We start from the raw sequence: 72,089 nt of genomic DNA, 5'->3' as shown, positions 1-72,089 counted from the left end.
ACAGCACACTTCTGCACATCTAAGAAAAAAGAAGGGGATAATATAATAAGAACAGGAGTCAATTGCCTGGTTTCACCTACGGGGCTGAACGGGCTGGGCCAGGACTTGCTCATTATTCACATCATTCATCCTCCGCAGCAGAAACGAATTGTCTGATGGGCTTTAGTTTAAAATAAGCGAGCGGCTCTTTCAATTCTAAGTCGGAATGGTAAGCCCGGGCAATGGCCACTTAAGCCTGTGGTTGATAAGTGTTTATTGTGGGCTGAGATTGTGAATCAGAGGAGAAAACATCCCATCTTACCCAACCCCATCATAAACGCTACAATTCATCATCTTAACATCCCTCCTGTTGGGTACGACTAAATTAACCACAGAGTGCTGTATGCTTTAACTTTGTTAACCTTTTTCCCTCTTCATTATGTTTCCTGCACAGATTAAATCTCACACACTTTGCATTTTAACTCTTGAGATGCATCAATTGCCGCCGCAGGCGCTGTTGCAGACAGAAACACATTCTCAGCATGGTTGTCAGAAAATTGAAGTGTCAAAGTCTGGAAGCAAAATATAGTTCTGTGATTCTAAACTCTTTGATCTACGCTTTCTTTGGGCTGCTCTAATTAAAAGATCAACATCTAACAGGTATGCCTGGTGCAGACAGCAGCACAGACACTGTAGTAGTTAATTTCCCATACCACTCCTGTGTGGCTTCAAATTGCAGCAATTGGATTTTAATCTGTGTACCACTGATTAGTCATTTGGCTCCCCAGCCGCTGTGTAATTTGTTCCACAACAGAGAGCGGAACAGGGACGTGCACACAGACGCACGCACACTGTACACGCAATCACCGGAGACCCAGACGCACGCAGGCAGGCAAGCATGCAAAGTAACACACGTGCAAAGAGAATGGCGGACACATGACAGAAGCAAAAAAGAAGTGAGAGAAACACAAAGAGAAAAAAAGAAGGCTGGGGGGGGGCCAGAAAGAGCGCCACGGTAGTTTGTTCTGAGGGATTCGAGAGGATCTCAGCTCCCTCTCATGGCCGTGCAGCGCACCACACGAGGTTCAAAAAATCTGACTGATTCGTCTACAGTGAGCGAGCGTACAGACGTCCAGAGGGGATAGACAAGGTCGCTCACTTGAGTCAATCCGTTTGGACTGTCACAGTGAAGTGCTGGGCCTCCTCCAGCCGTAGGTCAAGAGCATAGCAGGGAGCTACAGAGGAGGGAAGAGAGTCATTTTCACCTGACAGGTAATGAGCGTGGACCGTGTGTGTGACTGAGAGCACAGCTGTTGTCCTTTTCCTTCTCTCTGGGAAGGTTATCAAACCATGCGGTGACTTTTCACTTCTGCTTTAGCAGAAGAGCACAAAGTTACAGCATGCTATATATGATATCATTTTTTTTCTTTTATTTTTGCAAACAGAACTTTATCACAACCTGAAAGGTTTCAATTTTCTCCATCCAAAATAGCAGTTAAACAAACAAACAAAAAACCTTTTTTCTGGAAAGTGAAACTTTCTTTTAATGCTTTTTTTGCACTAAATTGTTTTGAAATTCTTCTAGAAGCTCTGAGAATAACTCATAACATGATCCCACAACCTGTTGAAGTGTGGTGCCATTATTGCACAGAGACTCGACTTTCAGCGACGCAAGAGATGCATCATATATTTAAAATATATTCTTCTTTTCAGTGACGGACGAGTGTTGGATTTCACTTCATTTCTTCTTCTGATTTTTTTTCTTTTGGCTTCTCCCTGTAGTGGTCACCACAGCAGATCGTCTGCCACCATGCCACCTTTATGCCCAGCATGCTCTTCTGTCATGCCTTCGTGAGCTCAGTGACCTCTCTAGCTTTGTCTCCAAACTGCTTAGCCTGAGCTGTCCCTCTGCTGTCCTCATGTCTAATCTTGTCCATGCTGGTCGCTTCCAACTTATATCTTTGCATCTTTAAGTGCCATCTTCAGCTCAGCCTCCTGCCTTTTTGTCAGAGTGACTGTCTCCAAACAGAGCATTCTCATTCCCAACACGTAACATACCGATGATTTGTCACGTCCCGAGGCGTCTCATAGTGACGCGAAAGCTACCCTTCGGCATCCTTATGATACGCTCCGGATTCCCAATTGAGTCCAATAGAATGCCGCTTGCGCCAGCCCTAACCCTAACCTTAACTTTATCCGATAGTGTTTTCCGAAGCGATTCATGATCAGAGCGTAAACCACATTTACATGTATAGATTCATTCCAAACGGCTCTCATACGTCCGAACGCGTAACATACTGACGATTTGTCACATAGCGTCAGTATGTGACAAGTTGGGGTGAGAACGTGTTACTCCAAACCACACATCAGGTCTCGCTACCACCTTGTAAACCTTTCCTTTCACTCACATTCATTCAATCCTTTCCTTTGGATGGTTGACCCCGGGTATTTAACCTCATCTATGCCTTGTTTCTAGAGGATTTTGTTCCTCTTCTCTCCTGGGCACATCTCCACCTCTCTATGCTCTCTTCCACCTGCTCCCTACTCTCACTAAAGATCACAAAAAGCAAACAACATCGTCCAAAGAACCTGCTGCACATCCTTTCCAGCTCTCTTTCTAGCCAATCGAGACAAGTTTTTATTTCTCCTTCCTTAACATCCAGCCTCATACATATCTCACCTTCGCCTTGTCTACTTTCTTTGTCTCTCCGCTGTTCCCCATTTTATCTTTGCCAACCTCAAGTATTAAATCCTGTATTTGTCTGCTTCCTCGTTCTGCTACCAAGTCTTCTCTGTCCATAGGATACACCAAATTTAATGGATGTATTATTAATACTATTAGACAAAATTATAGCTAAAAGCAGAGGATTTCTATTCAATGTATCATAACTGAAGGGGAATTTAGGCAGTTATTATGAGTGTACTATACACCATATTCCACTAGATGGCAAGAGTAAACTGATAACTCTTGTCCTGTGCTGACTCACAGAAGGAAAGTGTTTGAGCTTTTCTGCTCACAGCTGCTGACAAGCGTTATAATACAGACTGTGATTCTGTTCCAAGGCTGAAACAAACCTAACCTCTGTCAGGGTTACACAATGAACATGACAGTTAAAAGGAAAAGGAACACAGACTACACTGGCAGGTATTTAGAGTTGTTTCTCTCTGTTCTGGTCGTCACTAAATCCTAATCGAAATTTCGATGAATTGCTCACTATTTTCACCTGCTGCCTGCCAATTCTGATGTTGGGCTACAAAATCATTGATTTGTATAGTTTTTCCCTAAAAAATGTGGCTGCTGTAAACAATAAGAGACAAAACAAACAACAAAACTAAACTAAACACCTAATCAGTGAAACTGTAAAAGCAGAATCATGAAACAGAAAGGAGCCGACACATGGTGTGACTGCAGGATCCTACCCAGCTGGATGATCTGTGCCTGTAGGTTTATTACAACAGCTAAGCATTTTGCAGTGTTTGTTAATATAAGAATACAGAGCAGCTAATAATAAGGATTGTTTTCATTTTTGGATAGATGAGAATCCTTTTCCATCGATGACTACCTGACATCATATCGTCTGTGTAGGTTCTCAGTCATCCGGGTCGTGGTAATCTGAGAAGCTTGGAAAGAAAAGTGACTGCACTTCTTTACGTTTCTTGAAGACGTTTCGCCTCTCCTCCCAAAAACTTCTTTAGTTCTAAAACCAGATGGTGGTCTCAGGTATTTTAGGCCCCAGTGGGAGTTTTCCCTTAAGGTGGTCGTTGACCTCCTATTGACCATGTGCCTCATCACATGAAGGTGTGTGAAAAAGTGTGTGGGTCATATTCAGCAGAGGTTTAGGGTGAAACCATTGCGAGACCTTGCCTCACCGTATCTTCTTGAGATCAACTGATGCAATATGTGAGTGGGCCTTAAGGCGCCTGGGAAAGGAGCTCAAACTGGATAATAGGTGGCAGACGGTTGGTGTCGTGAGCCACAGCCACAGTAGACATAGATGGCTTCTTTCACTCGTACATCATGCACTTCAAACACAGCCACACACTCATTCAAACACTGGCTCATCCCAAGGACAAAAGTCCTGCTATGAGCTGTTTCTCGCCTTCTCTGTACTTCTTCTTACCATCATTTTGGTACAAGCTCATCTTACTTTCATCTTTCCAAAGCTTTCTCTGGCAGGAGCTGTGCAGGCTCTTTAAGATGTTTTCTGGCTAATCAGCTCTTCCTCATCTTGAGTGTAGCCAGTGGTTTGCATCTCATTGTAAACTCTGTATTTCCATTCCTGAAGGTGTCTCTTGATTGTAGACTTTGGTGATGATGCACATGGTTGGATGTTGGGGGAAAGAATTATGGCCAGTGCATTCCTTTCTTCTTTAGTGTACCAGATTGGAGCTCATAAAGCTTTCTGTCTGAAAGATTAACTTGGGGTTTTTCAGCCTAATAATGCAAATTCAAAACTTGTCATTGGTCACGAAATAATACTACTTAAAAATGGGGTACTTAGTGTAAAAACAGCTGTAATTCCAAAACAGTTAATGCAATCCTTCTGTTAAACATCCTCAATTAACGTTATAAGTCTCTACTTCGATCAGATCTTGATTGTTGGATTTAAAATCCAATGTTGCGGTATGGAAAAGCAAAAGTACAAAAACGTTACCATAGTCCAAAAACCTATGGACCTGCTTATGTGCAGTAACGTAAAATCCAAAGACTTCAGTTTAAGAACAGCTTGTCTGTTAGTATCTGAATAGCTTGGGTTTCAGAGTGGCAGGCAGCTCTTTGCTCTGATGTGTGTGTGTGTGTGTGTGTGTGTGTGTGTGTGTGTGTGTGTGTGTGTGTGTGTGTGTGTGTGTGTGTGTGTGTGTGTACGGGTTCGTACTATCCTGGTGGGGACCAAAATCTGACTTTTACTATCCTGGTGGGGACTTTCTGCACCGTGGGGACCAAAATCCAGGTCCCCTCGGGGTTGAAAGCAATTTTCACACTCAAAATGCGGTTTTACTGTCAGGGTTACAATTAGGTTATGGTTAGGTTTAGGGTAAGGGTTAGGGTTAGGCATTCATTTTTAATGGTTAGGGTTAGGGTAAGGGGCTAGGGAAAGCATTATGTCAATGGGATGTCCCCACGAGGATAGCAAACCAGACGTGTGTGTGTGTGTGTGCGTGCGTGCGTGCGTGTGTGTGTGTGTGTGTGTGTGTGCGTGTGTGTGTGTGTGTGTGTGCGTGTGTGTGTGTGTGTGTGAATTAGAAACACATTGTAAAGTGCTTTGTACAGCCTAGATAAAGGTTAAAAGTCACAATGTAAGTGCAGACCATTTACAATTTCACCAGTCATGTGTTTCTAAGGAACATTAGAACAACATCAGCAGCTGTACTGTGTTTAATTATTGTCAGAAATAGATAAGGCACCATTAGTGTGAATGAATGAAGCTCTATTCAGCAGCCCTGCCACAGTGAGAACGAAGTCACTGATGACCGTTTAGTGTGTGTATCGCTTAGCTGCACTACACTATTATTAATTGTCTCTGTCACAGAAGCTGCCTAATATTCTGACTCATGTGGGAGTTACTAGTCGCATACAACAAGAGAGATCCTCATCATTGTTTAGCTCAAGGACGTCAAATAAGCATTGGAGACGAGGGATATCCTCACTGAACTGATGAGGCCATCAGCAGACATATTCAACTGTGAATATTAATTTCCACTATATTAAAGAGAGTTTCTGGTGGATGTTGCAGACATGGAAGTTGAACTTCACCAGGAATGACGTCAGGGACTAACACAAAATTCATCCATCCAGCTTTCATCCCAGCTGAACTTATTATTAAGAGTTTATTGTCATTTAAAGATTTCAAATTTGCCAAAAAAGCATAGCTTCCATCAAGTTTCATAGGAATTGGGAACAGTGGTACCTTGAAGCACATTTGACTTTACAATTTTGACCTTTAATTGCACAGCCATCATTAGGTATGTGTGAGGGAGCAAGTTTTTTTTGTCAGTCAGCGTTTGATGGGAAATTGGGCATTTTCAAAGATAGAAAATTTGACCTTTAATTATGGTGCACTGGCATTTTTAAAAGGCTGGAACACTTTACACTATAGGGTACAGGCTATCATTTTGGCCAAATACAGGGTGACCACAGATGTGAAGGACAGACAGACTGAGCCTGTGTGTGTCGCACAAATAATATATACATATTGATTCTTTTCAGATTGTTTATCCCTCTGATGCGGCCTAAAATCATAGCAGTGGGAATGCTGAAGAATCTCCTCAAAAGTCTGTAATTGTTCTTTTCTCCAGTTCTTCATATGTCTGTATGAATATATTTTGTATGTCATTTCCCCAGAGCCTCTGAAGATGGCTCACCTCTTGCTCTCTGTGATTGTTGAACGCTTGGCATTGATCCCCAGGTCTTATAACCGATAGCCTGTGGTACCTACTTAACATGTTCCCCATGATCCACCAGTGATCACATATCATATCTCTGCTGAACTGAAGCTAATGAATACACAGAAGCTGACACAAGCTGTGTCCCAAAACGTCGGCTGCATCCTTCGGAGGACCTGGCCTTCGCGGTCTACGTAAAAATCCCGGAGAAACCCACCCGATGGATTAATAAAGTTTTATTTAACGTAATAATCTAATAACTTTGATCTCAGCCAAACCGATTTACTCCGGAACAAGTAAAACACCGAAAAAAGCCAAACAATTACATTTTTAAGTTATCAGAGTGACATATATCATGTTTAACCTGAGTAGCGAAAGACAGCGGGGGTCTGAAAACGATGAAGCCGGGAATCCGCTGCTATCGCCGGCTCGAGTGACCATTGAACCCCCCGGCTAGCTATCGAGTGGGTGGGTAACAGACGTCTCAGAAAACGTCTGTGCACTTTTGCAAATATGCGATGTCTTGATAAACCAAGCAGATATTTGAAGTTTACACAGCTACTTTCTCACCTGAAAATATGTTAAAAGTTTATTTTGTGACCCAGAAAGATTAATAAGAGTAATATTAAAACTTAGTAGCAGCTGCCATTGTTGGAAACTGAAATTGGCTGGGCCGCGCTATGAATTCTGGGATATGGAGGGCCATGAAGGACACACCCGACCCAGCCTTCAAATTCGGGGAAATGAAGGACGCATTTGTCAGCCGCATTTGAAGGAGCCGACGAATTGGGACAGCCTTCGTCGCCTGGCTGTGACGTAATCGGCCTTCAAATGCGGCCTCCGAAGGATGCAGCCGACGTTTTGGGACACAGCTACAGTCTCTTTTTCCTGCCATTTGCACTGAGGATAATGTTTTTTGGCAAAATATAGATTAAAAAAAAAAACATAGCTTCTTAAAGTGGATGAAGGCTCTGCACCTTCATCAGCTGGATGGCTTTTAACAAATACTTGTGGTCAGTTTTCCTTAATGCATGTTGATTTTGTTAACTGAGCTAGGAGACACTGTAGCATAAAGATTATAAACAAAGAGCAAAAGAGTTTGGCTTATAACTAATTATTGTGAAAAGTAAAAGTGATTTAGTAGTCATTAAAATGTGTTCAAAATTTATGATGATTCATCTCATAAGTCTTGAGACACTTCTTACCTCTACAAAAGCTGCCGTTATAGGTTATAAGTATCAGTATGGGCATTGGTGTCAGCCATATTGGCCCTGTATTTACTTGATTATTCATTTATTTAACTCGTGCTTTTTAGTGAGAATTACAAACAGCTGTCAAATTTAAATGCTGCACAGATTCTTGTCTTCTCAGTGAGGTTGCTAGGTTGCTTTAGCACATTATACATGTACAGATTTGGGACAGAAGGATACACTTTTACTTGTCTAGCTGTTTGTACGGTGGCCCTGAGAGGCCAAACGGGCTGCAACTTAAGAAAACACTAGCAAAAAGAAAAACGCTGCAAAATCACACAAAACACAACTGAAATAGAAAAAAACGACAACAGAAATATGAAAATACAGATTTTCAAAAGCACAAGGGAAGTGTTTCTGGGGAGACAATAACCCGACGGACCAGTTGCAGGAACCAAAATATGCTAGGTAAGTTTGTTTTAATCTCATGATTCATATAATACTGAGGACAGATTTTTAGGCTAATAGTTAGGCTAACACACTTACCTATCATCTTTTCTTTTCTCACAAAACTAATAGATCTTCCACTTCTTTTTAAGTGTCTCCCAGCACAATTCTTACCATACTTTAGCTGTGTCCCAAAACCTAGGCCGCATCCTTCAGAGGATCCAGCCTTCGCGGTCTACGTGGGCCAGATCCTTCAAAGACCGAGAAGCCGGAAGTGCGAGGCTGTGAAATTGGACGGTCTAGCCTTCAGATTTGCGTCACCGCTGTCTCAGTGGAGTTTAATAAACTCAGCCGTCTGCTCCTTGCTGTCTAAAATATAACAGGACACTGGCGTAAATTCTCGACCGTCTCACACTTCTGTTTAATCAGTTTTCTGTTTGACGTTTATTCAGCTGTGTGAAAACTATAACTTTAATCTCAGCCAAACCGATTTACTCAGGAACAAATAAAACACTGAAAAAAGCCAAACAATAACAGTTTTAAATGATCTGAGTGACTTATATATCATGTTTAACCTGAGTAGCGAAAGACCGCGGGGGTGTGAAATGATGAAGCCGGGAGCCCACTTTTTTTCCCCAGTGGCCCCAATCCTCTTCCGTAAAAAATGGAGGCTTTCCAAAACAATGACACATTTTAATCATATGATGCAGTCATGTGACCAATTCAACTAAGATGGCGGATGGCATTGTACAGCTGTTGTTTTGTTTGCTCTCAATTCTGACAGCCCTATTAAAGACTAATATCAGTTTCTACTCTTGCAGCAACAACATTGTCAGTCCATTTAAAAAACTTGGTGCGTTTCCTCAACATTTTGCCGCAACGTTTTAAAGAGCCGGAAAGTAAATAAATGGCAGACGGAAATGACGCAGGTCAAATCGTCTTACGCTTCACGCATGCGCAGTACAGGAACGTAAGCGTTTTCAGTGTGGATGAAAACGACTGAAAACGATAGTGTGGATGTGGAGTGTTTTTAGACGAAAACATCGTTTTCAAATTTATCCAGATTAGTGTAGGCGTAGCCGCAGTCTTTTTTTTTTTATTAACTTTTAGATCGAGATTTGTTACAGTTGGTACGAAGATTTCAATTTGCAACCTTGTAGACACACCTAATCCACACAGTCGCACTCACGCTCACGCGCCGAACAAAGGCGTTAAAGACAGAATACAATCAGTCACCACTGCCCGTTATTTGAGTAGCTTCAAAGATCTGTGGAGACACTTCAGACCCTGCGAGCCAATCATAAGCCTTGTTTTTCTCCCACAATGTGACAAGAAGATGTTAATGAGGCAGGCGGTTGAGATGGATGCCTAAAAATAGCACTGGCATGGTGACACCGGTGACAAAATGTGCTGAACTCCTTCAGGAATAGAAATACAGGCTTCTAGGGGGGGTAAGAAGAGCTAAATTGCACTTGTGGCTGGAATGTGAGCTGCTTTAAACAGTGCAATCACTCACACACACACACACACACACACACACACACACACACACACACACACACACATTTCCATCAGCAATTTTTGGTCCTTGAGGGGCAGACTCATTTCTCCTGTATGGGAGTCATTTGTGCCAGCCTCTAAGCTCTCACTCTCTCATAACGATCACTTGTCATCTTTTGAAATTGGTTTCTCTTCATCTTGTTATCAGTTCTGTTTCTTCTCAGCTCGTTGCTAAATTTCCACTTTGAGTCCCGTAGTGCTCCGCAACTTACCGAACTGTTGAAGGTAACAAGCCAGCTGATGGATATTGCCAAAGAGCCAATTTATGTCTCAGTGAGGCAAATTGATGGCAGCGGGAGTGGCAGGCATAAGCTTTTTTTTCTGAACTAAAGGTATTACTTAACTGTGGAGCTGGGATTCAATTTAATATTCTTTCACATTCTTGGCACTTTCCTGCTCACCTGGCTTTACCCTAAAAGCCGCTGGCCATGATATCACTCCTACTTACACACAGATGCGTCTTCACCTCAGCTCGACCCCATCTTCGGCCCCTCCGTGGCTGCCGAACCTTCTACTGCAAGGTTGCCAGGGAACGGTGTCCCCTTGAATTTGCATAGTGGGTGGATGCATGGACGAGTGGAGCAGTGGATGGAGGAAGATGTGTGGGGTAGGGGAAGATTAAGGGCCTCCAGAATGCTACTCTTTACGCTACTTTTCTTTTTCATCTTCTAACTGTCCCTCTTGGCAGGCCGACGCTGTTTGAGCCCAATTAGACTGTTACACTGGCTCTCGCATGTCTTTGTTCCCGCTTTTTTTTTTTTTTTGGTTCTATGCACCACTACAGACACTAATGTTTCTCTTTGTACATATTCATGCTCTACTGAAGAGCTGAGAATGGAGTTAATGAGTCACTTGGTGTATTGGCTGCGTCAGATTTAAAAGAAGAGAAAAAACTATGAAAGAGTATAAATAGTCTTGTTTATGTGAAGTCAGCAGAAGTGACCTGTCTGAAAACAGTCCTTGCTGAGCACTATTTAAATATATAGGCTTTTTTTTTTTTTTTTTTACAAAGCTTTCCATCATGACCTTGGATAATATCCCACATAGCAGACAGGTCTGGCCCGGATCTGGTGTCAATCCGGCACTGCTTGCTGACTTCTGGCGTAGTAAGTGGTATGTCGTCCAGATATGGGCCAGGCCCGGTATAGATGGCACTGTCTATGTGATGGCATGCCATATCTGGCCCGATTATTGTTTGGTTTATGTGGCCCAGGCTCATAGAAAACAGGTCTGGCCCGGATGTGGCATCAAGCTGGCACTTCTGACTGACCGGTGCCAACCGGTCGCAGCAGATGGCCGCCCCTCCCTGAGCCTGGTTCTGCCGGAGGTTTCTTCCTGTTAAAAGGGAGTTTTTCCTTCCCACTGTCGCCAAAGTGCTTGCTCATAGGGGGTCATATGATATGATTGTTGGGTTTTTCTCTGTATTTATTATTGTGCTATCTACTGTACAATATAAAGCGCCTTGAGGCGACTTTTGTTGTGATTTGGCGCTATATAAATAAAATTGAATTGAATTGAATTGAATGGCAGGGCTGTATGTCAACCAGATGTGGGCCAGGTCTGGCAATGATGGCACTGTTTATGTTCCTATTTTCCTATTTTAGTTAGAAGACCCAAATGCCATGTTGCAATACTATACTGCTATGGTAGCCAACGCTTCAAATGCAGGTTTGACTGCATTTGAAACGTGCATAGGCTGATATCTGGGGCCAGAGCTGAAACTGTTCTGGGCCAGCACAGGGCCAGCACTGTGTCTGCAAATGCCCTTGTGCTGGCCCATGTGTGGGCCACCTCTGGCAAACCAGGTCTGGGCCACCAAAGGGCCGTCATTCATTGCTGTATGTGGGCTACCTGTAAGCACATTGTGTGGGCCCGATCCGGGCCATACAAATTTTGCTATGTGGGATGGTTCACTTCATGCATCATTACTATCCACCCCAGTTCATTTAAGGGTTTCTGTGTATAAGTCCGCCTGCAGGGCCGAAGTTGATCCCCCATTGTGCATTTGTATCAAGTATTAATCTCTGTTATTTTTTTAATTATTTGCAGTATATTAACAGTACAGCAGTGAAGAGTAGACAAGAAAGAAGGAGCAGGGGAAAACACACAGCGAAGGGCCACAGGTCAGCCTCAAACACGCCACTGTATTTTGGCTGTAAGGCATATGGGCACCTGCTCATCCAGGCACCCCAGTATTATGTCTTTTAAGCCTACGAATCCTATAAAAAAAATTCTCCTCTCGCCCCTGCGGTCTTTATCCTTCAAGCTAGGGTCTTTAAGGCCTGGGAGCTTCAAGGTCCTGCGCAGTATCTTAGCTGTTCCCAGGATTGTGCTCTTCTGGACAGAGATCTCCGATGTTGTTCCTGAGATCTGCTGGAGCCACTCGCCTACCTTGGGAGTCACTGGACCTAGTGCTCCGATTACTACTGGGACCGCTGTTACCTTCACCCTTCAAATCTTCTCGAGCTCTTCTCTGAGCCCTTGGTACTTCTCAAGCTTCTTGTGTTCATTCTTCCTGATGTTGCTGTCATTTGGTATCGCTGCAATCAATTACTCTGGCAATCTTCTTTTGTTTGTCCACCACCACTACGTCCGGTTGGTTAGCCATCACCAGTTTGTCCGTCTGTATCTGGAAGTCCCACAGGATCTTAGCTTGTTCATTCTCGAACACACCCTAGGGGGCGTCTCCCATTTTGACCTAAGGACTTCAGGCCATACTCTGCACAAATGTTCCTGCATACTATGCCACTTGGTTATATATACATATATTACTTCATGCCAATGTCTGCTGTCTCCCTTGTCTTCCTTCCTGTGTGCGGAGATGTACTTCAGCTCTGCTATTCTGTCTGATCCACCACACAGTTCCAGCACATTAAGCCTGTGCAATATTAACTTGTGCCATATTCCCGTCGACCCTCAACTCCCTCAATTTTACAACTAACAATCTTTCTGGTGGTTGTAACCATGTATGTAGTAGTATGTAGTATGTAGTTACATACTCATGCTCTCAGTGATTGGTTAACTAAACTAACAGAGCTCACAGCTAATGAATGGCGACCCTGTGCAGTTCATTATGAAGCACAGCTTGTCAGCATAAATGGTGTCCGTGGCAGTTCAGACAGCAACGGCACGACTACCAGTCTTAGTGCTGAAGCCAAGTCCATATGAACATTTGAACAAAGAAATCCTGGCAAAAATCCCTCCTTTTAATGCAAATTCTGCCCAGAAGCAAAGTCAGAATATCAGCTAGACTGGCAACCGAGTTGGAACAATCACACTGAGATGAAGCATCCAACCGGTCTTTGGAAATTTTTGCCAGTGAACAACGGTGGCAAGAAATCATCACCAAAGAATAAGATGGTGACTAAAGTGCCACAAAATTTCCTACAGAGCTGAATTACATTTATAAACTTGCATGTTTTAAGGCGTCCTGCTGGTTTAAGTACTACCGGTATTATACCGTAATTCTTTTGGTGAGATGAGTGGAAAACGGTAGAGGTCTGTGTGAATGGAAGGAGGAGGTTCCACTGGAAAAGAAGAGCTCGCAGCATCTCCAAAAATGTTAGGAACGTGACTAAAAACTGAAACAGCAGCACTCACCTCTCTGTTTGCATAAGGCTTATCCATGAAACATTCAATGTGCCTTACTGTTCAAGTTCCTACGCAAAAAGGATGAGCACACTGAATTGACAACCAAGAGACACACAGACTTAAAACAAGGGGAAGCAGGTAGTTTGGCTCTGCCCAAAGTTCAACACAACCCCCCAAGGCTCCCTAACTGACATGTTATATCTTGTTTGTTGCATCAGTACACAAAGTCTCTGCTGCTGGTTGCCAGGCTACCAGACTATCAGACTCCTGGAAGTTCCCAACATGTAACTCGACCCTGAAAAACACAATTTATTTTCACGTGTTAAATAAATGAGATAAAGTGTAATAGAGTGAGGACATTTATCGCTTATAACTATATTGGGATGACAGTGCATTCACCCTCCTATCAAACTGTCTGCAACAATAGGGAGTAGTATATTTCCCAAGTGTCACAGAAATCACTAATAGCAGATGAACGATTACATCCATGAAATACTATATAAGTAACCTGTGATGTCACATTGTGGAAGTTACGTTTTTCAGATGTAAAGACACTAAACACCCCCCCACACCCCCTCAAAAAAGTAGATCTTTTGTTTCAGTCGTTTCCACTGCGCAAACATGTCCAAATGTAGCTGTGAAAGAGGTGACACACGGTGGCAATAAAAGCAAAAGACGCAAATTGTCATGACTACACAGCCCCCCCACCCCTCTTTCCAATATCAGTCCAATAGCTTTAGATCCCCAGGTCCCTGACAAGGTTTATTAGAGTGCGGTGCTGCTGGCTAACTGCTGAGAGGCTGAATGAGGAAGGGAAAAGTGTTAATTTACAGCTGTTGCAGTGACAGCATAATCACTGAGGCTGGGGGGGCACGGATTGCTTCTTTACCAGCTGGATGGGGTGATGATGGTTGGTTGGTTAGTTAGCGTGTATAAAGTTAATAATACAGCTTGGCAGTGTAATTGATTTGTTGTTCGTTAATTAGTTGTTTATCATTCAGAAAGATGCCGTCTGAAGCAGAGCCAATCCGCTGTGAGCGCTGCTGCTTCGGCTAATAGGTCATTACCAGTACAGTGTTTTCAGGCAATCTCATTTAACATGCATGGATGTTCTATTTCAAACAATGCTTGTTTTTCTGCTTTCTGTTGAGTTATGACTTGCTTTGCTATATGAAAGCAGGGTACATACCATTCAAACCATTAGCTTATTTGTGTTTGACATCAAATGCACATCTTTGTGGACTCTGAGCACTTTCACCTCATCCAGTCTGTAGGAGATGACTGCAAGGCTATTATGCTGACCTACTGATTCCTGCACACGGCAGTCTGGGAAAGTATATCAAGTCTTTTTTATCACTGTGCTTTGAGAAGAGAGCAGAAAGGAGTGGGCTGGGTTATTTTAAAAAATGGCCCTTGTGGAGCATTAGTGGATTTTATCCAGAAATCCCATTTGAGCAAGTAGTTGGTGACAATAGAGAGAAAGAGCTCCCCGTTAACTGGGTGGGGAGGAAAACTTGAGCAGAACCAGACCCAGGACAGGCCAAGGGGAGGGGGCAAGGGCGGAGAAACAACACACAGCCTGACAACAAACACCACAGGAAAGTAATGTGCAGAGTCTGGACTAGGGGTGGGTTTTAATAATCGATTCATCGATTAAAATCGATTCTGGCTTGGATAACGTGAAATCGATTCATTAAAATCCTGAATCGATTTTTTAATATAAATTTATTTTGCCCGAAACACCAGAATCTCAGGTGAAACCTCACAAAATTTCAACAACCACCAAACAGCTAAGACAGTAAATGAGAGCAGGAACACGGATTCTGCACAAGGACGTAAACACACAGCGCGGACCCGCGGATCAGAATCAGTGAGATGTCGCCTTTCTCACCTGACGGGCGCTGCAGCTTTAAGCGGCTGCACGCGCTCCTGCGGACGGCAATCACTTTCTGGCAGACAATCACTTTTTGGCACAACAACTGCACGGACACGGTCGGGGCTGAAAGCCGACAGCTCGCTGATTCTGATGTTTCGGCGGGTCCGCGCTTTGTGTTTACGCCCTTTTTGCGCTGATTCTGAAGCTGTTAGTTTTATCTCTCTCCAAACAATATTGACCGAACCAGCAGCAAAAGAAGATCCAAACTACGCTTCACATAAACATCGTCATGAATTCCCTCTGACTTTTACTGTTTTGCTTCACCCACGATAAAATCACACTTCATGCACAGCTCTCTCTCTCTCTGTACTTCAAGAACAGTTTCCCGTCTAAAAATCTGTTTTCTGCATTATTCGCTTGCTTGTTACGCACAAGTCTACCGTTGTTTACAGCGCTGTCGGCCGCTGTTTTTTTTTTCGTTTTACATACTTCCGAAAAGAAAACCTAATTTCTGCCGTTCAATACTGAACAAATTTAAACTTTTTAAAATTATGCAAAATGCAAAACGCTTAGCCGTAACATCAGAGGTAACGTTCATATGTTGATTAATTGTTTTCTTTCGTTTTTTGATGTACTGCAGAATATTTTTATAAAATCCCAGGCCAGGAAAACCACCTTCATGTTTTTCTGTGTTTTATCTTCAGCTACTTTGACACAAAGGCATCTGCTGTGACGCTTACACCTTTGATAAAGTCTTGCGTGTGTCAGCTTCCTTTTTATAGATACAAAAATATGTAAATGTACTGATCTGAATTATAACATTTCTGACTGTCAAAATTTCCCAGATTCAAATCGAATTTAATTGAATCGAATCGAATTGAATCGAATCGTGGATCGAATCGATTCGGGACCTTGTGAATCGGAAACGAATCGATTCTAGAAATCAGTGACGATACCCAGCCCTAGTCTGGACCCTAAGAAGAAAAAACCCAGCATGTAGTGTTCACATAGAAATGCAAAGAGACTGAAAAAGAGTGGAGGACAGGTTCCCTTTGGATTACAGGAGCTCCAACTGCGTTCACTGAGGCTGTTATTTCTTTTTTTCATGTGTTGTAATGCTTTGTATCTGGTTTTATTTAACATAATCAAACCCTTAAAAATATCAAGGGTCATTTTCGGCTTTAATGCTGTTCATGTGCATCGCCTCTTTAAGGTCAGTTTTTAAAACCTTGTGATGTCCCTCCAGCCTATGTGCTCACAGTTTTCCAGACAACAAAATATTGGAAAGCTTTATGAAAAGAATCACTCTGATGTAAACTAAGATTTCCAAGGACACATGAAGATGAGGGTCAGGAATTTTTCATAGCAAGTCATCCAAACTAACCTCATGCTGTGGATGAATCATCTTACGTGTTCTCTTGACTTAAGCCTACAGGGTTTTCAGCATCATTTCACTGCCATGTGATTGCACTTATTTCTGTCAGTTTGGGACCCTCACACTGACTTAAAGTTATGCTAACGTGTTTACAGTATTCTAACCATTTGCTCTTTAGCTAGACGTCACTATATGTCAGTTAGCCCAACTTAATAACCTCCAAACATCGCTGCTGTTTAGTTTTTTATTTGATTCATGTCTGTGTTTTGGCTTTTTATAAATCCTTCAATCAGAACATGGTTTAACATCATTAGATGGGAACTAGCACAAGCTAACCTCCTGCTACCTTCAAATTCTGTTAAACTTCGTAAATCCTCTTTTTCATGGATGCCTGGGTATTAAACTTTATTGTAACACCTGGGAGAGCAGCAGCACTGATCATTTTATTAAAGATGAAAGAATTTGGCCATTTTTCAACTTTCAGTAAGAAAACATAAGTAAGAGATGGTTTATTATCACCTGACGCTGTCGCCGTGGCTACATGTGCTTGAATGCAGGAAATATGCTATAAAGATCGTGCATCAGCTTGTGCAGGCTGAAATCATGACCCTACCAGAAAGGTTATGAATGTACATGCAAAAAGTGGTTCACGTAGTTTGGCCCCAGTCACACATGCTCAGAAGCCAGTCAGCGGAAACCAGCCATCAGGGATGTCAATCTGGCAGCAACGCGCGCTCTTTGCCAATGAATTCAGCAATCAGTTGTCAGCTGATCAAGTTGACAAGTGGTGGTTGGCAGGGGGTTGCTGATGAGCCTCTAAGACTAGAGAAGCACTATTATATACCAGTGATTTTGATGTAGTCTGCTATGCAATGATTTACCCAATGAGCCATTATTATTGGTACAAACGTTTGTGTCCACATCTGTCATCATTTAAAGGATATGCCTTTTGGTGTGTTGCATGTAGAAATCAAATCACCATTTGCCCTCCAGGATGACGTTATCACACCCACCCACTGTATATCCCACCATGTAGTTGTTGCTTAAACTGGTGGATCAATCAAACATGAAGTATAAGTAAACAAATTATATTAATTTGTGTAATAATAAAAATTGCACTGATAAATGTGATGCATATGTCACTAACATATGCATGACATATGCATATCAGATCCATAGACGCACACACATACAAGAATGCAATGTGCACGCACACACTGGTGGGCTGCTCTAATAAAGTGTCTGATTTCTACGCTGCTTAGTGGGAAAAGAACCATCTGCTACCTCTAAATCATCAGAAAACGAAGAGCATCTGTTTTTTAACACTTCCTCTGAAAAACAGCAACTTTTCAACACCTCCTACTGTGCATGAGCTTCAGCTTGAAACCATGGTGATGGTATTTATTATTAGGATGCTGGGTGAAGTGTTAGACTACAGTGGCATAAATGCTGCTAATCTAGTACTTTCTATTTCTTTTGATACTTAGTTTTCCTCTCTTTATGGTTCTCATCTATTAATCTGCACACAACTATTCATTCATCTTCACTTAAACACAGTTCTACCTACAACACGGATGTGAAAGGTTGAACAGAGGCTAAGCAAGGCCTGCCTTCCTACTTCCTACTGTTCCATTTGAGAGGCAACTTGCATTCTTGTCTAGTCTTCTAGTTTGCTTAACTAAACACACATGTGCATGAAAGTGGTTTAAAAGGTGCATCGCTGCCATATCGATAAGAATCTGTGTTGGAGTCACAGGGCAGGTTGGTACAACACGGGTAGGAAAAGCTGCAATGATACTTCAAAGGGCCCGTTACTGGAAATAGCCATGGCAACCAGTGTGCCTCACCATGACATCCCCACAGAGGGCAAAAACACCGTGCGTGGCCTTTCGGATTTTTCCCCTGCTACGTCTGATTCACTGGAACAGAGAAAAGATAAGAAAAAAGTATTTGATATGTGTCTCTTTGAAATTGCAAGATCATTTGATCAAATGGATGACGGGTAATAAATACGCAGCCCTGCTGAAACATGATCCGCTTTATCTGTGCAAAAATGCGCATCAGTAAAGATACTTCAGTCTAGCACTTTCTGTCACAGTCTTCAGGTAACAATCACAGTTCTCACAGCCAGTACTAGTATTTCAAATCGCACTGATAGAGCTGAATGCACATAACAGCAGAATAAAGAGAATCTTTCGAAAAGTGAAATGGCAAAAAAATAGTGTCTGCAGAAAAAGGACTGCTGCACAAATTCAAATCTGCAAATCAGAAATGCTGTGGCTGCGTTAATCACTGAGAGGACAGCAGAATAATGTTCAAGGTCAAGGCGGATGTTAGAAATCGATTGGCTTCACTCTTTTTATGAAGTTGAGGAGTGAGCGATAACTACTAACTGATTTTTTTAAGAAACTGGAAAACTTCAAGCTAACAAGGACATCTCACACTTGAGGGTTGGCTATTGGTAAAATTCAGATTCAGACTACAAAGTCAGTCCGAAGAAGTGAAGTAATTATGACACGGATCAATGAATGCCAGATTTTTATTGTATTTTTTCAGTTGCTCTGAATACGATTGCCTGTCAGCATTCACGCAGGCCTCCGAACATCGCTGAGCCATTAATTTGTACAGTGTAATTGCCTCATTATGTGCTTATCGCCACATAATGACTCGTGCACGTTGCCCCAAATGTTAAAAAATGAGCCCGCCACGTGTTGAGCAAACATCTCCGATGTGTTTGGATCTTTGCTGACTAGCAGCTACAGTAAAATCCCAGAGGGGCAAAAATGAATCAACCTAGCAGCAGTGCAATACTGATCTGTTGCTGCTGTTTTTTGCCATCTTGGCAAATTGGGATGCTGACAGCGTAGAGCTCGCAGGAGGCAGGGTTACCCTTAAAGATAGGTTTTTACATCCCTTACTGACCTGTGATGCAGGACGGGTTCAAGGTTTATTTTAAAATGTGGTGGCACGTTCCCATCTGCCTTAACGGTAACTATCCAACAAAGGCAAAAAGGTCAGTAAATGTTCCCGTTCATAGTTGATACCTGGTGTTGTCTTCTGCTGCAGCAGTCCATCTGCTTCAGGGTTTGATGTGTTGTGCATTCACAGAAGCACTTCTGCATACGTTGGTTGTAACGGGTGGTTGTCTGAGATACTGTTGCCCTTCTACCAGCTCAGAACAGGTGTTCATTTTCAATCAAGAAGGTATTTTCACCTGGATGTTCACTTTTTCAGACCATTCTCTGTGAACTCCATGGATGGTTGTGTGGGAAAATCCCAGTAGATCTGCTCTTACTGCTACACTCAGACCAACCTCTGACCTCTAACAAGACTGATTCTGTGAGACATACACAATTTTAAAAAACATCAAAAATTTGATGACATGCAAAAAAAAGTGGAGCAATCTCTCTTCTTTTTTTTTTCTTTTTTTATTTGGCCTGTCCCGTTTGGCTCTTTTTGCCATCAGAATTATTGTCTAAAGGCGAAGAAAGATGCCCAACGGATTTACTTTACCAAATGGACCATCCCAGCCTTGCCGTAATGGTCTATTTGATTCTATTTGATATTGTTTATTTTATTTTCACTTGCTGAATACGGGACAGACTTGACTGGGGGAAAGAAAGAGGGAAAGAAAAACAGCTGAGAAGAGGGACGGGGAAAAGGGCAAAAAACAAAAACCAACAGAATAAGTAGACAAAAAATACATATATCGATCACCTGGATCACCTGTTGAGAAAGAAAAAAGAAAACAAGCAGAAGAAAACGCGAGTAATAGAATAAACAACATCACAATGATATATGGGAATAAGACAGTAAATACTAAATATTAAACATTATTGTGCAGCACGTAAGATCGACAGCGCACAGTGTGCTTTCAGGTAGGAGCCAAAAAGGGTGTAGTTTGTGTGTGTGATCACCCGTGTGTACACCTGTGAGCATGAACGTGCTTGTTTTTAAAAGGTTCCTTCATGTAATGAAGTGGAAGTGGAGCAATCTCTAAAATCACTGCTGACATGTTGTCATGCACAGACCCACGCTGGTAGTTTGTCAAATAAAAAAAAGTCAATGAACAATCATATTCAATTATAAACAGCCGTATTCAATTCCCACATGAGTAGCCTAAAGCTGATGAATAGCTCTAGAAATATTGCAGTTGCTGCTATATACTGTCCCTGTTTGTGATAATTACCAGCTCATAATGCACACGTGTGCTCTTTGCTTTAGAAATGAAAAGAAGAAAAGGCAACAGGGCAAAAAAAAGGCAATACAGGTGGGAGACGTTTCATCGCTCAGGCTTACAGACCAGTAATAAGCTGTCATCACCTTTCTCGGTCATGAATGATGAATCATTTCATTGACACTGTTCATATCAAAGAACCAGTTTGAAGGGCAGCTCTCTGCGAGTCAGTCAAAGTTTTCCTTTTTCTGTGGGCAGCGATACCTCCGCAAATTGAGCAAGCTCATTATCCGTGCCCGAGCAGTTACGCCGGGCTTGTGAAGCTGCGGACTCTACTGGCTGCTGATTGTCACGTGCCGCAGTGTGAACCCCCCCACCCCACCCCCTTACAAAAGAGAGCAAAAAGCTGTGAGCATCAAAGGCATTGGAGATGAAGGCCTTTTACACTAATACCCAGAGTTGCACACAGTCACACAGACTCCCTCAAAGAAAACATCTCATGGATACACAAACTAATTGGCTCGACAACTAATCCCAGCTCTGCGTGGCTGCTGATACAACTCCTGTGCAGTAAGAACATGAAGTGAGCAGGCCAGGAAACAGGGATGCAACCCTGAAGAACAACACATTCAGTCATTTACACGAGCAAAGGTAAAAATTTAGGGAAAGTTTGCTATGGAGAAAATGAAAGCCATAAGTCAAGGCCGTAGGGGCAAAAGTTCTCATTCACCTTTAAGGGTCGGACTGCTTCACAGCAAGGACCAGTGCATTTATTTAATAAACCTAGTTTTTCTTTTTATATGAACTTTGTGGGAGTGTGAATGCACCTGGTTTTTAGATGGGATTGCAGATTTATTTCATTATTTTAAAAAAACAAAGCTTTAGCACTTATTAGAGGATCTGAGGTGTAACAAATGAGTCTGGCAACATTTTGTTTCTTTCAGTCCAAAAGATGAAAAGACTAAAACCAGCTGGGTTTGATGGCCTTTGATACATTGATTCCTTCAACAGAGTAAATCTTTAATCATTCAGTTTTTATTGTTTTGTTTTGTTTATTCTTTTTTAAAGAGACTGTGAGCAAACATCACTCAGACAATAAAGACAGAGAGAGACATGGTTACCCTATGGAAAACTACATTGATTGACACCATTCATGCTGAATGAAGAAACATATTACTGAGTGTAAAGACATGTTTCAAATCAAGCAGGCCCCATCTTGTTTAAAGACGTCATAGTATTGTATCCCTCACACTGCTGTTTCCTGGAGTGTTTAGAAGTAGAATGGGAGACAGAGCCTTCAGCTTTCATGCCCCTCTCCTGTGCGACCAGCTCCCAGTTTGGCCTTCCCAGTTTAACAGACACCCTCTCTACTTTTAAGATTAGATCATCCCCAACTGGTTGCAGCAATATAAAGGGCCTTGAGTGCTGTTGTTCTGATTTGGTGCTTAATAAAGTTGAAGAAGAACTGAAAATGATGAAGTGCGGCCCAGTTCCCACAGGCCTGTCGCTAAGGGGAAAAAAAAGAGTGTTGCCCAATCGGCTTTAAGTAATTGCTGGTAGTTGCTAGCATGAAATTGGTCACAAACAGGCATACAGTGCTGCAGTGAAAACCTCCATGCAATTGTTTTGTTCAATAACAGGTTGTTGTAGTCACCTGTAGTTTGCATGGATGACATCAACTTGTGTGCAGTGACTCACAAACTACAAATAATGAAAGCAGAGAAGATTCGTCTTCAAAGTAAAAGTTGTGCTGTTTAAAATGTGACGGTAAGGTACAGCTTTTACTTTTGCAGACAGCAAGTCTTTGCAGATAGGTCAATATAGTTTATGCAAACTATAGATGACTGTGGAAATCTGCCAGCAACCAAAGCACCTGCAAGTGTAGCTTCTTCTTCTTCTTCTTCTTCACTATCTGAAACAAGGTGTTTGTTGCAGTTTGAAAAAAAAACAAAACTGACAATAGAGATGGTCATCTATCTGTGGAGATGATAGATAGATCTCTCTGTCTGTCTCAAAAATTTGAACAAACTAAAAGGACTAAAGATTAAATCACACAATGCATCATTTTCCTGAAAATGATGAACTATGAATTCAAATAAAAAATGTCACTTTTTATATTGGACATTTTTAAATCATATTCCTGATGATGTATCAACTTGTTTATTGGTTAACCAGCGCTCCTCCACCCAGCACCAGGAAGTCGCTGAATTTTGTTTTCTGGGCTTAATCTGGTTAGCCAGTCACATCCATTTTACATCTAAATTTGAAAGATGAAAAGTGGTGTTTTCGGGCCATTATAACGACTACAATGTAACCAATTTCTCACTGAGTAATTTTCCCTTGATTAAAAGTCTAAAAGGCATCTAGGTGGTACACAGCAGTCAAGGTCAAAATCAGATTATCTTTGAAACAGAAAATGTATTTCTATATAAAATGTAAACATGTGTTTTCTGTGCGTCTGGATTTTAAATACAACATTTGATTTGGTTGTAAAAGATGTTCAGAGGAGCCGTCTCACAAAAGTTGCCTTCAGTGTCTGAGGTTTTGCAGATTAGATTTAATCTACAAAGCGCTCATCCTGTTGATTTCCATACAGTATTTACTGTAGCTTCTGTACAGGCAGACTGCCTCATGTTTCTTTAAAAAGCTTAGCAGCCAGGGATGCTGTAATATGTGAAAGTGAGTCAGACAGTGAATAAAGACTAAGAGAGACAAAGCCAGACACACATCCTGACAAAGATTTCTATTGACTGATGTGAGACAGTGCACTCTACGCTCCTGTGCACTTTACTGTTGTTTATATACTGTACTTTATAACCTAGTTTCTAGTTACTATGGTTACCTCATGCTCAGTGCATAGATGTCTCACTCCAAGAGCGATCGAGTGAAAGAGAGGGAGAGAGAGAGAGAGGGAGTTGGTCTGTGTCTGTGCTCAGCAAATTTCACCTTAATTCAGTAATTTAGCCAAAACGGAATAAAAATTGTTCATTTGCCGTGTTGTCACTGGCTTAAAATTAAAGTCCAGAGACATAATTATTCAAATGCAGATGTTAAAGCTCTGCAATTAATACTCAATATCCAGCTAAAAGTGATTTTATGATTATTTCTATGATTAAATTATAAACAGATTTTATGTGCTGAGGACTCCAAAGAAGAAAATGATTGTTATATATTTATATATATATATATATATATATATATATATATATATATATACATATATATATATATACATATATATTAGGGGTGCAACGATACACAAAATTCACGGTTCGGTTCGATACTTTGGTGTCAAGGTTCGATATTTTTTCGATACAAAAAAATGTTCATGCTTTTTTAATTTGTCATTTATTAAAATTATAAATATATATTTTAACTCAAAAGTACAGTTTTTAAATTTAATGTTGCTGAAACGACAAAGTAATAAAAATAAATAAATATCTGATCGAGAAATCCCTCATCTTTGGAAAAGAGAGTTTATTACAGAGAAATGGCTCTTTCCAAAATAAAAGCTATACTATAGCTTCTTCTGGGGTGTATTCTCAGCAGCATATTAAACATATCAGGTCCCCATAAGGAGAATCATGTGCTAACGGCTGTCTAAATGACTCGGGTAAAGTTTGTAGCATGCGTGCTTGTTGTTTTTGCCTGCTTCCACTTGTCTTTGCACTAGGATGATGTCGGAGTAAATGTGCAGTCATATTCGTTGTGTTCCCACTAGTGCTGTCAGCGTTAATCTGAAATGACGTTAACGCCACAACACGGCAAATCTCCGTTAACAAGCTACCGCGGATCGCCCCGTGCGTGGGGCTGGACGGCGTCAACACGTTAACGAGCAAACTGCGCTAATGCAGTAGTTCCCACCAATGTAATTGAGCGTTGCGTGGCACATCCGACATGCTGTTTTACTTTTGTCCATGACGCGCTTACCTTCAGAGTCATACTTCACATGAAGACCAAAATAGTTCCAAAGGCCAGATCTGAATGAGGGTGGGGGAGGTTCAGTTTGTCATGTTGCAACGAGCTTAGCTTCTGTCTTGCTAGCTTGCGCTGCGCTCAGTGGATCTGCACTCGACAGTGCAGCCTAGGCGGAGTAGTCGAACGCAGATCCACTGAGCTCTCAACACAGACAGCATCGTCAGAAGAAAAGTTGATAAAATAAATTAAAAATTTTGTATTGTTCGATACATATGCGTACCGAACCGAAAGCACTGTATCAAACGGTTCAATATCGATACGAGTATCGTTGCACCCCTAATATATATATATATATAGATAGATAGATAGATAGATATACATATATATATATATATATGTATATCTATCTATCTATCTATCTATATATTGATATATGTATATATATATGTGTATATATATATAGATATACATATATATATATGTATATCTATATATATATCTATATATATATATAGATAGATAGATATACATATATATATCTATATATATATATGTATATCTATCTATATATATATATATAGATATACATATATCTATATATATATCTATATATATATATAGATAGATAGATATACATATATATATCTATATATATATATATATAGATATACATATATATATATGTATATCTATATATATATCTATATATATATATAGATAGATAGATATACATATATATATCTATATATATATATGTATATCTATCTATCTATATATATATATATATAGATATATGTATATATACATATATATATATAGATATATATATGTATATATACATATATATATATATATATATATATATATATATATATATATATATATATAGATATATCTATAAGAAATGTTAAGACAACAGGTCAAACTGGTACTGTGGCTCCAGATTAGAACGTCCCGTCCAACAACGTGAAGTATTTAATAGTTCTGAAGTCATCTTGTTATAAACACAATGTCAACATCCTTCTTATTTCTTTCATTTACAGATAACAGCATCAGTTGTTCCTACTGACGACATCTATGTGCACAGATGGCATGGCACAGTGAGCTGCCCTAAACTGACACGAGTGTCTGATCTTCATCAACATCTCCATGACCAAAAACCTGTGGGCAGGAAGCAAGAGATCTGAGTGAAACCAGCTCTGCATTAGAACAATGTAACGGGCTGCTTTGGTTGGTTGAGTTATTTCACGTGACAGAAATGATCCAGGAAATCAAATTTGGGTCATAGATGCTTGAGGGTGAGGGTTTACAAGACCCTGCGCTGAATCCTCCAGCTTGTTGCCAACTTCCAATTATTTATTTTAGGTGATGTGAGATGGATATGTGTTTCACCTGGAACTGATATGCAGAAATATATCTGTGTGATGTTCCAAGCATCTTATGGATGGAGCTTCCTACCTGGTTTACTAGCATTAGCTGATAACACTGATAGTGGGACACAGACATAGCGACTGGTTGGCAAGCATCAGCAGATAGAAAAAAATTAGTATTCCCCAACTGGTTGTGAGTGGTTCCTGGCAGTTGCTATGGCTTTGATTGCTAAAGCCCCAGTCACACAGACCTAGAGACTCTTCAGCGACCAGTCTTATATCCACTGGGGAAAAAAATGTATTTTCTCCAAGTAGCTGTTGAGTGGTGGCAAATGGTTTCTTCCTGTCGCTAAGAAAAATTGGTCCAAAAGAAGTACATGATGCTACACTGAAAATGTCCTTCTAATTATTTTGTTTGCTAGCAATTTGCTGCAGTCGCTGGTAGGGATGGGTATCGTTTAGGTTTTATCTGATACCAGTACCAAACCGGTACTTTTGAAACGGTGCCGGTGCTTAAACGGTGCTCGAACCGGTGCTTAAAGAACGGAGAACACAAAATTGGTCCAAAAACCTCTCATGTTCAGCTGTTTTTTTGTAAAAAGATAACAATGTTAGACTTTTCTGCAGCTATAGGGGATTTATGGCATCACTCTTGGCTGGAAGCAGTGCTTAAACAATGGAAAAACAAACTTTGTCCAAAAACCTCACATGTTTAACTGTTTTCCCCTTTTTCTTTGGTCATTTTAGCCTTTTTGGCCAGGGTGAAGGGAGTATCTGCCATCAAACAAGAAGACAGCCGCATGTAACTACGACGGTGTTTGCTAGTTCACCTTACGTGCATTAATTTAAAAACGTGGTTAGCCTACTCAACGTAAATTACACACGAACAACATTGAGCTACTCACGCAGAGAAGAACGGCTGCTGCTGCCATCATCATCCTCATCATTTCTGCTACACTGGCAGGGCTAGGGGCCAGGACTCTACTCTTCGGGTTCTTGGGGGATGTTGCTAATTCCAGGTCCGATAACAGGCACCACACCCGCAGTAGATGTGCTCGGTGTGAGGCCTCGCAGCAAGCTATCAAATACGGCGCATTTCTCGGCTTTTAACAAAATGCTATGCGTCACCAGGTGTTTCATCAGATTCGAGGAGTTACCTCCTTTGCACAGTATCACAGTATCAGCTTAAAGCACTTGTTGCAGGCTGCTGAGTTTGCATCTTTTGCTGCGAAGTACAGCCAGACTTTGGCCGCTTCGCCTTGGGCATTTTTAATCTGTAGCCCTGCTCTAAAAGAACGTACGTACCTGGGCCCGCCTACTACGCTCGCAAAGGTAAAATGATTGGCTGGAATCCAAAGTGTATGACATCTCAGGAAAAAAAAAAGCACCGAAATAAAGCACCGAAATGTGCGCTGCTTTTCGGTCTGGTTACTACCGTTTATGTCATAATGCCATAATGGCACCGGATACCGGTACCCATCCCTAGTCGCTGGCAGTTCTGATGGAAGAATGTGACTTGATAGTGGAGTCAGTGGCAAAGTGACACAAACCAGAGACTAAGACTATTTGCTTTTAAAACAAAAAGGGTATCTTTTTTGCTGTAACTTTTACTTTTTCTGTTTTCTGTTTGCATCGTACTAATTCTACTATCACTTAAGGGTTTATTAACAAGTGTTTGCAGAGAAATTGGTGTCTTTCATGCAAACTATCATTGACTGTAATAATCTGCTAGCAACCAAAGCAACCACACGGGTATTTTGGTGCAGCAGCCTTTACGTATGGCACTGATTTCATCCACCAGCAATCTCGAGCAACCATTTTCCAGCCAGAAAGATAATACATATTTTTTCCTGGTAATGTGAGGTTGCCAGGGGGGTTGTTAACTGGTCTCTATGCCTGTGTGACTAAATCCTCAGTAGCCAAGCTTCTTGAGATTTGATTCAAGCCAAAAGTAGCGAAAGCTAAAATGCTGGAATGAAGGTTTCACAGTGGCTGTGTCCATCAGTCTGTGTCAGTGACACGTTTCACATGTCAGTAATATCATTATTATGTTTTTTCTTGCTAACCTGATTTCAGCAAACATTTTTCACTCTTATTTTGCTACACAGTGAGGTCAAAGGTCAGGATCAGCTAAATAAGAGCAGCTACCCTGGAGCAGCTCGAAATTTTTAGATTCTCGCTCAGAGATATTTCAACGATGCAAATGAGTGTGGACCCACAGGAGCTTAAATTAGAGCTGTGTGTGTTTGTGTGGCAGTTATTAGCACACTAGCCTAATGATGCTGCTTTTAAACTGGGGCAAAATAAGGCGAAGTGGCCACTTAGAGCTCGAGAGATGATGACAAATGGCTCTGACCTTGCCAAATTACAGCGTTGCTAATGTTGGAGTCAAAGTAAAGCTTCAAGGGTGTCATCGCGTCAACTTGTAAAAAACAAAAACAACAACAAAAAATGAAAACCTGGACTCGTGCACTTTCACACTTTAAACAAATGTTTTGTGATTTAAAAAATGACAAAGAAGGTTGTTATTAGGATGGAGCAGGTCTGTTGCTGTGGTTACAAAATGTCTTAACGCTCATGAATAACCAGTTTGAATATTCCCAATTTCCATGGAAACAGATCTCATTCCTACCACAAAATAGCAACAACAGTAAATTATATGAAGTAATTACATGCTTGTGGATATGTTAATTATATAAATTAATAAAGCCCACAAACACATCTCGCAGGTTAATTCTTCCGCTTCTTCTTCTTCTTCTGAATTTATACATACATACACACGGCCGTAACAACTACATCAGAAATTTAAAAAAATGTATATTCAAAATATATCTCATATGAATGGAACCATTATGTCTAAATTATTCTGCTGTGTGTCTAAAACTATAATTTGAGTCGTTCGTCCGTCTTCTTGCTGAATTTAAAACAGGTTTTGATGCTTCAGTAGCCAATTTTATACTCAAATGATTCCTGAAAATTGGCCAAGGAAAATACAAATTAATTTCTCTTCATGTTCACTTGCTATGAAGGAATATCAGGATTTGAGTGCATCGAGATAAACAGCAGGTTCATTCACTGCAAGCCAAATCTCAGTGGGTAGAGGACATGATGAAACATGATGGAAATACAGCAGATTTTGTGTTAAATTTTCAATATTTTTTTTTCCACAAACTCAAAATGTGCAAAAGAAATCTAATAAACTAAGTTACACTAACTAAAAACTAAAATACTTTATAAAGTGTTTCTGTAAATATAAAGTAGTATTAAAGTATTTTCTCACAGTTTAGAACAGGCTACATTAAAGATTTGCGATCTTGGAAACATCACTGTCACCTAATTTTATGCAGTTACATTTTTGCAGTGACTTTGTTTTTCCCATGACTACATAAAGCTCGATTTTTCAGACTTTCCAGAAAATATCAGCCCACTGAGTAGCCATTAAAACTTGGTATTTTTTTATTTTTACTACTAACCGGCTCATAAACCTGCTATTATCCATTGCAGTCGATGAATCCAGATCGAGTAGGAGACTTCTCGTAGCCATGTGAAGAGGTCCATATAAAATGATATCCTAGTATCCTAGCAAAGTGGCATCCTAGCTCACTACCACATGTGCAGCTTTGTAGCATGTGCTGTCAAAGGATCAATTTTGCCGCATATTGTAATGCTTGCTTTAAGCTAACCTAGTAGATTTGTTGCCTAAAACTAACCAAACACATGTTAAAACAAAAGGCTATACAGTACTTGGACCAGTTAGCCTCCATCCATCACTCTCATCTTCCAGTTGTCCAGTTCAAAGTCACATATAGTTACATAAATGTGATGTATGTAATATCTGATGTACTGATGCAAACCTACATGATATGTGATATATCATGTAGATCATACAGAGTTACATATAGTCATATAAATGAGTCACAAAAATGAGACTTCCTCACCTTGGAGCCTCGTTGTAAAGCGATGACAGTTAATTATATATCATTTGACACAACTGCATGATAACTAGATTCCTTATAGTCCAGCTGTGTTTCATCATCTCAGACGTGCCATGTTTTAGAGCCATTTTTAATTCACTTCCCAACATTTGGAGCTTTGTGACAACATATTATGCCATCTTTCAATCACAAACACACAACAGTGTTTAGGTTTTGTCCTGTAATTCCCATCATGCCCACTGATGTAGAATATGCAACTTTAATTACACTCACATGATAAATATATAACTTCATAACAAACTGACTTTTTAATGAAAGAGTATGACAGACACCAAAGAAAGAACATCTTTCTAAACCACAGCAAAACAAGATGCTTGAAAGACATTTAGGGAGCATTATTTTTTTTTTAAAAAAACTTTATTGAGAAGTCATCATTTAGTCCAACTGGAAATTAATGCTTTTCTCTTTTCCCTCAGAAAATTCTTCTTCCCATCGCTTTGGCTGGTCTTAATTGCTTCTGTTCCTATAAAAACAGAGATGAAACGTGATGTTGCTTTTAATTTAAATGTCTTGCAACAGGACTGGTTACATCATTCCTCTTAATGGACCTCCTGTACTCGCTCCAGAGATACGAAACATGCATACCACAACCTATAGAGCTCACATAGTTTGGTATTTTGCACACTTTACACAGAGGCAGGGTCGGTCTTTCTATCTGCTAGCCTGAATAAAAGACTCTTTGATCCTGCTCAGCATTAAAAGCAGTTGGCAAATTTTCTAAAATGCTGAAAAGCTGCTGTAAAAGTGCCAGCTGCTTGTGTCAGTGCTGCTTTACCTGTTAAAGGTAAGACAGTATTCACACAAGTACCAGAATTGCAACCCTTAAAGCTTGAGTCTTAATGACATGGTACTAAATGTCAAAAGAGTGGTCCAAGCAATCCATCCAATCATCTAATGCCAAACCATCTCAACTGGCTCTCAGTGGCTCTATACTCTGAGCCTGTCTCGAATGACTGTACTCTTCACTTTATCTCTAATTGAGAGGCCAGCTCATTTGTGTCCGTGATGTCTTCCTTTCAGTCACAACCCAAAGCTAACATCCATGGCTAAGGTTGGGGACATAGATTGACTGATCATCAGCTTCCAAAACCAAAACACACAAAAAATGATGGTCTTTTCTATACATGGGGCTATTTTTTCAACTGTAAGTAAATATTGTGGACTGTGGCGGTGACACAGTCAGAGCCTTACAAGGCGGTCAGGCAGTGTCTGACTTTGCATTTAAAAAAATCAAATGCACATCCATAACGTGCTAGACCAGGCTAGGTCACAAATGACCGCCAGATGCAAAGCCCTGTTAGTAAAGCTGCTGTTTGGAAAATCTACATTATAACATTTACATTTAATTTACAGTGGGGAGAAGGGTGGGTGATCATGCCCCTTCCAGTAATGGACTGCTAATGAAACATTTACTGCTTGAACTAATATGCAGCGACTCTTATCTGAACCCAGAATTAAAGGGAAGATTTTCAAATGTGATGTTGGTTCACTGGACTCATACATCTACTGTGATTTATATTATTCATTAATCCACCATCGCTCTGCTATTCTTCCATGCTTCATGAAATAAGACCAGAATGGTTAAATGAATCTAATTTTATTTATGCAGCAGCTGTCTGTTAGTGCTGCAAAATCAGAGTCACTAAAAAGTATTTAAAAAGAAATGAAAGTGTTCTGGAAGAACAAGATTTGAGTTGCACAAGCATAAATGTGGGCGAGGAGCAAAGGAAATTGCAGCTGAGCGCATTTTTCTGATGTTCATCTAAATTGTACAACTTTGAATTGTTACTAGATAGCCTTCATTTTCTCCTTTTTTAGCACTTGGGAAATTACTGGAGCGAGACAGTCAGTTTGCCGTCTCTGCAAGGAACTACAGCTACTTTTGCAAAAGCAGACTTTGCTTTGATTCAGAGGAAGACGTGGAGAAGCACAGCTCCTGACAGTTCCTGCAGCGAGTTATGTGAAACATAAATGTTTAGGGGTAATAAATCATATTTATGATCCCGGTCCCTGGGGTGCAAAGTCATAGAATAATTAACAGCACGCACTTTAGTGCAAAGCGAGATGGACAGCTTCAGCTGTTATATTTCACTGTGAGAAACAAGATACGACACAGATTTCATTAAATCAGAACCAAACATATGCAAACAGAGTTAATCAGTATTAAAGTTTAATTTTAGGTTGTCAGTTCAGTGCAGTATGGTTTAGCATAGTGTATAGTAGACTGTATTATAATTTATATATATTTTTTATTTATACATAAGGGATGTAGTCTGGTTTAATCATTAATAAATTGAGGAATGTTTGTATGTGCGCTCATCTTTCTCACCTGTCTTAACATCTGTTTATCCTGCTTACTTCAGGCTTGGCAGGTGTCGTGCTGGATACATGAATATGAACAGCACAAAACTGAAGTTTTTCGGATGAGGAGTGTTTTCATTTGCTGTCTTTTCCCTGTTGGAATGACTGAGTGGAGTCAAACTAATTTTGTCATGTGATAATGTCATCAGGTGTGTTGTAGCATTTAATGGTTGGAAGCTTCCAGATGATGTCACAGAAACACCTGCCAGGGAATTAGAAGATCTGACTGACACGAATGCATAACCAAGAAGAAGCTAAGATATACTTTATTTATCGCAGATTTGATCAATTATATTATCCACAAAAGAGTCCTCTTCGTAAGAGTAAGTGTTATCACTTGGCAGCCACCTTGAAACTCCCACAGGTGCTTATGTTGTTGTTGCTGTTATCTTGGAAATCTGTTTTTAAAACTTAAAGGTTTTGCTGATGTTGCCTCCCTGGAATTTATACTTCTAACACAATCTTTGCTGCTGTTGCATTCTCCCACAGATTTTAGCTCAGCTTTCTTTAAGTGTCTCGTCCTTGTATCAGTTTTCCTTCTTTAGTGGTTTGATGTAACTACTAAAGAAAGGAATCTCTGTATGTATGCTTGTTGTTACTGATGTCAAAGCACTGACCTTAACATTTACCTTTACTGATGCGGGCAGTGTTAGTGTTGTACAGTATAATATGCCCGACTATATTTTAGTGTAGTGCAGTATAGTATAGGCTTTCTGTGTGGAGTTTGCATGCTACCCCCTGTGCTGTGTGGGTTCTCTCCCACAGTCATGCATGCTAGGTTAATTTGTGAGTGTAAATGGTTGTCAGTCTCTCCGTGTTATCCCTGTGATGGACCGGCGATCAGTCTGAGGTGTACCCCTCATCCAGTAATAGCTGTGATAGGTTCCAGGCGCCTTAGGATGCTACGGGATAAGTGGTTAAAAACAAAAAAGAAAACAGATGGATGGTAAAGTATTTGTCAATAGAAAACACGGCCCAACAATCTGTGTTATAGTTTCAACCCTGAGTGTGAAGAATTGCAATTCATATTCTGTCTCAGTGACCTAAGTACTTATTTATCACTTGTCGATTTCAGATCCATATCAGCTTCTATGAGTGTAGAACCCCTTGTCAACACTAATCTCCAAATAACTGCCTGTGAAACATCAATAATTTGCTGTGTGTTATGGATCCAAAACTAACAGCGCGTAATGATGCTGTGAGTCGTGCATGTACACGGTAAAGATTCAAGTACATAATATTCAGTTCTGTTTGTTTTATTTCAGGTGTTCAGAATGTTTTCTAATATTTAAAAAAAAATCACTGAAAGCAACAGAATCGTGATAAGGCTGTAGTATATCATCAGTGCACAAAAGTATTCAGAATGCACAAAAAAAATCACACACACACACACACACACACACACACACACACAATTATGTAAGTCACCAAACCCTCCAAACAACATTAATTCTAAGCACCTCTTAGTTGCCGCGCATGTTAAAAGTTAAGATCGAGGCATTCAGGGAGCGATGCTGCTCTGTCCGTGGTTCTGAAACGGCCTCGACTCGTCATCATTTTGTTGAATTCCCAATTTTACAGAAATAGCTCCTTTGTTGTCCCTGTGATCCTGAATTATTTATTTCGGACCGTCGTTCCGCTGTGACATTTGCTCACATCGTCCCCGGGTAAGCATGTGCGGGAGCATGAATCCCCCGTCAGAATTCGGAAAGGTCAAGTGATTGATTTCACTATGCAAACACGCTCTATATTGTCAGAATCAAACCTCCAAAGTTACGGATCGGGTGGAACATGACAGGTGACATCGGGGCTCATTGTGAGTGTTTGCTCTCACCGTGCAAACTGAACGGACAGCTGTTTTAAGTTTACGCACATGTAAGTGGCCGATCCGTGATGCGTAAAAGGTGCGCTCCGGGGTGGGGACTTTGTCTGGAGAGGCAGCGGTAGAGAGCGCAACAGCACGATTCTCTGCATCCACAGGTTGCCGCGCGCATCTCTCCTCTTCTCTGAACATCTTAGCAACCCGCTGCAGAGTGCAGCCACAGGACATGAAGTCATTTGAGCACGCGCCGGGCTGAGCACTCCGGACCCGGGCTGCAAACAGAAGCTCGCGAGCACGATGCCAAACTCAGGAAGGACTGCAAGACCTGATTCAACAATTTAAAAACGCATCTTTCTGCTTTAACCGGCTGTCATGTGAGCGTCCCCTCCGAGGACTGCGCGTTGTGTTCGAGAGCACCACCATGCTACGGGTCCCTCACTGCAGCGGCACCACGGAGTCAACGGCGGCATAATGGCATGCAGGAGCGGCTGCTGCTGCGGCTCCGGTCCGATAAACGAGGATAACGCGCGGTTCCTGCTGCTGGCGCTGTTCATCGTTGTCTATCTCCTGTGCGGGGCCGCCGTCTTCTCTGCGCTGGAACACCCAAAGGAGAGAGAAGCGAAGGAGCGCTGGGCGCAGAGGTTCGAACATTTCAGCCAGAAGTACAACCTGAGTAAGAAAGAGCTGAATAACTTCCTGAGGAACTACGAGGAGGCGAACGTGGCGGGGATCCGCGTGGACGCAATCAGACCTCGATGGGACTTCACGGGCGCTTTTTACTTCGTAGGAACTGTGGTGTCAACCATCGGTGAGATGAAGATGCTGGCCTCTGCAAACTCAGTCAGATACATCACTTTTTTTCGTTCTTTTACATAATCAGTTTCTGGGTTTTTGTTTCGTGACTCTCTGTGCTTTTGATGGATGCAAATAGCAAACTCCCACATCAATGCGTCTCTTCATCACTTTACATTCCTTTCTCCCGGGAATGTAAAGACTGGCCAGGTTCAGTTTAATCAAACTTTTTACAGGCCAAATAGCAATCTTTACTGAAAAGTAGGCAGATCCACTTCAGCATCAGTTTAGAGAGTTGACTCAGTGCTTACAGTGTGGTTCAGTGGGTTCAACAGAACTACACACACCCTCTCTCACACACACAAACCTTTTAATGCCTACTTCAGAGATTTGTCCTTGACTGTTATTTCTCCATTTCAGGACTGGCTGTGTCCATGACCGTTTGAGAGCATTCAAGTCTTTAGTGTCAGTGAGGCAGACAAAAACACAGCCATCACTGTAACACCGTTCTACACAGCAGGCGTACTACTGATCCTTTTTTTGTACTTTTTAAGTCTTTTCAGATTTTTTAAATAATTTCCCCTAGGGATCAATAAAGTATTCTGATTCTGATTCTGATTAATGTTATGGACAGGTCATGGTTGGAGCCATTATAACAACCTCATTGGAGTTCATTTGTTTGTAATGACTGTAACTGGCTTGTCCATGGCAGTTTAAATGAGCTGAACATATTTTATATAGAAGTGTTCTCCTTATACAGCTTAATTTTTTGGGTTTTCAGAGTGAAAGTGCCTCAAAAACAGACCTGAAACCATACTTTCCTCTACTCGAGTGTCAGCCGTTATGCACTTTTCCCTCTGACAGTGCACAACAGCTTTATTTAAACAGACATTTAATCCCACCTTAGTTTAGCTTCTAAGGATTAAAAAAACAAAACAGGATTGTCTTTTTGAGGTATGACTTCACAGTTATTCATGATACAAGCGCAGGGGGAAATAGCATCTTTGATCATGTTATAAGTAATAAGAGACGATCTCTGATCTTACAAATGACCTTAAAGTAATTTGATGGGATATTAATCGCTGTGTCCAGCCACTTCAAAACAATCATATTGTTATAATTCATTCTTCCCCAGTTTCATCAGTCCCTCTTCATCTTTATTTTCATCTAACAATCACCTCTCAGTGTTTGCCAGGGAAAGCCCCATTAGGAACACATCATCATTTTGCATCTTCTCTGAGAGCACTGTGTGTATCACAGCTTGGATGAATGTGTCTCGATTATCAAAGAACAGCAGCCTGAGTGTATGCGTAGGCACAAGAAGTCTATTTCAAAGGCATCTCGTATGTGTGCTGAGGAAACCAAGTATAATTCATTATGTTTAGAGGTCGACTTCACTGAGTAGACTAGTGAAAAAAATCCCTTATCTTCAATTTCATCTGAGTATTTGAGTTATACAGATATGTAATAATGTCGTCTGTTGACTGGTTAACTGTCAAATTTAAAGCATCACTGCGACATTTAAGACAGCGGATCTATTACTTGATGGAAAACTAGATGACAGTTTCAAATCTATATTAAACAAGCTTATGAGGTGCTTTAGACTGTCTATTTCAGGGGCAACTGTAAAAAAAAAAAAAAGGGAAAAAAGAGCATAAACATTATGAACAATTTGTGAGTACAACACATTAAAAACTGGGTAAGAAAAAACAACTGTATCCAGAAAGGAGGCCGTTACAGCTGAGTAACTCAAGGCTTAATAATGTAGCAAACATCCAATCGCAGTTTAAATTTGAATCCCGAGTCAAATTTACAACCGTATCAGTGATATTTCTGCTCAACTTTAGAAGTGCTGTGATGTCGGACTCCACTGTGGCAGGACTCCCACAAATTAGTGGCTTCACTGTAGGACTGTGTCATATTTTATCATCTGCAGTAACACTGGTATACATCACTAAAACACATTCATAACGATCCTATGGTCTGATAAAAACACCTTTTTACATTTCTGTTTTTCTATTTGTGAAAAAAAAACTTGCCAACTAAGCTAAAGGGTTGTTTCATGCTGCCTACGTCCTGTAAAGACACAATCCAGTTATTATTTAATGATTATTATTGATCAAGAAGCAAATAATCACACATCCCAAAAAAGACAAACTTTAGCTGTATATGTTTGCAGAGTGCAACCCCAAATAACCCCGACTGTGTCCTGAGAGCGCTGTAATGGCGCTGCAATTTTACCTTTTTTCTTTGAGGCATATCTTGTTCACGGAACTCATCAACATCAAATTTACAAAACAAGTGGAAAGAAAAACACATCTATAAAATCCAGGCCATTTGGCTTTATTGTTGCATTTGGATGAAATCTCTGTTTCAATTAGCACCTTGAGATCCTTTCTGAATGTGAAGGCAATCAAACCCTCCACAAGACGCCTGCCTCTGGCATGGAGGCAGTTAGTCATGCTGCACCATGTGTTTTTCCTGAGAGTGGATACAGTCATGTTTAACTTTGTTTTTCTAGTAAAAAGGACTATCATATTGTTAAACAATAAATTTGTCACACGAGCGTGTGTAACTATGACGTTTCTACTCTAAAATAAAAGCCAGAGTTCAATTTTTCAACAATTGGTCAAGAAGAAGAAGAAGAAGAGGAGGAGCAGAGAGACAGACAGCACTTCATGAGCTTTTAGTGTTAAATGAGGGATGAAAAGACATCAGTGAGAGTGGTGCAGCTGAAAGACCTCATGTTCTGACTCCCATTTTCTTTATCTGCCAGTTCAGAAGAGACAAAGTCAGTCACAGAAAAACATTTTCAGATCCTGTTGGAATAAAAATCTGCAAAATCTGTTTGACCTTTAAAAATATGGAGAAAAAAAAGCTACACCTGAGGCGTGGGGTGTCTCCACTGCGTCTTTCATTTGCCAAAATAGTGTGGAAAAAAATACAGTGAAATGTGAGACTGGAGCACCTCGGCCATCAAACTGAGTGTTGCTGCACAGAGAGACAAAGCGAGAGAGGGTGAGCATGTCACCAATGGCAACCCTGTGGAAGAAAGCAGTTGCATGAGCACATTTTTCACTTAGTAGGAGAAGAGAGTTGTAATTGGCCGTCTTTGTTGATGGCAGATAGGAAGAGAGCTTGATTTAAAAGCTAAAGCAGCTGCAGGTTGGTAGCCACTTTTCTCTAGTTTGCTTGTATGTAAGAAAAAACCCCAGAAGTTATGGGCAGGACTCGCATTTTCAAGTGAAGGTGACGTTTTAATGTACGAGAACTCTTTTAATCTGTCCTTTCATTCAAAGATGATCCGTACAAGCTGAGGATTTAAAGTTCAACAACTCTCATTAATCATTTTTTCCTCTGACAATGTCAGTTGCCCTTTTTTACATGTAGCACAATGTAGCGACAGTGTACGTGAAAGCATGATGCTGCTTTGCGAGTGTAAGGAAGAAAACAAAATAGCCTCATACAGTTTTAAACTAGTTTCATGAAGTAGACGTGTGGTATGAAGCCTTGATTATACTCTGCTAACACAGCCGGCAGCATGACAGCAAAGCAGTCATTCCTGTTTAGTCTCAGTTACACTTTTCGTGTCCGTGATTTATCTTCGGTCCAAATTTTGTTATCAGATGGAGAGTGTCAGGGTCTGTGTGGATGACCTCACAGGTCTGACCATACAGAGTTTAGATTACAATACCCCAACTACACATGCTCCCCAGTCAGGTGGCAGACTTCAAAGTGGGCAAGCATAGCTCCGAGCATCGTTGCAGACATGAAAAGTAAAATCGAGAGTCCACAGATGCGACAAGCCACAGCTTAGTAGTTTGTCATCAACGCTTTTGGTAAAAAGAAAAAAAAAGAAGCTTGATGTTTGTGAAAATGTGCATTCAAACCAAATTCTTTTAAGGTTTCTGTCTTGATTTTGGTTGCTGATGATGATGAGGATGATTTTCCTCTAAGAGTGACCATAAAGTAATCTTATCACATCAAACCATTATCTTTTCCTAAAGATAATGGTGTCTAAAAGTAACAATAGTGTAACATCCATCAACATTCACCTTAAGGGAGTGGGGGAGACTATCCTGGAGGACATTAGGTGAAAAGCTTGCAAGTTAGATCAGACTCTATTGGTCTTTATATCACCTCTGGCTTCTGTTAGTCTATTTTAAAAGGCTTTTGTCAGAAGGTCTTTCTGCTAAAAAGCACTGAAGGCAGACTTCTACCACTACACTCTTTGTCAGTGTAGCTACAAACCTCACATCACAACACTGAGAGTGTTCGGTTGTAGTGATGGTCCCAGCTGGTTCTCACAGAGACCACAGCTGGACATAACATAGGCTTAGTACTAGAGAGGGTAAAGACCATTAAATGTGAGCTTCCACTGCTATTGACATTTATGTTTTGTCTTATAATGATAGCAGTAACACTGTGTAAATTTACTCTGACTACGTGATCTATTTCTCTGTGTGTGAACGTCAGGGTTTGGGATGACAACCCCGGCCACCATTGGAGGAAAAGTCTTCCTGATGTTTTATGGCCTGCTCGGCTGTGCAGCTACCATCCTGTTCTTCAACCTCTTCCTGGAGCGTGTCATCACCGTCATTGCCTTTGTCCTTAAGTCGTGCTACGAAAGACATCATAACAAGGCTGTGCTGCCACAAAACGGACGTCAAGTCTCTGAGGGAAACAGAGCAAGTGGAGCCGGGGAGGAACTTGCAGGCTGGAAGCCCTCAGTCTACTGCGTTATGCTCATTTTAGGAGCGGCAGCCGTTTTGGTGTCTTGCTGCGCCTCGCTGATGTACTCCGCAGCGGAGGGTTGGGGCTACCTGGACTCGCTTTACTTCTGCTTTGTAGCCTTCAGCACCATTGGGTTTGGCGATATGGTTAGCAGTCAGCGAGTCGCCTACGAAGGCCACGCTACCGTTGCATACAGGCTGGGCAACTTCTTCTTCATCCTGACCGGCGTCTGCTGCATCTACTCCCTCTTCAACGTCATCTCCATCGTCATCAAGCAGGTCCTCAACTGGCTGCTGAGGAGGCTGGAGGCCCCCTGTCGCTGCTGTTTCCCTAGGAGGGGTCACCACCCGCACCGGCATCCCCGTCGGAATGTGGTGGCCCCAGGCCACCTCCGTGCCCGCAGAGACCCATCCATCGAGACAGATGCCATTAACGAGAGCGAGACTGACACTGGACGCAGGTTGTCTGGGGAAATGATTTCCATGAGGGACTTCTTAGCAGCCAACAAGGTGAGAGTAGACTGACCACTCGTGTGACTCTGCACCTGATGAATGAAATCACACCTGTCTTTACAAGCAAGCAGTTCATTCTAAGAGTAATCTGATTTGATGACTGACGTCAGTAGTGGAGGGAAAACTCCTTTGTCCTGCTGCTGTCAGATATCTCTTTATGAGCCATAACCTTCACGTGATTACCTGTGCACATATGTTTTTATTAAAACTGATCAAAATATTTGTATTCGCTGTACATATGTGTGAAAAAATACGGTGGAGAATTCCTATTTTGATACAAGCTTATGCTTCATATTCAGTGGCTTATGTTTTGCTGCTGAACTGCTGGGCTGCATGCATATGCAGTGTCAAAGTTCTTTGAATATCAACAGCTACGCAACCACGGCATTGCTCATTCAGCAGCTCTTGTGGCCCCTCAGGAGTGTCAGTTGTCCATACATTTCCATATCTACTACTCCACCATTTAGACAAGACTAATGAGCAGTGTGAGCTGCAATTAAATGTCAAAAGTGTGCGCCCTTCTGCACTGGATCAGAAATCATTTTACAGGTCCTGGAAGTCCTGACTGAGAAAATTAGAAGGCCAAATGGTTTAATTCTGCTGAACTGACACAACATTTTTGTGAAACCAAGAATAAGTTAACTGTCTTCTATGTTCTTTGTTTCACTTTTTATGTTGTGTTAGAATTGTTAGAATTGAATGAAATTTTGTACAATTCAGGAAACTGAGTTTAATCGTCTGATTCAGCCTCAGAACAAACTGATGACATCAGAAACCTGTGTGAATACTTTTTATCAAGCCGTAGGAACTCATGTGTTTGTGTGTTGGTTGATGGTAAAATTGACTGCAAATGATGATATTTCCCTGTTAGTGTGAAGCGTGGTTTCTAACCTCTGAAGCACCACATGTTTATTTGTGGTGCTACGCTTCTTTTTTATGTAAAACATAATAATTTATGAATAATTGATGGTAATTGATTTCAGTCTGAAAATGTGACCCTGGAGCACCTGTTAAATCTGAGAGACCACCTTTGAATGTTATGTACTGCTAATACAACAATAACAGAGAGAAAAAAGGGGGTGGGGGGGATATATCACAGAAATCAGCAACTTATAACAAAACTTATAAACTTCTTTACAAGTACAAACACTTTATAGTAATTTCCACTGCACAGTTAAAATAACTTAGAACTACCAAAGGCTTTAACTTTTTATTAAGGTGGAAATGCTGTTTGCATGATAAACCTGCAGCAGAATAATGGGCAGAGTCCCTGTAAGCTCTGCTTTCATTATGACAGTCCGTCTGCCACTGTGTGCCAGTCTCAGGGGAAAGCAAAGGCTTAATTGAGCAACCAAAACAGGAAGAGGACAGTGCGTTTGTGTTCCCTGGTGTCTATCTGTAGCTTTCCCCAGCTAGCTAAAATGGTGGATGCTGGAGCAGTTGGAGTAGCTGTGAAAAGTCTACGAGATAAAAGAGAAAGAGTCGAGGTAAACAAGGTGAAGCGGGCGAGGGAGAGAGTGATGGTATAATAAGACTGTACCCCAGATGGATATTCATTCATGGAGAAAGATCTGATGGTTTAGAGGGTTCAAAAGCTCCGGTGGCGTGACTTCCACGAGCTCATTAAGTTACAAAAGCTCTGTACTTATTAACCTGATACAACTGGGTGTTTAAAAACTGTGAGGTCTCTGAGACAGCAGCGAGGGGTGGGAAGGGGGATGTGTGTGTGTGTGCGTGTGTGTGTGTGTGTGTGTGTCTAAGGCATGTTAATGTAAGTCTGCCTGTTCCACATCAAAGCGTTGCTTTCACTAACAGCAAAGCAACAAGAAGGGAGGTTGAGCCGTGGCAATTCAGCTAGAAATATATACATTTGCAACATTTTTCCAAATTTCAAAGGACGATTTTGTATCCAGATTAGGAGGTGGCTGATGTAACTTGTAGTTGGTAACACAAACGAGCTTTTGCTTTGGGGTGAATATTTCAAGGAACGAACACTGTCCACCGTCTGTGAACCATACATGACAGCAGGCCTCACTACACTCGTCTCCACCCACTCCACCCTACCTGCGCTCTCTTGCTTTCCATGGTTGATCTCAGGCATTTAAACTCATCTACCTTCACTATCTCTACTCCTTCCATGTTCAACTTTCCACCTGTCTCCCTCTAATCCACAGTCTTGTATTCTGTCTTGCTTCTACTTCATTCCTCTTTTCTCCGGAGCATACCTCCACCTCGCCATACTCTCGTCCACCTGCTCCCTACTCTACAGATCAAAGTGTTATCTGCAAACATTATAGTCCATGTCTGCCTGGCCTCATCTGTCAGTCTGTCCATCACCACTGCAAACAACAAGGGGCTGATGGAATCCATTTGTTACTCCCACCTCACCACTTTCTTGTCCTGCACCACCCTCACATACTTCTCTGCACCTCCTGACTTCCTCATACAATGCCACAGTTCCTCTTTTGGCACCTGTCATATAGTTTCTCTAGTTCCACAGAGGCAGAGTCAAGTTTTTACTGACCTCTATACTTCTCCATCAACACTCTCAAAGCAAACATTGCATATGCTCTTTCTCAGATTAAAGCAATACTGCAGCTCACTGATTGTCTCCTCCCTTCTCAGCGTAGCTTCAACAACTATTTCACACATCTTCATGGTGTGTCTGATCGGTTTTATCCCTCTGTAGTTACAACAGCTCTTCCCATCATCCTTGTTCTTGTAAACTGGTACCAGTACACATCTTCTCCATTGCTCAGGCATCCTCTCATTCTCCTCATAATAAACCATGATGTGCCAAACAAAACAGTCTACTGTGCCTCAGTTTGGATCATCTGCAGGAGCGGCCACATTTTTGTAAACATTTGCAGCTTTCTAACCTCTGAGCTAGCATACGCACTCACAATATATCCTCTTTCTACTGGCTGAAAATGTATCCTTTGATTGGTCTCTTGATTTCTGCTATAAAGCCAAGATGGCAAGCAATGGGCGTCAGAGGTGTGTGGTGTTTCAAGTGTTTGTGGTGCACTTATTCACCCAACACAGTATGGAGGTGAACCGTGTGCCAGGTTTGCCAAAGTCAGCAGATACACCGTATTGCCAAGAGTATTCACTCACCCATCCAATTCATTGAATTCAGGTGTTCCAAAATAAAGCAGCTGGGAATGGAGAAAGCAAAGTCCTTAAAACCATAAAGTCCTGACCGTGGATACATTTACACCTGATTATATACAAAACAAGCCTGTTGCATTTATGGAAGGAATCAAATGATTTCCAGCATTTTCTGCTCTTTGTTGTGCAGAAAAAAGTCAAAGGTAAAAGTTGCTGAGTGGCAAAAGTTAAATCACTGACACTGGTGTCAATACTTTTCACCTTTGTTTGCTTAAAGCAGCCCACTGAAGAAGAAATACCATCTGTCATCTTTTTAATGCACCTGTGAGATCAGATGCTGCCGTTTGATCTGTGTTTGTTTGCCAAGACTTTATAGCTTGAATGTACCACTTCACTTTCCCCAGTTTTCTTCAGTTTCCATTTCCTCTTGTGCTGATTTTTTTTTAATCTCTTCCTCTAGGTGAACTTGGCCATTATGCAAAAGCAGCTTTCGGAGATGGCGGTCGGGAACCAGCGCCAGTCCAGCTCCAGTTCACGTCAGAACGGCTTCTCGGGAGGGGTGGGTGCACTGGGCATCATGAACAACCGCCTGGCAGAGACTAGCGTGGACAGATAGGGGGAAGCAGCGCGAGATCCTTTTAAAGGAAACAAAAGACACACGAGAAAGAGTATGACACTTACACTGAGCACCGCCTCCCCAAGGAAGAAGAAGCTTTGATTTGGAGGATGAAGGCTGATCCCCAGCAGCTACTGCTTAGACAGAAACCATCTCAGCCCAGCTTCTTGCCAAGAACTTGGCTAGATGAAAGATGTACGATAGCGTGCTGGATTTCCACATCTGGACCAGGCTCCGCGTGCCGGAATGTTCCCCTGTGAGGGATCCAGTTTCCATGGTGATAAATAAAAGCCTGCCTAAAGCCTGTATCTAAGCTTTAAAGCCTGATGCACTACGTGCTGCTTCACATAGACCTGCAACTTTCACTCATCCGCAGTACTTCACAATACTTACTACGACTCTGCCCGGTCCATGCTCTGTGAAAGGTATTATTGTCAGAGAAATAGCTTTAATAAAGGTGGTGTTTCTTGTTTTTGAGTCTCACAGTAGTCATTGCATAAAGCCCTGTGTCATGTTTGGAAAGTACAAAAAGAAGGGAAAACATGACTAAAAAGATTTTAGTTCTACGCTCACAGCATTCGTGGTAAATGTTTCACAGCCGTGTTGTTACACTATTCAGTGGCTCGCATCCATTCATTATAACAACAAATAGAAACAACAAAGACAGAATCTCCCAAAAGACCCTCGTTACAACCCTGAGCAGACCTGCCCTCTGCAGAATCAGAGTAGGAGCCCGCACTGAACCCCATTATGTAGGATTTCTGTTTACTCCGAGTTTGTTTCATATTAGTCAAGCACAAATGTAAAAATTATGGCATTTTCATATTTTGTTGTGACACAGGCCTGCTGGTGTTTGGTACTGATACAAATGAGGTAAAAACATGTAGTTCCAGGGCTCATTATTAAATTTTGGCTCAGTGGTGCTTGCTGTTTCTTTTTTCTGTTAGTCTGGATCCACACGACAAGTGCAATAAACAATTAGAAGAATATTCGAGGAGCCAAAGCCAATTCCTTGTGTTGCAAATTTAAAACCAAAAGTGATCTGCAGCAACTCCAAAGTGTTTTACCTCCTCGCCAGGTTTCATGAAATTCGGCCTGATAGTTTTTATCTAACCCGGCTGACAGACGACAGGCTCTGTATCCTCGGCAGAGGAAAATAACTGAGGTAGCCGTGTAAATACAGTGAGCATTGTGGAGGATCAGAAATAGGCCTGGTTGTCAGTGGTTTGGGTTCTAAGGAGAATATTATGGATCCAAAATTTAGCCACGCATACAGCATGGAATTATATCCAGGATGATTTTCCCCCATTGAGATCTGATGAGCTTTCAAAGTGCTCTTTAATTTTTTTTGGCAGCTCATATTTTGATCATATTAAGATATGTTCCCCTTCAACATGTATTACAATAATGGTCTGGCTTTCTGCACTGAAATTACAGGGTTGTTATCCTCCGGGCTCCACCTCTGATAGTACCTGCTGTACATGTGACTTAAAGCGTGTGGAAGAGGCTCAGCAGAAATGTTGATGACATGAATTCATTTAAATGTCAGTATTTTAAAATAGGCATGGCTTTTCCTGCAGCTCTCCCCTCCCCTCCACTTCACATGGGGTTCAAATCTCAGTCTCTCCAAGGAGACATCCTGTACATGTTGCATCTAGGGAGTTATTTTTTTCTCTTCAAGCTTCTTTATACAGCTCATCTGATTTGTTCTGAAAAGACCTGTATTTTTTCACAGACTTTCTGCAGCTTGACGACAGAGCCAAGAGGGGGTGCATGAGTGTAGTTCACTCTCAGACCACTTGAATTACAATATGCTGAAAGGTTATTATGGATGTTTTTGTCTGCCCCAGCTTTAAGTGCGTCTCATGACCGAAGATGAAGAGCAGAGAGAGAATACTCTTGAGTTTTGTCTTGATGAGATGACAGCCATGCAAACCTGCCAGGGAAGTAAGATCCCTGCACGTAGTATTAATACAACACAAACTGCCAATTTTAGGTTTTTTTTCTGTCTACTTCTCTTTGAAATAAAGAAAATACCCCAAATTTAATATGGTACATCTACCATTGTACATGTTGGTTTTTGGGTGTCACTGGTTGCTTCAAAGAATAGCCGTGGTCCTGACACAGACCACTGTGCTGAATTTCCCCACTGAATGCCACCTGATTTTAGCTTCACCACAGACTGAGTGAAAGCACAGAGAAGTGGGGGGGTGCAAAAATTTAAAATGGTAAAACTGGGAGCACACTGACCCAAAAAGCCTTTTTTTTTTTTTTTTACAAACACAATAAAGGTTTGCAAAAAATGACAGGTTGATCCATTTAGTCCTTTAGAAAGTTAGCACTGACCACTTAGCAAAGGCTTGTTAACGCTCAGGTTAGATATTAGTTGGAAGGTTGGTTGTTTGCATGCAACTGTCCGGTCTTTAAGTAATGACATGATGAGTCCTGCTTCCGGGCCCAAACTACTCTGTGTTTAATAAGGCAGTTGTGTCTTTAAAAAGTTGTAATGCTTTGTATCTTGCTCGATTTAATCTGAACAAGCCCCTAAAAACAGTCAGTGATCACTGTCGGCCTCTCTCGGTTTTTATTACCACTAATCATTTCAAAGCTCAGTTTTTAAACCCTTACGATGTAACTACAGCCCAGCCCATGCAGTAGTATATTAATGACTAACCTCGTATTGTGGATGGATTATCTCAGTTGTTCTCCTGACTGAAGTTTGGTCCGTTTACAGCATCCTGCCATGCGATTGCATTTGCCCCTAACCATAACCATAACCTAACCTAACCAACCCTCACGTTAACTTTTATCGAGTGGAAAAAAGTTAGTGTTCATCCTCCAGCTTCACTGTGTTTATGCTATGCTAACATAGCTGTGTAGCTAGCGATCATGTAGCACATCATTATATACCAGCTAGCCCAACTTCAGTAACCCTACAAACGTCACTGCTGTTTAGTTTTCTGTCTTCATTTCTGCTGGAAGTGATAGCAGAGCTGTACGTTTCAATTTTTCACAAATCTCTCAGTCAGATCATGCTATATCATGTTTAGGTGGAAACTAGCGAGCTAACTTCCTGCTAACTTCTTACTCTGTTAAATTTAATAAATTCTGTTTTCATGGATGCCTGGATGTTAAACTTAATTGTTACACCTGGTAAAGCAGCAACGCTGATCATTTTATTAAAGATGAAAGAATTTAGACAGTTTGTAACTCTCAGTGATGCCACAGTGTTCGTTTGACTTTGGGACCTGAAGCGGAGTTTGGGTCCAAAAACGGCTAATGACATCAGACTTAAAGACCGGATATTAACCCTAAGTAGCTCTCCATTCCATCCATCCATCAAAATTTGAATGTGTGTGAATACAAGATAGAAAGCACGGAGACCCGCAGGGGACATGGGAGAAAAAAAATTAAGACGGACTTTTGCGAGATCTCGCAAAAGTCCGTCTTAATTTTTTTTTCTCCCATGTCCCTTGCGGGGCTCCGTAAGAAAGCACTTTGGAGCTTGTATGAAAAAAGTGCTTGTATGAATGAATGAATGAGGAATGTTGCATAAAGAGCTTTGAGTGTGCTTTAGGTAGACTAGAATTGTACTATATGAGAAGCAGTCTATTTGCTAAATAATAATACTAACTAGCCAATCAGCTCTAACTCGGTGCTTATAAATATGCAGACAGAGTCAAGCATCAGAATGAGGAAGAAAAGTGATTTAAGTTATTTTTAACACGGCATCACTGTTGGTATCAGACAGTCTGGGCTGAGCATTTCAGAAACTGCTGGTATTTCCGCACACAGTCATCACTAGGGTTTACAGCGAATAGTCCGAAAAGAGGAAATATCCAGTGAGCGGCAGTTCTCTGGGTGTAAATGCCTTCATGATGTCAGAGATCAGCCTGTTTGAAATTATAATAATAACCATTCATTACAATCAGTATGTAGAAGAGCATCTCTGAATGCACAGCGCATGAAATCTTGAAACAGCAGAAGACAATTTACAGAGACTCCCTAGAGTTGGACAACAGAAGAATAAAAAAACAGAAGTCTGATGAGTCTCGATTTCTGCTTTGGTGTAAACAGCATTGAGTATTGATCCATTCTACTTTATAACAGTTCAGGCCGCTGATGGTGGCGCTGGTACAGTGGTTTGGGGGATATTTTTTGGCACACTTCAGGGCCCTCAGTACCAGCTGAGTATTGTTTAAATGCCACAGCCATGTCCATCCCTTTATGACCACAGTGTACCCATCTTCTGATGGCTGGTTCCATCACCATGTCACAAAGCTCAGATCATCTTAAACTGGTTTTGTGAACATGGCAATGACTTCACTGTACTCAAATGGCCTCCACAGTTATCTTTGGGATAGAGCGCCTTTGGGATATGGTGGAACGAGAGATGATGGCACCCACTATTAGTAAAGTGTAACTAATGCGTGTGCAACGAGCCAAGAGAAAGTCAGCTGGCTCTGCTAATGCACGTTCATTATGGGCTCAGCAGACAGAATGCCTGGGTGTTTCATGGACGAAGCCTGGAAAACTTTTCACTGTAGAACAAACAAGGACATTTCTATATTTTCATCAAGTAAACTAACCTGAAAATACACATTTAGACTGATTCTTTGCTACGGACACACAAACGCAATCACACACACAAACTATTCAAACGGAGAAGAATTATGAATATGTCAATATGCCTACATGGATAATAACAGCTTTGAAGAAATGTGTGTTCCTGTTTGTGTGTCTCAGAGTGCACAGATACATTTGTGAGTGAGACAGCAGAGCCATGGGCAGATGTAGACACACAAAGACTCTTTGTCAAAGCTCTTTTTTTTTTAAACAAGTCACGACACCACCCAGAGAGTGACTGATACCACTGTCATATCCACTCTGTTTGATACGCACTCTAATGGAAGAGCCATGTGGGATGTGACAATATGGTTGATTCCACACTGCTGCACGGGTGGCCTCAGTGTTGCTCCACCTTTCATGCTTCACTGAGAATAAACCTAATAGGTGGCTATTTTATTATTATGCTTGCAACAGGTGATAAAACTTTGTGTACCAGGGTAAAATAAAAACCCCATCATGTGTGAATACAGCAATTTTGGGAATAACTGAAAGTGGCTGTAGTTATCAGACTATAGAAAATGCAAATGATACTAAAGAAAGTCAATAAAGCCTCACACGCATCAGCATTATACAGGTCCTTTAAAGGACAGCAGCTGCCACGCGGTGACTTTGCACATGTTTGACTACAGGGATTAGCAACACAGTACAGCTAATTACCTTAAACTTTTTAATTAGCATAGGAGGAATGCATCGTCAGTGTGCACATAACTCTTAATACGTCATGTGCCTGAGTGTGTCAGGGGAGAGTAAACAGCAAATCAGCCAATTAAATAGTGTCTGTGAAAACTAGGGATGGGTACCGGTGTCTGACATAAACGGTAGTAACCAGACCGAAAAGCAGCGCACATTTCGGTGCTTTATTTCTGTGCTTTTTTTTTTTTCCTGAGCCAATTCTAGCCAATCATTTTACGTTTCTGAGGATAGTAGGCGGGTCCAGGTACGTACGTTCTTTTAGAGCAGAGCTACAGATTAAAAATGCCCAAGGCGAAGCGGTCAAAAGTCTGGCTGTACTTCGCAGCAAAAGATGCAAACTCAGCAGCCTGCAACAAGTGCTTTAAGCTGATACTGTGATACTGTCAAAGGAGGTAACACCTCGAATCCGATGAAACACCTGGTGACGCATAGCGTTTTTTTTAAAGCCGAGAAATGCACCGTATTTGATAGCTTGCTGTGAGACCTCACACCGTGCACATCTACTGCGGGTGTGGTGCCTGTTATCGGACCCGGAGTTAGCAACATCCCCCAAAAACTCGAAGAGTAGAGTCCTGGCCCCTAGCCCTGCCAGTGTAGCAGAAATGATGAGGATGATGATGGCAGCAGCAGCCGTTCTTCTCTGCGTGAGTAGCTTAATGTTGTTCATGTGTAATTTACGTTGAGTAGGCTAACCACGTTATTAAATTAATGCATGTAAGGTGAACTAGCAAACACCGTCGTAGTTACATGCGGCTGTCTTCTTGTTTGATGGCAGATACTCCCTTCACCCTGGCCAAAAAGGCTAAAATGACCAAAAGAAAGAGTGGAAAACAGTTAAACATGAGAGGTTTTTGGACCAATTTTGTGTTTTTTCCATTGTTTAAGCACTGCTTCCAGCCAAGAGTGATACCATATATGCCCTAAAGCTGCAGAAAAGGCTAACATTGTTATCTTTTTACAAAAAACAGCTGAACATGAGAGGTTTTTGGACCAATTTTGTGTTCTCCATTCTTTAAGCACCGGTTTGAGCACCGTTTAAGCACCGGCACCGTTTCAAAAGTACCGGTTTGGCACCGATATCGGATAAAACCTAAACAATACCCATTCCTAGTGAAAACCGAGGCTGTGAGATTCAGCTGGCAACTGGTGCTACCTAAACATATGCAGAGTGAACGCTGCATGTTCACAAGCAGCATCTTAGAAAGACAGTGAAATCTCTGCAGCTCCCTCCAGTTGACTGCAAGGACGTTCATGCTTTTCTTAATGCCGTACATACATCAAAGTCTACTTTCTGTTTGTGTTTTTGGTATATCAACCAATAAATTGACTTTTTGTCTTTCTGCAAACACGGGACTCTACTCACTCTCTTGCTTATTTACGTGGCTCACAAGATTAATAATCAGCCACTCTACGCAGTAATGTGCGGTTAAACCTTGGAAACACACCACATGTGATGTTCATTAAAGTTAATTTAATAAACAAAAGAGACACTTCATTAAATGAATATATTACAGCAGAGTGCAGTCAGTAACCAGCAGAAAGTCAAAGCAATGCTAATAATTACAGATTTGACAGTAAGATGTTTAATAATTAGAGGTTTGTGCTGCTGTTTAAAGTCAATTAATGGTCAAAGAGTCATATGAAGTTACATATACATCTACACAGATCAGGTATATGGCCACATATATAGTCCAGAGCATAATCAGCATAATAAGTGGCGATGTGGGGCCTCCATGGATGGGACTTGTTTTTCAGGCACATCCCACAGATGCTTGATTGCATTGAGGTCTGGGGAATTTGGAGGCCAAATCAACACCTCAAACTCGTTGTTGTGCTCCTCAAACCATTCCTGAACCACTTTTGCCTTGTAGAAGTGTGATTTATGCTGCTGAAAGAGACCACAGCCATGAGGGAATACTGTTTCTAGGAAAGGGTATACATGGTCAGCAACAATGTTTTGGTAGGTGGTACAAAGTAAGATCCACATGGATGGCAGGACCCAAGGTTTCACAGCAGAACATGCAGGTACGCACATGCACCCGGCCATCCACATGATGTAAAACAAAACATGATTCATCAGAGCAGACTAATTACTTCCATTGCTCCATGGTCCACTCTGATGATCAGGTAGCCATTGTTGGTGCTTTCAGCAGTGGACTGGAGTCAGGATGGGCACTCTGACTGGTCTCAGGCTCTGCAGCCACACACACAACAAACTGCGCTGCTCGGTGTATTCTAGCACAGTTTTGGTATCAGAACTAGTGTTAACTTTGTGAACAATTTAAACTACAGTAGCTCAAATGTTGGCTCGGACCACACAAGCCAGCTTTCATTCTCTATGTGCATCAGTGAGCCTTGATCCTCCATGCTTTAGAGACTTATTTGCCTTACTGATTATTGCTTTTAGAAATTAATGTGAACAAAATACCATGCACAACAACAAAAACAATAAAACTGAACATTTTTATGCTAGAAAGATTACCATAAAGAAAGTATGTTTGTAAAAACCATAATTAGTTTCCCTATAATTATAATACACTTGGAGGTATTCATAACACTTTCTGGTGGTAAGTGTTGTCAGGAGGTCCAGCAGGTCAGCTACTAAATCAGAAGGTTGGTGGTTCAATCCCTGGCTACTTCAGTCTGCATGCCAAATATCCTTGGGCAAGGTACTAACCCCACTTTGCTCTCTGATGGGGTGTGAGTGTGTTTGAATGTTAGATAGAGCACTTACATAGAGAAAAACTGCTTGTGTGAACTGGTGAGTCAAGTGGTGCAAAACATTTTGAGTAGTCAGGTAGAGTAGAAAAGCACTATATTTACAATTCCACATACTTCACTTCTTCCACATTTGTCATGTTACAGCATTATTTCAAAATGAATTAAATTAATTTTTCACCTCAATACTCTACACAAAATACACAGAACGACAAAATGAAAAAAAAATGTTTCGAAATTCTTGCAAATTTATTAAAAATAAAATACAAAAATATAACATGTACAGTATTCACAGCCATGACAGTCAAAATTGCATGGAGTTTGCCAAAAGTCACCTGAAGGACTCTCAGACCATTAGAAACAAAATCTCTGCTCTGATTAAAGAAACATTGGCATCGTTGGCCTGAATGCCAGGCCTCATGTCTGGAAGAAACCAGGCACCACTCATCACCTGGCCAGTACCATCCCTACAGTAAAGCATGGTGGTGGCATGTATCATGCTGTGGGGATGTTTTTGTGCAGCAGGAACTGGGTTGAGAAAAATATGAATGCATCAATGTACGGAGATGTCCTTGATCATAACTTACTCCAGAGCACTCTGGAACTCAGATGGAGCAAAGGTTCATCTTCTAAAGGGCAATGACCCAAAGCACACAGCCAAGAAAACAAAGCAGTGACTGTATCCACTGTATGTATGTTTCTTGCTCTTGCTCTTGACGAAGGCGGTCGCACTTTTCTCCTCTCCTCTCCTCCCCTCCCTTAGCTTCCCTGCTTAGCCTCTTGTGTCCTTGTCTAGTCTCGTGTTTTTTGTATTACTTTTCGCTGGAACACTCTCTCACAGTCTGTTCTCTAAAACCTAAAAGAGAATTATGGATTTGATCAACTGGTCCCTGAATGCAATTGACACCCCTTTCTCAACGAGAAGTTTGGGCTCGGGTGAGCCTGAGTGCTGAAGATATCTACCTATTCGGAACCATGATAACAGGGTTCTTGCTGATCGGAGCTGGCTTGGCCCTGGCTTATCGAAGAATTAAGGAAGCGGAACCGGCTGTTCAAACCCCCACAAGGCTGCCCGCTGGGATTGAAACAATGGGACGAGGCGTGAGTTTCTCAAATGGGCTCATTGAGTGCAGCACAGATAAGATCTTGGAGAAGCTTATGGCTGCCGTGAATACTCAGAATAAGACCTCTGAGTGCAAACTGGATTACATCTGGAGGGGCTCGCTCGGAATAACACCTCTGAGCGCAAATTGGATCACATCTTGGAGAAGCTCACTGCGGTCATGAGGTCTCAGAATCGGCTCTTTGAGCACAAGAATGACAACATCACGGAGCGTAAGTTTGATAACGTCATGGAGAAGCTCACGGCTCTCCAACGGGAGATTGAGAGACCAGTGTGTTAGAACAGCTTTGAAATTCATATGAGTTGTTTGCACTAAAGTAAAAACCACCGTTACTTCATGCGGATACCCTTTCGGCGCCAGCTGCAGTCTCAAGGCTGGAGCTGAACAACTACACCCTGATAACGACTGTGTTTAGACTGTTCTTCCCATTCTATGCAAGGCCACCTGGGTTGGCTGGAAGACTGTTTACTTAGCCTGGCAGGGTGAAGGACGCTGTCTCAGCTGAACTCTGGACACACACACGCACACAGACATATATACACATGCAGATGTACACTCATCCCCCCTCCCCCTCCAAACGCCTTCGACGCTTATCCCCTTCCGATGCAGACGGTGGATCAAGGAGACCAGCGCATAGGCTGCAGGCCCGGATGTAGTCTACATTGGCTGTCTCTCACCCTTTACCCACCCCTGTTGCTTGTCATGTGTTTTTTTGGTGTATTAAGAGTTTTTTCATGTGCTATGTGCAGAGGTGTTTTTTTTCTGTTCTCAAACTGATCTCCCTGTTGGAGCTCAGTCTGGGGGGAGTTATTTTTTTTCTCCTTATCTTTCCTCATGTGGTGCATTTTCCATTGTTATACCTCTCTGACCTGTCTTCCCCATGTGATGTTTTTGTGTAATGTATGTATGGTCGGAGGGTAAGATGGCGCTGCCATTGCGTGCAATAGGTCGGCAGCCTTAACATGAAATTTCCCCTTGTGGGACTAATAAAGGTATATCAAATCAATGTAATACCACTTAAATTAGATGATGTTTTTGGCAAAGATGTTCAAAATTTGGACTGGAGTCTGCAAACATCTCTATCCCTAAAATGAATTGTGAACAAAAAAATATCTGTGTCCTTATTAAAATGTACTAAATTGGTGACTTATTTTCTCTACTTATCAACTGCTAAGTATTCACTTTAAGTATTTCCATGCTAATCAATAAAAGAAGGACCAGTTGTTTTTTGTTTTATTCCACAGTAACTGCATAATAATGTTTAATATCACGTAAAATTCGTTCACGGCTTTTGTCGATAACCTTATACAGAACGTTAAATAAAACATATAGAGGTTTTTGCCAACTCACTTCTCCATGCAGTGAAACTCTTCCGGCTGACACATTTTTGTCCTGGAGTGTTGCCGTACTGTGACGTCACTCGATAGCGACGAGCAACAATGGTAAGTGAGCAAGCAATTTTCTCTACGGCTCTTAAAATTAAAATATTGAAACCTATCATTTGCTACTTATACTTTATTCTACTCATTTTAAACTCCAATATACGCGCTGCGACGTTCTTTCAGACTATTTTATGTATAACCTGTGGAGTAAAAATGGAATTAAACATAAACATCAGTCTGCTAGCGAAAGGCTAGCGACATTTGCTTTTTTCCTCGGTTGCCGTTGTCGAAGCTCTCAGCCATCTAAGCCATTCATATTTTCGATCGATGATTTCATCTATTTTTCTAATGTTAGTAATGTTTTAAAAAGGACAACGGGTTCTCTGTTAAAGTTTGTTTTTCCCGTGGTGTAAAATAAAGTGCTAGCACTTTCCAGTTGCCTGTGAGGCGCTAAATATATCGCTGAGCTAACTGGCGATTTTGGCTTACAGATATAATCGTCTGTAAGAGACAAAGTGAACTCGTTCTTTAATTTCTACTGTGTTAACACAAGTGTGTTATTCTTCTAGGGACAAAGCCAGAGTGGAGGCCACGGTCCAGGAGGAGGCAAGAAGGATGACAAGGTGAGAATGACAGCTGATTGTTTTGGTAGCAAAGGTTTATCTTTACAGTGACGTCTGAACAAGTACCTCGTACCTTCTTGTCACTGTTTTTTATTTCCAATACTGTGCAAAGGTTTTCATGCCACATTTTGCTTCCAATGAGCCAGACTTGTTTTTTTAATGTGGCATGGTAATGAACCCAACACAACCAACACAGTAAAAACATTTGTGGACAGAAAATTACACAGTGGAACACCATCAGTCATGGATTGGCCTCCACAGAGCCTGGACTTAAAATATTATTTAAACTCTGTGGGATAATCTTGACAGAACAGAAAAATATGTGCATTTTTCTTCATGACTGTACAACAGATGAGTGCCAAATTAAAGACATAAAACTGGATTCTTACCTCTAAAGTGAGGGGATCTGGTGGCTTCCTTACGTAGTGGGTTGCATTTTGCTGGCGTCATGGTTTGAGGAAATGGATTGTATGTACTGGTATGTATTCAAAGGTCCTACATAATAGGCTGATAGGATGTGTTCATGTTGTTACATAAGTATTTTGAGCTCTAAAACTGTACATAATGTTGTCCACTGTTAATTTCTTCTTTTTCTGCTAATTGAAGGATAAGAAAAAGAAGTATGAGCCTCCAATACCCACCAGAGTTGGCAAGAAAAAGAAGAAGACCAAGGGACCAGATGCTGCAAGCAAACTACCATTGGGTAAAGGAGTGAAAAGCTCCTGCTGCCAGCTTGTTTTCCTGTAGATCAGAAAATTTACATTCATAATTACATTTTATTCCATGCTTTTATTCGATATTCTGTGTTAATTAATTGAATACTTCCCGGGACACTTTGTTTTTACTCAAGATATCATGGATAATTGGCAGTTTCTAAAGTTGAAATCTTTTCCTTTGTGTGACATAATATTTGTTGTTGTATCAACTGGGTTATATGCTGTGCATATTTTTGACATTCTGCTTGTTTGCTTTTAGTTACACCTCACACTCAGTGCCGCCTGAAGTTGCTGAAGCAAGAACGGATCAAAGACTACCTGCTTATGGAGGAAGAGTTTATCAGGAACCAGGAGCAGATGAAGCCCCTGGAAGAGAAACAGGAGGTCAGTATTTGCACCTCAAATACCACACTTCTTTCTGTGTTGCAGGTCTGGGTCAAATGAAGTTACCAAAAAAAAAAAACAGTTGCATCTTGTCAAAATTAATTATTAATTTAGCTAATTTAATTAATTATGACCTCAGAATTCAAATTCATCATGCAGTACCACCTGAATAGCATCTGACTTCCAATGACTTCCTTTTTCAAAATGACAATGATCCCAAACACATTGCTGTGCAGTAAAAGCATATCTGGGTTAAAAACACACAATGGAGCTTTAATTATGCTGAGGTCTGGCTTGTTTTTGTAACCCAGATACCTCAGCATAATTAAAGCAGCGTGGGATCATCTTGACAGTATTTGTACCTGACTTCATTTTGTGCTCCATGTCTGGATCAAATGAAGTTACTCCAGTGCTGTTTGTGTTTACAGGAGGAAAGGTCAAAGGTAGATGACCTGCGGGGGACTCCCATGTCTGTAGGCACTCTGGAAGAAATCATAGATGACAACCATGCCATTGTGTCTACCTCAGTGGGATCAGAGCACTACGTTAGTATCCTGTCCTTTGTGGATAAGGATCTTCTGGAGCCAGGCTGCTCTGTCCTGCTCAACCACAAGGTAATATTAATATTTTCTTATTTACAGTGAAGACCAAACAAAAAAAAGTCTTAACGAACTTCCCAGCAGTGTTTTTGACCCAACTCCACCACCTAACTTAATACTCATTGACCTTGGGTCAGTGAGTATCAATCAGTTCCCCAAAACTGAATTTAGCTGACCTCAAAAATTCACACTAGTTCTCTTGTATTTGTATATTATTGTAGGTTCATGCTGTGATTGGGGTACTGATGGATGACACTGACCCCTTGGTGACAGTGATGAAGGTGGAAAAAGCCCCACAAGAAACCTATGCTGACATCGGAGGACTGGACAATCAGATCCAGGAGATTAAGGTACACTATGACAAGAAGCCAGAAGCCAAACTGACATCTTATAGTGAAGTGCTTCTTTTTAGAGATTAACTGCATTTTTAAACAAATTTCTAACAGGAGTCAGTGGAGCTGCCTCTTACACATCCAGAGTATTATGAAGAGATGGGCATTAAGCCTCCCAAAGGAGTCATCTTATATGGACCACCTGGCACAGGTAAGTTTCTGAACTGTGGGTTTAGGCTCTTAAAAAATGTTCTCCTGCCAACAAACATTAGTGTCCACACTGATATTAGTCATGCTGTAGGGAAATAATAACCTATGAAATCATTTTAGTGGTTTTGTGTCATCTCTCCATTCATCCTGCTTCTTAGAAGTTTTAAGATCCTTTTCAGATCTAACCTTTAAACATTAATACTTTTCTGTAATTTTCAAACTCCATTATAAGGCACTATAATATGATATTCAGTGTGAAATCAGCTGTTAAATCTGGTGTAATTTGAAAGAAAAACTCTGCCATGAGTTCTTTTTAATAAAGTGTCCAAAGATCAGTTTCTGCCTTTAAAAAGAACTGATAGTCCTGTTTACTGTTCTTGTTGTGGTGATTGGTTGTACAGTGAACTCCACCACATTTAAAAGTGTTTATAATATTTTAATCGCTTAATGTCTGCTCAGAAATCACATGACACTGTTTGAATATCTCATTTTATGAGTTTACATAAACCGAAGACGATGTCAACAGGTGAAGCAGATGGACTAGGGCATGCATTGTGCTTTGACTTAGCTGTATATTTCACTGTAGTGTCTACAGCTCGCTGGTGTTTTTTATGAGGCGCTGCATGTCATTGCCGTTTCACATAGAAAGCTTTGGGCTGCTTTCCTGCCACGAGGGGTCGCCACATCAGACAGCTCTGCATGTTTGAGCTGGGAGAGTTATACGCCAGATGCTCCTCCTGACACCTCCCCAGTGGGGCTTTGTCTCTCCAGCTAGAATTGAACCAGAGATGTTGAAAAACACAAAGCTATGTATTTTGGTACACTTCATATGTTTGGCTATTTATTCTGTAATTTTCAAGGGTGTCCAAACAAACATAGCAACATAGTTTCACAATGTCACTCTAAAAATGGTTGTCTTGAGGGGATTTTGAGAAATATCTTGAACAGAAAAATAATAGTACAGCGACTGCAGAAAGTTGACTTTCTTTCAGTGACGGTATTTTTGTGTGAAGGCCATCGTGTCTGTGAACTGTGCAGATGATTGAGTTCCTAATTTAGCTGCTCAGTGTTTAATATTTTATCTTCAGAGTTCATAAAATCCTTTTAACTTCTAATAAAACATTTCCAGTAATGTTAAATACATAATGCATGGAAAGCGATAAAGCTAAGTGAGTAATACAAGCGAGTTAGCTGTGATTATGTTATGGAAAGCTGTGTAACTCTTTCCCCTGTAAAGATTCCATCTGATGATCTCCCGTCTACCCTTAACGATGGGTTCTGACGCCTCAGTATAAATCAATAAAAATGTGGTTTGAGGACAATTAGAATAAAAAATTTACAATTTTTTTTTTCAAGGGTAGCTGCGTCGCCAGAGATCACACTCACTAACTTCTGATGCAAAGCCAGTCATTGTGTTCTGTAAGCAGGCCTGAAATATGACACAAACTGCGCAAAGCTTAAAGCATTACTTTTAGTAGGCTTTCATAGGGGTAAAGAGTTAAGCCTTCTTAGAAACTGTAGCTGGTGATCTTTCTGTCAGCAGCCACAGGAAATGACATTTGTGTAATGAGCTCTTTGCCACGCCATTTTTACTGGAAATGTCCTCAATTGAATGCAGGCTCATGGTCACAGACTAAGTGTTCTTCATGTTGCATTGAAATGAAAGATTAAGGTTCAAGTGAAACAGAGTCCAGTCCTACACTGGACTCTGTTTCACTTGGATTAAACTATACTCTTTTAGGGAGTTATATAGACGTGTGGCAGGTATGTTTTACTCTTTCCTCTGTTATGCATGTACCAGGTAAGACACTACTCGCCAAGGCTGTAGCCAATCAGACATCCGCCACCTTCCTGCGTGTGGTGGGCTCAGAGCTGATCCAGAAGTATTTGGGAGATGGGCCCAAGCTGGTGCGAGAACTCTTCAGGGTAGCAGAGGAGCACGCCCCTTCAATCGTCTTCATCGATGAGATTGACGCCATCGGCACAAAGAGGTAAAAAGAAGCTCTGAAAGCATCAGCACAGTGATGTTTTACCTGTGCTGCTGAGGAGCTGGAAGGAGACGCCAAGGTGTTGATTAGTATGTGTGATAAATGGCGGCGTTTTCATTTATAACAGTTTTATTTTATATACTTTCACAGCACATTAACAGTGCAAGGTGATGTGCTGCTGCAGGGTTTTCGTCATCTCAAGTACAGGATGCTGAGTGATGCAATTACACTGCACAGTCCTTTCTTACACATTTTACACTTCATTTTGCCTCTCACCCTGCTGCAGGTTGTAATATCTCAGGGTGTAGTCTTTGCAATAGGAAATGTGTCTCTACGACCACAGGCAGCTTGCACAAAGTGGTGGCTGCACAGTATAGTGCTGCTAGGAAAATATGGCACTACTTGCCATTAAAAGCAGCACAGTTCCCTGATTTGTTTGTACAAATACTTTAAGTTTTTAAAGGATAAAAAAATTCTGAGCAGTGTGCCACAGCAGTGTGTGTCACTGTTTCCATCCTCTGCCCATGTGTCTATTGTAACTGTTTTCCTTTTCTTTGCTTGCTGCATGTGCTGCTCTTGTTGAGCGCTGTGAGATCACTGCATATCTTGTGAAAGCTTGAATAAAACAGACTTCGTTGTAATCATTCGTCTTTTTACACATTTCTTGTATGAACCTCAGACTGCAGGTTACTAGGCTGCACTATGATTTCGACAGTCAGTGCACCTCCTCCTCCTTTTCTCCTCGATGAAGGTCTACATTTTGTTCAGCTCATTCTCCAGTTTTTATCTTGATTAATTCTCAGCCTTCACTTTCAGCTGTATAAAAGGTGCCACACAAATGAAGCCTGTTTGATGGAAGACCATAAGCAAGCCCAATGACGTGAGACAATGTAGGGGATGCCTTTAATTTTCACGTGGTGTGTTCACTGCCTGTGTTGTGTAGGTACGACTCCAACTCTGGTGGTGAGAGGGAGATCCAGAGGACCATGCTGGAGCTGCTCAACCAGCTGGACGGCTTCGACTCGCGGGGAGACGTTAAAGTTATCATGGCCACCAACCGGATAGAAACGCTCGATCCAGCTCTCATCAGACCCGGTCAGTACCAGTGTGACTGTCACTGGCCTTCCATCTTTATTCACATCCACAGTACTGTAAACTAGACTGACATTCAGGACATGGCTGCATTTTGTTGAGTCACTGCAGCGAGTGGAAATGGAAATGTCAGGTTTTTTTCTGCTTTTGGAAGTGACTGTTCATATTTTGTTCTTTCTAATCAGCCACAAGCAGTAAAATGTTCTTCCTCAGTGTTTTTCAGAAAAGACTCACTGCTGTCTAAGCAGTAAATATCTTCCCTACATTATTAATGTATGATTGATCACCTGAGTTTGATTAACAAGACAGTTTTTGAGTGCGACTCATTGATCTGCTGAAGACTAACAGACTCGTAGCAGAACAGAGTCACAGTCAGTTTGTGATGTTTTTGTTTTCTGTCATACTCCTCAGGGAGAATCGACCGTAAGATCGAGTTTCCCCTTCCCGATGAGAAGACCAAAAGAAGGATCTTCCAGATCCACACCAGCCGTATGACAGTAGCAGATGATGTCACCCTCGATGACCTCATCCTGGCAAAGGATGACCTGTCGGGAGCAGACATCAAGGTAAGAGAAGACTACAGGCTTTTTTCTCTCTCTTTGGCACTCACACTTTTTTCTTCAGAGTACAAAGAAGCACAAAAAACAATAACTGAAGACAGAAACTGACATGTTCTAGCTCAGCACAAGTTTTTTCCCCTCCCAGTCCTACAGCTGTGATGGTTTGACCAAGCGAATGCTGTAAGGCTGTACTCGAACTGTATTGAATTGTCTGCTCAATGCAAATTTCAGTTTGCTCATTTTTTCCCTTCCATGCAGACTCTCTGCCGAACAGGAAATCCATTTTTAATTCACAGGAAAAATAATTTTTCACACTAAAACTATTTTTTTAAACTTTAAAAATTAGTAAACAAATAAAACTACCATGAAATTACTTGTTCAGTGTTAAGAAATTACCCCACAAAGTTTGCTGTTCACTTCCAAAAGCTGAAACTGTGGCTGTACTTGTAGACCTGACAGTTTTAGCTACCATAGTCTACTAACCACTTTACTGCTTTAGCATTAGCTAACACCAAGCTCAAATTGGCTGCCAAAGCATTTAAATGTTTTTTAAATGTTTCACCCCATTAAAATTTTTTGTGCATTTGTGGGAAAAATAGAAATCAATAAAGATGCTCAACCTGAAATCTGAATTGGCATAGGCATCTCTGCTGGACTGTTTAAAACATGAGAGTGAAATATGAAGCATGTCCAGCCTCTTTGCATCTTAGCAGGGGAGCTGTGTCCTGCTTTCTTCATTTGCTCCGGCCTCGCTCTGATGCTGCAGCCATTTATTGATTGTGTGAGGGCTTGGCGGCGAGCCAGTTCACACTATGGCTCAGCAAAACGGGGAATAAAATGAGCAGAAAAGGCTGCTTGAAGGAAAGCAAGCGGGGGTTGATTTTCTAAATGATTTTCACATCAACACTTAATTAACTTTATTAAGTTCCCCGTTAAAAAAAAGACCTGACCCAAAGTGTTCAGATCACTCACACAGCTTTGCTGCCCTCGTGTGGAGCGTGGGAGAATGGCACATGGAGATTTCTTGGATGACATTTAAATGGTAATGTTTGGGAAGCAAACAATGAGTTTGAATATTAGGGATGTCCTTTCTTTCCTCAGACAAACATTAAACATTAAGGCTCTGACTCTGACTGACATGACTGTTCATGGTCAGTTTGACATCAAGTCAAGCCACAAACAACCGGCTGTTTATTTATTATAGCTCGTACCGCTTTGTCACATATTTGTATCGAATTCCTTCAAGTAAGCAGTTTTCACGTTCTATTTAGATGTTCGTAGATTTTGCCTGAGATTATTGAATGAAGCATTAATCCAGGAAGATAAACTTAAAAATCTAAATAACAGCACAAATCAGAGCTGTTATCACAACCAGTCTACGTTATTTTTAGACTGTGTAACGTGCTTGTTTTTCCTCCAGTTTGACTCTCGTTGCTCTCCCTGTGTTTCCTCCTTTCATCCTCCAGGCCATCTGCACAGAAGCAGGCCTCATGGCTTTGCGAGAGCGCCGTATGAAAGTCACCAACGAAGACTTCAAAAAGTCCAAGGAGAACGTTCTGTACAAGAAGCAGGAGGGCACGCCAGAGGGGCTTTACCTCTAACCTTGAAACATTTTTGTTTTCTCTCATCCTCCCCACCCCATCACTATCTATCGCTGTGTGAAAGAGAGGAGGCAGCAGCTGAGTCGCCTCCTCAGAGAGTTTGATATATTTTGTGCATGTCATGTCTGGCTTATCCCGCTCTCCTTTAACCGTTACGTGTTAAAACAATAAATGACAAAATATAATATCTAATCACTGCGTGTTCTCATCACTTTTTCTTTCACTTTGCTGCAGCAGCATCTGCTTCCTTTTCACTTCCTGTAGTCTTCATTGGTTGGCTACAACATTTTGAGATATTCACATGAATTATGAGACTTCTCCCGTTGTCCCGAGTGTCATAAACAGTCCTGCTAATACACAAAGTCTTGTTTTGTGCTTTCCCCATACGCAGCACAGTACACTGGCTATTTAGAGATTCTCAGAATGTTTGGGATGAAACGCCCTGATTGTGATGTTTCACTCAGCCGTCACCTCCAGGAGCTGCATAATGTCACTGCACTAATGCCCAACTTTTTAAGTGTTCAGAGAACGCAGAGTGGGTTTTGGTGCATGTTTATGTTTGTGCGCACAACCCCCTCCCCTATTTAAATCAGCCTCCAAGTTAAGTAAATCCAGCTAAGCTGCCCTTGCTGCAGTGTGACACACGGAGAGCGGCAGCGTTGATTTAATTCCTCTTGATGTGGAGCCATGTGTAACTCGCTGCTCAGCAGAAAGTGGCCCCATGCAGCACGGGCATCAAACCACTCACCGGGCTCCAGTGAGGACCGAGCTGCTGCTGCTGTTCTGCAGCCCCCTCCTCGCAAGCTCTCTTGCCTTATTAAATCAGTCACGCATTTCAACTGCAGCTCATTCAGCAAATGGAAGAATTGAAGGGGGTAAAAAAAGAAAAACATTTAAATCAAGCGCAGAGCGTTTGGGTGCCGGCAGATGGGTGCCGTGTTTTATAATGAGACATTTGCCCTGTCAGCTCAAGGCAAACTCTGGGGTTGGGTATTTCTTAACAGCCCCCGTGAGCGCGTGCACACACACGCACCAATATGAGCTGATGCAGCTGGGTGTCGACACACTTTGATAGTTTCCATTTAATGCGCTCTCCCAAAAAAACAACAAAAACCCTAAAGTTCCCGCATATTATAGGAAAAAAAAGAACAAAATGCTGCATCAGAAATGCCTTTAATTGTCTTTGTGTTGGTTTGAATATTTAAATGCTCACTTATTTGCCTTTCAAATCTTGTATCAATGTATTTGTATATTTTAAACAGCTCAAAGTCTTTCCTAATGGCTGACTAATCATTCTCTGATACTGTCTCAGGTAAGCCCCAGATACCCCCCCCCCCCCCCTTTATTTTTTTAAGAACAGAAAGGTTTAAGGTGAGAAAAGGGGACTGTAAGGCATACATACAAAAGAGCAATATTATGTTTCATATGCCATTTGTGCTGGAAAACGCGGTCCCAGTAAATAACCAGCAGAGCTCATGCTTTCACCTCTGTGATACTGCAAAGAGCAAACAATTTAAAGAAAAGACATGCATGTGAGAGAGAGAGAGTCGGAGAGATGCAAAGCAGTAGCAGGAAAAATGTATATCTGCTTATGTAATGGCCATTTCTCCTGTTAAACAGGGCGAAACACTGAACAAATTCAGTAAGAAGTCACGATTAGTTCCAGCAGATTAACAAATGAAACGGCTCAACTTGCGTTAGAGTTACTCGACCTGATGAGAGGGCTGCGAGGAGCCCGGCTGGAATACATAGACGCACTATGCCGGGCTAAAGCTTCCACTAAGATATTTAAGAAGATATTTAAAGGATGATCTGTCTTGGTTCCACTGCTACTCTGTAACTGTAGATATATTAATCATATCTAATTATAAATACAGTCCTAATGACTGTTGCATCATATGTTTTTTGGGGGGGGAGGGAGGTTGTATGGAGAAGAGTCTTATTGTTCAAAGTTCTGCTGTTAAAATAGCTTTGACTGTGATTTACAACATTTTGGGGCCTTGTTTCAGTTTAGTCACAGGATACCAAAGGTCTTCTGTCTTTAAGATCAAGGTTGAGAAACAGAGCTGCGACTGATGAAACATTTCAGCAACCCACACCGCTGTCATCTCATTGTTAGAAATGGTTTATGAAGGATTCATACCCTTCATACGAGGCATTTTTTGTCCTTATGAAGTGTGTGGCGTCCTTCTGTTACCCGCCTGGCTGCTGTAAACAAGCGTCCAAAATTTCTCCACTTTGTCCGCTGGGTGGTGCTTTGTTGTCGGGCACGCTTCACACTCTGTGGCGGGGGTCTTGGTGGTGTGTGTGCGGACTCTTGTGACAACACTGCGATGCCGTCTGCTCTGCCAAATTCTGCACCGTCATTCCCACCTGCCCAAGTCACGGTGTTATACCCCACTGTTATGACTAAGAGTAATAACACAGGACGGCTCATTTTTAAAGCAGCTGAACCCACTCCCCTTTTCTCGTCTGCGACCGAAAACAAGCAGCTAGCAACCCCGCCGTGCTTTACTGTTAATTTCGCGCAGGCCTTCCAAGCCTTTGTGGCAGCCAATAGCAAATGTGCGCACTTCCCATATCGAGCCTATTAAATGTTTACCTCTCGCCAATGAAAAGCCGTCGCTTCTCCTCTCGCCTCAGTCAAATTTATTATTATACAACATAAATAATTGCTTAAACTCGTCGAACAGCGAAAACGTGGCTCTGAAAGGCGCGTAGTTTTTAAGTTTTATGTATTTGTACTTATTCTGTTTCCATCAAGTGCCACTGCCTGGTGCAATGCAGGTCCCGTGTAGCCAATCGATGGTGCCGACACATGGAGTATAATATTGCAGGTCTGCAGCGGCCAATCAGAAGCGACCTCACACACCGGCACAGCAAATCTCCGGCGTCAACCGGGCTTCCTACACTGGCGGTATCCTTCCGCGACTGCAAACTAGTACCCACATTAGTAAAACATACCTGCCCCTAGAATAATAATAACAATGTAAAACCTGAGCTATAACTGGTAGCGTCAAAAGTTCTTGTAATTTTTACTTTACAACTCATCATTATATAAAACCAGTGAAGTTGCCAGACTTCAACTGTTCCTTTCTTTTTTAATTTAAAGACACAGTATGTTTTTTTTTACCACCACATCGTGAGTTTTGAACATTGAATGCTAAATTTGTTACCAATAGTAAAATAAACTTTTGGCTAACGCTAATTATCAAACTGTAGGAAAGGTTTTTACAGTGTTTCCAGATAAGTATCAATCACTGGAGTTCGGTCAAACAATTTACTAGTGCATCCTATCCTCTGAAATGTGGCCTCATCTTATTCTTGATAAAGATGAAGGTGTTAATGGTTTGCTTCACACTCCTTCTTTTCTACTTAAAGTTAATTATGGTCTTTATATGCATCTTAATGGCTCCATAAATAGTTCGGCTTAACTTTAATGTGCTGCTTTACTGCTGCTTCATTCAGTTATTGCCTAAAAGCTCCCAAGGGGCACTAACCATGTAAATCTATAAGCAATATTAGTCTGCATTAGTCAGCAAACATCCAAGTGAATAAAAAGAAACATCTAGAAATATTTATTCAGATTATGTTTACTAGCAGGCTCAGAATTTCAACAACATGGGCAGCAGTGTTTGTCTGCATCAAAAAGAAAAACAACAACACAAAACGTAGAATAATGTGTAAATTAACTGCATGTCTGTCACATCCCAAGTTGTGTAGTTTGACACGAGTGCAGGGACGCTCTCTCCATGTACTGCAGGCGTTTTGGCCCCAGTGATTGACGTGTCCACTGCTGGAGGCCCGCGTCGCTGTTGTTGCTGCTGCAACAGCCCTGAATTGAAAATAAGGAAGTGAGTGATCAGTGCTAGTGTGGCGGAGGGATACACGAGGCAATCCCCATTCTAACCACGGCCAATACACTCACTCCTAACCCGCCAGTGGAACTCCATCTAAGGAACGACTACACTCCTAGTCTGCCTCCACAGACCAACAAGCACACAACCCATCCAACATGGTATGTATTGTCATTCATTCCGTTTAGTAGGGAAATGTGTTTTAAACGTAGGGAAAGCCTGCTTATTAGAAGCGCAAACCTATCATATGTGTATGTTTTCTCTATTTACTGTTTAGTCATTGATTCCTCTTATCAGCTATCCGGTATGCGCGGAGGAGGCGGAAAACGCCCGCCAGGCGCATTTTTTAAGCTAGTGCATGGGGCAATATGAAGTACACTATTATGTGTTTTGTCTGTCCGTTTTAGTGACTTTCTAAATGGAAATACTGTCCACTTCCAAATGGGTTTGCTTTATGCTTCATAACTGCGCAATTCACACAGCATTATTGGCTATTCGGCTATATGGGGTCAAGTAGCCGCTTCACGGCTGCACGGTGCATATCGAATTAATTCTTGGACTAGTTTAACCGGTATCGGTGTAACTAGCAAGCTATTCTGGGTTATTACGGCATAATTCTGAAGCCACGGGTGAGTTAGGGTGCGTTTTTACAATCCGCCTGAGGAGCACACCTTACCGAGAAGCACACCTATCGTTCTGAGAAACGTAGCCGAGCCATAAAGCGCTGTTTCCCCAGCCGGGAGAAGCGTGTTTGAACAGAGAAGCGCGGTAAATTTCGCAACGTGAACGCAGCACTGGTAATTAGAAGGAAAACGAACCGGCTGCGTTTGCTTCCCCCTCCCTCCATTTTCTTTCTTTCTTTCTTTCTTTCTTTCTTTTTTATAGGTTGCACCACCTTGTTGGTCGAGCCGTGCCGTGTCATGATGGGGAACGGTTGTTGTATCTCGTCAGTGTTCCGCAACGGAAACTGACCATATTTATGTAATTGCAAGGTTATGGCTACATTATACGTGTCATCCCGGCCTGTAAACAACCACTAATAGACGCAATTCCACCTTTAATGCATGCAGCCTTTACTGGTGGTTTATCGTAGGCTGGGTTATCTATTTGTGTTATGATGGCTGATTTGCTTGGCTCTTTGCAAATTTTTTTCGATGTTATGCAAATGTGGTGCCTGTGTGAGTTGTCCAAGAAGCTCTTTGTGGCGCTTGGTCACCGCAAAAAAAAAAAAAAAAACGGCATCAGCAGCTGGAGAGTTCAGTCGACTTTTTCCAAAACCAGATGTTGTGAATTATGGGAAGTGGCAGGCTTGCACTACAGAATGCAGTAACCTGAATTCTGTGAGGGGGGGGGGGCAACTAACAATTTTCACCAGATCCCTGAAGCCACACACACTCTTGACATTTGCAACCAGCTAACGAGGCAGAGCCGCTCTGCTGGCTGTGAGGAGAAGTTAACAAGTGGAAATGATCTGGATGTGGAAAAGAGGCCTTCGAGCTTAATCCATTGATTATCGGGCTTGATAGCTCATTAATGGCTCAAGAAGGTCAAGAAGCTGTAGACCTCCTCCAGCCCCTTTGCTGCAATCAAATACCCCATATATGGTAACAAGCTGTGATGCAGTTTCATGTTGCAGCGCAGTGCAGTAATTGGAGTGTAAAGGGGAATAGTTGTCCCCGTGTATCAGCCGCTCTGAAAAGTTTAATCCACGGCCGTAAGCCCCCTTGTCTGCATCAATACATGCGCTGAAGTGGAAACATACTCCCCCATTGAGGTGGACGTATCGAATATGTAGCGGGACCGGGCTAAGGCCCTATCCTGTTCCTGTTACGCGCTTGCTTGCTGATGCATGTTTAGTAACTCAGTTGACATCCTATCCAGTGCAGTGAATAATTTATACGCTTGCCGACAACACCTAGCCAGGTCCCGTGTTCCCAGTGTGTGGCGGCAATGAAGTACAATGGAGTACCCGGTCACCTGCCACCACCAGCCATATGGTGAACGGGCCCCCATTGCAGGGTGTTGGGAGCCTGGTGTTGTTTACACCATCCTCCCTCCCATTAGACACAGCTCGGCCCTGAGGCCTCGCTGTTCTTTTTCTTTTCTTTTTTTTTGTCCAGCCTCAAAGAGAAGAGGTGTTAAATGCGCTGTGGAGCTCAGTGCTACTATAGAACAGGACTGTGTGTGTGTGTGTGTGTGTGTCTGTCATACCCATCTGTCAGACTGACAGCTGGTTCTGCACCTTTCACTTGGTGAATGCAGAGATGCTAGCTCAGGAATTGTTAGGGCACCTCGGTGACAGATGAGCAGCAGCAGAGAAAAAAAATGCACATTAAACATTGATAACAGGCTGTTAAAGAAGAAGATGATAGTTGTTGGTGTTCTCTTGCGCTATTTTGCATCCCCTATCTAATTAAATCAAGTATGAACATAGACGGATGCAGTGTTTGTACAAGCCTGATATGGAAGGAAGTGAGAGCTAAAAGATATTTTACGCTGGCCCAGGGAACTGTCTCCTGCCTCCCGCAGTCCTGTTTGGACTGCATAGCTAGGGCTGACTGCCCAGGCAACAGTGGGAGTGGTTGACCCACTCGTGCCAGTGAATTATTGCCAGCAGAGCACACCCCATCCCCAAACAAGCCGTTTTTAACACCGGAAGCCTGGCAGCAAACATGGCTGTCCATAAGACAGTGAGGATGGTGAATCATTGGGAGTTTCCTCTCAACAGTATGCCACATATGGAGAGAGAAGAAGGGGCACACAGAGGAGAAAAGGTCTGAAGGAGGAAATATTGGCAGAGGTACAAGTGCCAGGGAAAGGAGGAGGAAGAAAAGGAAGAGATGGGTCAGTAGTGAGCCCGGTGGTGCTGCGGCACCATAAGGCCCCAACAGCTTGGGCCTAAGCCAGGAGAGGTTCCATAGTACTGAGTCACCAGTGCCCACACCCTGTCCGCTTAGAGAGACAGCACAAGCAACACAGCTTGACAAAGAGGGTGACTAAGGGAGGACTGGAAGGTGGAGTCATGAACACAGTGAGAAATTCACACAGGGGTTAATAAGGGACAAAAAATGTAAAGAGGAAGAGAGCAGCAGCAGAACTCAAATACAAAGATGAGACTGAGAATATCAGTCAACCCAAGTGGCACGTCAGCGTCGGGGAGGTTGCTTTTGTCTCTTGACATTTCCTATTCCATCAGATGGAAATGGAGACAGGAGGAGGGCAGAGGCAGGGAGGAAAAAAGCAAAAATAAATAAATGAAGAAACGTTGTTGTGTTCAGAGCAGGTTATTGAATCAGGTCAGCTAATTGTACGAGTGCTCGCGAGGTTCTCGGTGAACCCCTTGCTGACTGAATCGATCCATCCTCAGCCTGCTGCTACTGCTCAAGCCGTGAGGAGAGGCTTCTTTTTTTGGTGAAAAGTTAAAGGTCATCTGGCAGCACGTTGTGTGGTGATCTGCTAAATCTTATCCAGTCAGAGCAAATGTATGAAGCAAATTTGATTTACTGGTTTAATTGAGAAAAACAAGATACTCTCACTCCCAAATGTGAACTTCACAAGGGTCAAATCGCCACAGCTACGGCGTATAGGTACGACTTGGAGGGCGTGTTTGTCTGTACCCAAAGCAAAATTACATGTGCAAACACATAAACACACTGATGGGCTGCAGGAATTCGCTTTGAGGCATAACCGGCTACTCTGACTAATTCACAGGAAACATGGGGGTGGAAAGTATTGGTGTTGAGGAAGAATGCTATTAAAAGGGACTCTGTGTATGTGTGCGCCCTAGCTTACTCTTCCATGTTTGTCTGTGTGTGTTCCTTCCTTGCTGCCAAGGACAATGATGTCAGAGCGTTCTGTTAACAACACTAATAAAAAACCCAAAATCATGTTTTATAAGGCAGAGATTGGAGTGTACCGGTGGGAGTTATCTGCACCAGTAGCTTTGTATTCACACTTTTACAGCTGAAGGTGTTTGTTTGAAATCACTGGCTCTTTTTACAAACAAGCTTAATAAATCTATGTAAAAGGCCTGGTGGTGGATGCTCGGTTTCAAGCCATTTAAAGTATGTGTGAGTCACTGTGAGCTATTAAGACAGCTCCAGCTGGCACAGCGAGCAGGGCTGGGAGGGCAACCAAGCCGGGCCAACCCGCCAGGCCATTATTCTTGTTACTACGGTTATGGAAAACACGCCGGCACTGATATGTCCTGAAACAACCCCGCCTAAACTTTGACTCCTGGTCTGGAGGCCTCACTTAATCAAATTTATTGCAGTATCTTGTTACCCAGCAGTCCTTCTTGTGAGGACTGCTATGGTGTAGCCTACTTTTATGCACGAGGACGTCAGTCTTATGGAGCCACTCTTCGGCTGGAAATTACATTTCATACATCACCTTCATGTAGTGCTTTTATGTGTTAGCTCTGTGCCAGTCTTACAAATACAACCTTTCAAAAGCATGACGGTAAGCCTCCGCTCTCACTGTGAGCAAAACCTGATTACTAGCTTTTAGCCTCAGTTTTATAGCATTACATTTGAGACTTACTGCCATGTAATTGGCAGTTAACTATTATATGAGAGAACAAAACACTATTTTGATAAGAAATACAAGGAAACCCATTTGGAGTATTGTTGTGGGTAGGTTTTGGCAGCCCCAACAGGAGCTCCTAGCTGAAGCCACCCAACCCCAGAACACTGTGGCCAGTGTTTAGCTGTGTGGTGGTTGCACGGTGGGGATGATGAGGAATGTAATGACAAAACTACTTGGGATTTGCAATCTTTGCCCTGTGACTAAGACTTGTTTGTTTGTGACAATTTCCGTTCTCCCCCCCAACCACACAGGCTGACCAGCTAACAGAGGAGCAGATTGCAGGTAAGAACAAGCAGTTTTTCCCTACTTCCCCTTTTCTCTTTCCCTGTGTACTAGTGAATCAGTTTCATGCTGTAAAGTTCCAGAACTGAGTAAGGAAATGTCTCCCATTAGCTGTTCTGGCTGTTTCCATGTTGCTTATAGGGAACATGAAGTGAAAGGACATTGAAAGATTCGGCACCCGCCCTCCCTCAGCAGATCATTATCATTTCAAAATGAACTGGACATGAGGGGAAGAACTATTTGCAGCAATCATAAGTCAAGGCTGAAACCCATGCAGCACATAGACGGTTTTAAAGCCAAGCTTAGGAACAGTTTCAATCACTGAGGCACCTTGATATTCTTAATAATAAATGATGGGAAAAAAGTGAAAGCTGCACAGTTTCTTCTCACTCAAAGCCCCTCTGTGGCTAATTAGCTTGTGTTAAGCCCTCAAGGCTAATGCTCACTATTGCCTATTTTCAATCTCTGGATGGGTTTTTATGGCCTGTAGTTAAGGAGCCTGCTCGTTCAAAAGATAAAAACAGACACTCTGGCTTTTTCCCACTTCCAGTCTTCTGAGTCTTATAAGACTTCTTTGTGCAGTCAGAGCTCGGCACACATGTGCATTAGCTTTGCAGGTTAGTTAACAGAGCCCCTGTAGTTGAGAATCAGTTGACCTTTCTAGACCCGACCGCAGCGTCCCAACACAACCTATTTCTCTAACTGCACAGCAACAGCAATCTAACTGGCGCTCTCACCTCCAACCCCCACAGAGTTCAAGGAGGCTTTCTCCTTATTTGACAAGGATGGTGACGGCACCATCACCACCAAAGAGCTCGGCACCGTCATGAGGTCGCTGGGCCAGAACCCCACAGAGGCTGAGCTGCAGGACATGATCAATGAGGTGGATGCTGACGGTCAGT

At 41.8% G+C, this 72,089-nt stretch overlaps 3 protein-coding genes across 3 annotated transcripts in view; all 3 read left to right on the top strand.

Annotated features, from left to right (window-relative positions):
* The first annotated feature begins 34,516 nt into the window (after positions 1 to 34,516).
* Positions 34,517 to 44,204, top strand: kcnk13b (potassium channel, subfamily K, member 13b). Its single transcript, XM_063495990.1, has 3 exons — positions 34,517 to 34,853; positions 39,314 to 40,080; positions 43,655 to 44,204. Exons 1-3 carry the CDS (start codon positions 34,517 to 34,519, stop codon positions 43,808 to 43,810), a joined length of 1,260 nt encoding a protein of 419 aa, XP_063352060.1. The 3' UTR covers positions 43,811 to 44,204.
* Positions 44,205 to 54,362: 10,158 nt separating this feature from the next.
* Positions 54,363 to 62,653, top strand: psmc1b (proteasome 26S subunit, ATPase 1b). The gene is made up of 11 exons (XM_063495288.1): positions 54,363 to 54,416; positions 54,926 to 54,979; positions 55,586 to 55,682; positions 55,955 to 56,079; positions 56,508 to 56,693; positions 56,900 to 57,028; positions 57,125 to 57,221; positions 59,022 to 59,211; positions 60,152 to 60,303; positions 60,712 to 60,866; positions 62,327 to 62,653. The coding sequence occupies exons 1-11, from the start codon at positions 54,414 to 54,416 to the stop codon at positions 62,459 to 62,461; spliced, it is 1,323 nt and encodes a 440-aa protein (XP_063351358.1). The 5' UTR covers positions 54,363 to 54,413; the 3' UTR covers positions 62,462 to 62,653.
* Positions 62,654 to 66,357: 3,704 nt separating this feature from the next.
* Positions 66,358 to 72,089, top strand: part of calm1b (calmodulin 1b) — a 12,432-nt gene continuing 6,700 nt past the window's right edge. Inside the window, exons 1-3 of the mRNA XM_063496301.1 lie at positions 66,358 to 66,479; positions 71,157 to 71,187; positions 71,940 to 72,083. Coding sequence (XP_063352371.1) covers positions 66,477 to 66,479; positions 71,157 to 71,187; positions 71,940 to 72,083 — 178 coding nt within the window. The 5' untranslated portion in view covers positions 66,358 to 66,476. The remainder of the gene's footprint in view (positions 66,480 to 71,156; positions 71,188 to 71,939; positions 72,084 to 72,089) is intronic.

Source organism: Pelmatolapia mariae, linkage group LG15 (assembly GCF_036321145.2).
Source record: "Pelmatolapia mariae isolate MD_Pm_ZW linkage group LG15, Pm_UMD_F_2, whole genome shotgun sequence".
NCBI lineage: Eukaryota > Metazoa > Chordata > Actinopteri > Cichliformes > Cichlidae > Pelmatolapia > Pelmatolapia mariae.
Note: the sequence above shows the minus strand (reverse complement) of the source record. Positions and strands in the feature narration are given on the sequence as shown.

What these genes read in the sequence shown, in the direction of transcription:
- psmc1b (XM_063495288.1), top strand. An exon ending in TGCAAGCAAACTACCATTGG is followed by an intron (nt 55,683 to 55,954) that starts GTAAAGGAGTGA and finishes GTTTGCTTTTAG; the next exon opens with TTACACCTCACACTCAGTGC. An exon ending in TCCAGCTCTCATCAGACCCG is followed by an intron (nt 60,304 to 60,711) that starts GTCAGTACCAGT and finishes CATACTCCTCAG; the next exon opens with GGAGAATCGACCGTAAGATC.
- kcnk13b (XM_063495990.1), top strand. Translation starts at nt 34,517, where the DNA reads ATGGCATGCAGGAGCGGCTGCTGCTGCGGCTCCGGTCCGATAAACGAG. An exon ending in AACTGTGGTGTCAACCATCG is followed by an intron (nt 34,854 to 39,313) that starts GTGAGATGAAGA and finishes TGTGAACGTCAG; the next exon opens with GGTTTGGGATGACAACCCCG. An exon ending in ACTTCTTAGCAGCCAACAAG is followed by an intron (nt 40,081 to 43,654) that starts GTGAGAGTAGAC and finishes CTCTTCCTCTAG; the next exon opens with GTGAACTTGGCCATTATGCA.